A 72,089-nucleotide genomic window follows, 5' to 3' on the forward strand; every position below is an offset into this window, starting at 1 on the left:
CCACTACCTCCGATGAGGTAGAGAGGTAGTTTCCAATAGACCCCCAGCTCACGACACGAGATACTAATTAAATCCAAAATAAAGCATGGGAAAAGATGAAAAGAGATAACTAATCCACCCACAAAGGATAATAAACAAAGAATAGTAAGCAAATACGTAATAAAGCATGCAACAATGTGGCATAACAAGAAAAGTACACCCACCCAATATTGCCCTACCCCAACGACCCAAACTATCACTAACCTTTTATCCTGATTCGCGTCCTCCAGATCTTCCTATCTAAGGTCATGTCCTCAGTGAGCTGCGACTACTCCATGTCCTACCTAATCACCTCTTTCCAGTATTTCTTCGGCCTACCCCTACCCCGCCTAAATCCATCCAATGCTAGCCGCTCACACCTATAAATCGGGGCATCCGTGCCCCTCCTCATCACGTGCCCAAACCATCTCAATCAAACTTTTTGAATCTTGTTCTCCACCGAAGCCACTCCAATTTTTTTCCTGAATGGTCTTATTTCGAACTCCATCACCCCTAGTAAGCCCACACATCCAACGCAACATCCGCATTTCTGCCACCTTCAATTTTTGGATGTGAGAGTTTTTGACTGGCCAACACTCTACTCCATACAACATGGCCGAACGAAATGCCACCCTGTAGAATTTGCCTTTAAGCTTGGGCGGCATCTTTCTATCACACAATACCCCTGAGGCGAACTTTTACTTCATCCATTCCGCCCCAATACGATGGGAGACATCCTCATCAATATCACTATTTCCCTGAATTATGGACCCGAGATACTTGAAACTACCCCTCTTGCACACCGCCTGGGAATCCAACCTTACTACCACGTCGTCCTCCTGTCGCAAGTCATTAAGCTTTCATTCCAAATACACTGTCTTGGTCCTACTCAACCTGAACCCTTTAGACTCAAGGGTCTGTCGCCACACCTCTAGTTTATCATTCACACACACACACCCCGCGTCTCATCAATCAAAACTACATCGTCTTCAAAAAGCATACACCAAGTCACCTCTCCTTGAATACGCCGCGTCAACACATCCAACACCAAAGCAAACAAAAACGGGCTAAGAGTAGATCCCTGATGCAGCCCTGTCAAGACAAGGAAATGCTCTGAATCTCCTCCTGCCGTCCTAACCTGTGTCTTAGCTCCATCATACATGTCCTTGATTGCTCTAATATACATCACCGGGACCCCACTCACCTCTAAAGAACCTTCCTAGGGACTTTGTCGTACGCCTTCTCCAAGTCGATAAACACCATGTGCAGGTCTTTTTTCCTTTCCCTATACTGTTCTACCAGTCTCCGCACTAGATGAATTTCCTCCGTCATCGAGTGCCCAGGCATAAATCCAAAATGGTTCTCCGAGATAGTCACTAACCTTCTTAACCTCAACTCGACTACTCTCTCCCAAATCTTCATAGTGTGGCTCAATAACTTTATCCCCCTATAGTTGTTGCAACTCTGAATGTCTCCCTTGTTCTTATATAACGGGATCATAGTACTCCATCTCCAAGCCTCGGGCATTTTTGCCGACTTAAAAATGCCGTTAAACAAAATAGTCAACCATCGCAAGCCGGTTTCGCCAGAAAACTTCTAAAAAATCTATTGGAATCTCATCAGGTCCCGTTGCCCTACCCCTACGCATCCTACGAACCGCCTCTTTGACCTCCTTTACTTTAAAGCGTCTATAATACCTAAAATCACGACACTCCTCAGAGTGCTCCAAATTCCCTAACACAATAGCTCTATCCCCTTCGTCATTCAATAACCTATCAAAGTACGACTACCATCTCATCTTAATGAGCCCGTCCTCCACCAACACTCCACCATCCTCTCTCTTAATATATTTTACCTGGTCGAGGTCACGACCCTTCATCTCCCTAGCCTTAGCAAGCCTAAACAACCTCTTTTCCCCTCTAACCCCGCCCGCATACAAGCTCTCAAAAGCTGCCGTCTTAGCCACTGTAACTGCTATCTTAGCCTCCTTCCTTGCTATCTTGTACTCATCCATATTGGCCCGCTTCTCTTCTTCATCCTTACTCTCAACCAACTTAGCATACGCCCCTTTCTTCACCTCCACTTTCTTCTTAACTTTTTCATTCCACCACCAATCCCCCTGACGGTAGCCCGCCCGGCCCCTAGAAATACCCAACACCTCACTAGCAGTCTTCTTGATGCACCTAGCTATCCTATCCCACATATCATCCACATCTCCCCTACACTCCCACACCCCCATACCCGCCAACTTCTCTTTTATTACCCGCGCAGTCGCCGACGTTAAACTGCTTCACTTAATTCTAGGTATACCCTCCTCACGCCTTTTTCTTCTTATCTCACTTTATACCCAAGTCCATTATCAAAAGCCTATGTTGAGACAAAAGATTCTCACTTGGAATGACTTTATAGTCCTTACACAACACCCAATCCTCTCTCCTAAGTAGTAAAAAGTCAATTTAGGTCTTGGCTATCACGCTTCGGAAGGTAATCAGGTGATCGTCCTTCTTTAGTAAGCTCGAATTCACCACTACCAACCCAAAAGACCTCGCAAAATCCAATAGAGCAGCTCCCTCATCATTCCTCTCTCCGAAACCAAAACCACCATGTACATCAACAAAGCCTCCCGGTAACGACCCAATGTGCCCATTGAAGTCCCCCACTACAACAATCGTCTCAGAACTAGGCACTCCTCTCACCAGCTCATCCAAATCCTCCTAAAACTGCAACTTCTCTCCCCCATCTAAGCCCACCTGCGTCATATAAACACTACACACATTTAGGGTAAACCGCCCAATAACCAACTTAACAGTCATCAACCTATCGTTGATCCTCTTAACCTCCATTACCTGCCCTCTAAACTCTTCATCCACTAAGATGCCAAATCCATTCGTACGTCTCTCGCTACCAGAGTACCATAACTTATAACTATCTACATCCCTTGCCTTAGATCCTACCACCTAGTCTCCTGCACACACACAATATTGATCCTCCTCTTTCTAAGAATCTTCACCAGCTCTATAGACTTACTCTGAAGAGTCCCTATATTTCAAGACCCAACCTTCAGCCTATCAACTCCAGCAACACGCCTTCTTCTACCACCCCTAACGCCAGACCTTACCCCCACTCCCCCGCCCACCCCCACCCCCTCCTCCCCCACCCCCAAAACAGCCTCCTCTTTCTCCCCCTCGGACCTCCTCGAACATGACCTTATCTTGCCATCAAAGCCTACAGCCACAACTCCACAAGAATGCAAACAACGACAGTAATAAAGCAACAACAGGAAAAGAAAGGTACAAGTAAAGTAGATGGAATAATTGCGAAAAAAGTCTACCCCACAAATTAATACTAAGTCAAGCGATGTACTAATCCAGAACACAACTCAACGACAATCTCCAAACAAAGCAGCCAGACACTACTACCCACACAAGTAACAGGAAGGATGCAAAAAAGTATAACAGAAGTCGAAACAAGAGACAGGGACACGACAGCAAAATAATATACAGGAAATCAAAAACTAACTAAAGTGGCTAAATGCCTAAAAGTGTAGATGTCACCGGTACGCCTGCTAGCTGCTGGTTCCGTTAATTTGATGTCAAAAATTATTGCCGGAGTAAGGTCACTGGTAAAAGGACTGTTGGTACGTTTTCGGAGTGTCGCTGAAGAGTCGCCGGAATAACGCCGGAGAGCCTTCTGCAATCTTGCCGGGATCTGGACGTCTTCTGACCCGAACCACCTGTTTGACCTACCTATTTTGCCGCAGGTAAAACCCCTCCCTGTTGCCGGCGTCAAATCGGCGAGAATCGTAGTTCCACCGGCGATCGGAGCGACGGAATAAAAAGGGAATTTAGGGGGAGAAGGGGGGCGAGTACGAAGAGGAACTGGGGGTGAGGGAGATCTGGGGTGGGAGAGAGGTTCAACCTTACCTGTTTCAGCTCAATCAATGCCGTCGTCGGCGTCAGAAGCTGCCGGTCAGTCGGGGTGGAGCGTGAAGGTGAGCGTTAAATGTTAAAGGTGACCGTTCGCATAACAAAGCAGTATCAAAATGAATATCAAATATTTATTAAACATAAAATAAAAAAAATAAAAAAACAATGTAACAATGATAACATACTCCATATAATTTCAAAAGATAAAATTTAAACAATATAGTAATTAAATATTACATCTAAAACAAATTTCAGAAATATTACTTCCTCGTTTCATTTTTATTTGTCCAATATTTTAAAAATACAACTTTCTTGTTTTACCCTTAATATTAATTGCTTAGATTCTAAATCATTTTTTATGACTTAAGAATATCTATATCTATTAAATGTTTATGGTAAAATACTATTATTATTCATTATATTTTAAGGGGTGTACAAAGTTTAAAATAAAAAAGTAAAGTGAATGAAGGGAGTAATATAACACAATGAGATTACTATACTAATAAAATATGAAATTCTACGGAGAAGCGGCTCTATGCATTGGACATAAGACAACTGTCTTAGGACCCCAAATTTAAGAAGCCTAATATTTTAGCATTAATAAAATTATTATATGATTCTTAAGAATAAAAATTGTCTTTGTTTCAATCATTAGTTCAATGATACAACATTTGGAGCTCCAAATACCATATCAAGTCAAACTCAGACAAACAAATTGAAATGAGGGAGTACTATTGATAGAAAAGGTATAAAAAGAAACAAATAATTTTGCATCTCAAAATATTTTTTAGAAAAATATATTAACAACTTTGTATCTTAAAAAACAAATTAGAAGAATAGATTTTAAATTAAAAATATTATTATTATTATTATTATTATTATTATTATTATTATTATTATTATTCAAAAGTTTAAAGCGTTCGATTCATTTTTGGCTTTAGGTCATTAATGTGCTTGAGTCACACGTGTATTCTTCCATTTAAATTTGTTTGTCTTGCTCTTTTTTAGTTCATTTCAAAAATAATATCTCTTTTCTATTTGACGACTCCTTAATGCTCTAACTTTTTATAAGTTAAGAGCACAAGATTAAAAAGCATTTTAATATATTTCACATATCTTTATTCAAGATCACAGGATTTAAAAATATTCTTTATCTTTTAAACTTCATATCTAATCAAAATCCAACAACTAAATTAAAAGGAATTTGATAATAATTTAATGCATTTAAAACTATAAACAATATGTATATTGGAGCTATATGATATCTGTATCAAATGAGTTGAAGTGTAGCGTGTTTGTGGAAGGTGGCACTTGCTGTTTAGCATTTGCCAATAATACCCGGAAGAGCGCAGCGCTGAATGAGATTAAGACCTCATTCAAGATCTGACCGATTCAGAGGTTTTCAGATCCAATAAATGGTAAAAAATTTAAAAAAACAAACGCACTTAATGAAACCTTCATTAAATGCAAATAAATGAGGTCTTAGTGCCAAATAATTTAAAATTGGCTACACGATGCCAATATGTATTTATTGTTGTTGTAGCATGCCATTTTTTCATCTTCTTAAACTATGGTACGTGAATGGTCTAAAATGACGCGGGTCGGGTTAAAACTGGCATTTATTTAATGAATTAATTAAATAATAATAATATATTAAATGAAAATGTATCATATGCGCTAACTTTCAATCCAAAGGTTGTCAGAAAATGAGTCGAAAGGGGTATTTATAAGGGAAAAAGATATGGTATAATTCTTTTTAAAAAATAAATAGCCCAAGTTTGGGCCTATGGACATAAAATGTCCTATCTGGTATATCAATGCCACATAATAGTCATTTCCTATTCTTTCTCAATTTTGGTCATTTTGACTCGTGTAGATCAGATACAGTTTATATATCATATTGATACAGTCCATATACAATATTGATACAGTTTTCAACTTGAGTCATTCGATCCTTTTCTAAAATATTTTCAGTTTTTTTTGCCACAAATGTTTTAACTGAAAAATATTCTGCTTTTTATTAGTTGTTTAAAAATAATACTTAAATATAATTATATAAAAACAATATAATTGTTATATAGAATATGAATCCATATAAGATATATGTATAGAAATTGTATAATTCTAACAAATATTTATATGTATAAAATATCCATAAAAAATATATAAAGTGTATAAAATTATATAGTTGTTGTATAAAATGTTTAAAAAAAAATGTACAGTTATTGTATAAACTGTGTATTGAAATTATGTAATTTTCGTATAAAATATTTATATATATAAGATATGTATAGAAACTGTATAGAAGATGTGTAAAAACTGTATAGAACAAGTCATCAAATTGAAATGGCTAGAAAGTGATTCAAATTGCATGGCCATTTTCGTGAAATTTATTTGATATATGAAGTATCATTTCTATCATTTCCCCTCTAAACTAATTTTATGGGGTAATAAATCTCCGGCAAACTTCAAATGTCGACTTGCAAATTCAAAAAAACTTCAATAGTTAATTTCTGCGTTTTCTCCTCGTAAATCTCAAAAGTTCGTATGACGAGATCAAATTGTACTTCCATCTTTTTATTTTATTTCAAAATCCTTTCTCCTTCCTCTATGTTTCGTTGTTTCTCTCCCAGAATGTTTCTACCCTTTTCAGTTTTCACGGCACGTATGCCTTCCATTCTCCTATTTTCCCTTTTGATTTACTTCAAACTTGAACAAGGTAGTTCAAAAGATTCTCAATAAACACATGAATAATTATTGGATTTTGCTTTTACGAGATCCTAAAAGACAAATCCTCCATTATAACTCAAGGGGAAAAAAAACTGATCTCGATTAAAATCATTTTGTACTTATTACATCATTTGACCTATCAAAATTTATTAACAAGAAGACTACATGACAACAGGAAACAGAAAGGGGAAAATAGAATTTTTAGCAACTCAGTAATCTCCTCTCCTACTAGAGACAAGGTCACTAGTGATATCATCCTCTTCATTTTCACATTGTTGCAGAAATACTCTGTAAGACTCATCATATGCAGTAGCCATTCGCAGATAATTAATTGCATCATTCTTGCGACCAACATTGATCAACGTACTGGAAAATAATCATGTACCAGTTTAATCAATTGTAGAAAAGGAATAAACACAAGGTCTTCTTGAACTTGTTTCGAGAATATAAACCAAGTATCGAGAATCAAAATAAACCTTTACCTTGACAGTAGTACTAATCCGTCATAGTAATGGGCCTTACTCTTTGGGTCCTCTGGCTCTTTCAACGTGGCTATTCGCTCCAGGTGTACAAGTCCCTCTCCCATCTTACCCTATAAAAGATAAACAAAGGTGCAATATCACTGTGAGAAACCTATTTCCAGTATATAACTTAGACACGAACTATCCTAGGTTTCAGGTTTGGCTCAAGAGAGGCCTTGAGACATCTGCCACTGACAGAGCCCAAAATGTTTAAGTCGAGCCCAAAGCACCAGAATAAAAATATATGTTGGGCCCAACTTAGTCTGCTGAAAGAGCAACTTAATCATCAGTTTTAGAGGGAATAAATCTGTGTACAATCCTTAATATCAAGATTCAAGAATCAAAAAAAAAAAAAATTGAAGAGTACATTGAGCACTATTCTGGAGGTGTCAGTATCCTCTCAGCTTTGCCCACCATCCACACAAACTCCAGGCTCTGAGAAATCAGCCGACAACCAGCCTTCATATAATTTGTTTGGTTCGATCTCAATTTGAGTCCAACAAGTGGGACTTGGAAAGAAAGGGAGTTAGGTTATAGCTAAAAAAAACTCTGATAACTGTATTCCTCAGAATTCTTAATGTCTTTTGTGCCGGAACTATAGTAGGTTTGTGGTGTCTCCACCTATTCTTGTGGAAGGTTTCTTTTTAACTTCCGTCTCCCTTCAAAGATTGGTGTTTTAAATGCCCTATAAGACTGGGCAAGTAACTTGCATCAAAGACCCCCTGTCTACGAAGCTTCCAATGCGGCTTACAAGTCTCAAACACCCCTCGTTAGGCTTGTTTTCAGGGATAATAATCACTGATCTAGTTTAACCATTAATTGCAATAACCAAAACAAATCTACCCTACATATTGTACTGAGGTTATAGCTAATTTGGAATAGTTAAAAAAGTATAGAGCAAAAATATTATACGATGGCTAGGATTTCCTTCAGTAAATGGACAACACAGAGGGGAGGGGTAACTAGTTTGACTAGATCACGGAGAGGAGAGAGCAGCTAGGTAGTGGGGGAGGTCAGATTGGATCTTCATTATCATTATATAGTAGAGCAACAATCAGCAGGCCTTTCAGGGAATGTGGGTTCTACAAGAATAAAACATATATAAGAACGGAAGATGGATTCCAGACTTTCAAGGACATGTGAGGTCTACAAGAATAAAACAAAAATAAAAATGGAAGATGAGTGACTGAGGAATTTCAAGCTAAATATACATCAAACATACTGTAGATGACTCAGGAATTTCACAAAAACATTTGAATAAAAAAGAAAACTACGATGAAACTTCTATCATCTTTAAATGACAGAGAAAAAGGAAGAGGGAAATTCTGTAACCTTCTCGTCTGAAAATCCATTTAAAATTATACCACAATAGAGTTTCAATAGCCCAACCCACTAGAAGTCCCCAAAATAAATCCCTTACATACATGGCTTCTCTAATGTCGTCATTCCGCCATGTCACGTAGAATCAAGTAAATGATTCACGGTACTCAATATCTGAGACTAGAATTCTTATTGATTTATGTCAAGCAAATATGGGTCTGAGATGAGCTCAAATGGAGCAGCACGGTCAGTGAGAATTCTATTAGCCGACCCCAACTTGCTCGAAATTGAGGCATAGTAGTTGTATTTTTAAGTCGATCATCAAGACAAGTTCTCAAAATACCATTACCTGCCGTATACAGGCAACACCTGCCCATTGAGATGATAGAATCAGCAGATCTACATCCTCAATTTCCATTTGATTCTCCTTTAGCAGAAGCTGAACTTGTAAAAATTGACTTTGATCAGTAACAAATCAAAGCCTTCTGGGTTATAGCATCAAAATTAAGTTCACTTAAAAAAATGAAGATTCCTGTAGAGTAAACTGCATACTACATAAACTTCAAAAAAGGTCCCAACCGTAGAAAAACAGATTTTGATTTCCACAGATTTAGTCGCCCTTTGCATGAACTGAAAATAACATTCAGGAACTTCCTAGTCCACAAATGCAAATTGATATTCTCCATCAAGAAGATCACTAAACTCAAACTGAAATGCAGGAATTCAGACTCAAACCTTAGCAATAGTACGTTCCAAGTATTCAGTAGCTTCTGGTAAGGAACCATCTTGCAACAGTGTCTGGCCAATAATAAGCAAAGCTCGAATATTCTCGGGATCCTTGGAAATAGCAAGTCTGTAAACTCATACATTAAAATGTGAATGCTACAATGAAAGAAAAAAAAAAAGAACCAAGATGGTGAGGATAGCTTTTATTTACGGAGAGAACTACCGTAGAAAGGACATAGCTTCATCTTTACGTCCTCCTGCTAGGAGTTTGATCGCAAGCTAATGAGGTTTCAACAAACAAAAATTTAGACAGCAGCAAGAACAATTCAACATTTCAAGTCTCAAATATCAGGAAAAGAAAATAGTTACTAACATTAACCAATTCAAGAGCTGATAGGTTCTGGAAAGATAATTTGCTCTGATTTGTTGATGGATCTATTTTGATTTCTCCAGGATTACCTAACTCTTTCTGATGTGCAGCTGCTAATTGAGGATCCTTCTGAGGTAGCCCCAGTTTCTTGCGAACATCTGGATGATTTAGAGATAGTTGCTGTATATAAAAAGGTAATGAGTTCTAAGAAATTAAATTTTCCAATATTCACCACACTCATTGATTTCATGATGACATGCGAAGTGCAAACTTAAGAAGCCACATTTTTCAACGACCACTATTGAACAGGGAACAATTTACAACAGACGACACCTGCTAAGTATGATCTGCTAGACACTGTCTAGAGGGAATGAAAGTGAGAAAAAGAGGGATCATAGACATTTTCAAAGGGGAGTTTGAAGAAATTTCTATCTTCATTATCTAGTAGGCAGTAGCTCATCTATCATGCTCTCTTTCCACGTTAGAAGGAAGAAAAAACTCCAGACACTCTGCGCGGATCATGTAAATTTCAAACTTAAATGCACTTTGTGCAATAAAACCTCTTGGCATCCAATGCATAATATGAGAGGTCACAACAACTTCCTAACAATAACATATTACTTCAGCATTTATCTGCAGGCCCAGACAAGCAAGAAATGAAGTTGGCATGAGCAACCTTAGGAAGAGTACTTCAGAAGAGATACCTGAAAAGCAGTCATCGAACTATTCGTAAGCCAATAGACTAAACTCCCCTGAAAAGTAGACAAATGAACAAAAACTTCATGGCATGCACACAATCAATCCTTTGTCAGGTATATCAAGATAGAAGGACAGGCGAATGACTCAGAAAGACAACGAAATTTATTTTCCCATGTAATCCCCTCTCCAACCCAACACCATTATTTTTTAAAAATAAAAGAAAAAGTTAGTGGTCATTAATGTTAATATTTATTTGTATGTGATCAGCACCACTGCTGCCGCTCTTTCGCATAAGCCTCACAGACAAACTAAATCAAGTTCCTCCATCCATCATCAACTTGAAAGTCCATAGGGGCTTCCCCTTGTGTCAAATTTTATATTTTACTACTACGGGAATCTCGTCAGGTCATATTTCACTTGGCAACTAATTAACTCCCAAAGCCTCAGCTTTCACCAATTTCAAACAACCATTATGTTAGAATCGTAAGAATATTTCATAGCATATATGTAAATATAGCAGGTAGTGTTGTATAATTAGGGTATTGATTTGTATTGATTGGGTTTTAATTACTGTTTTCCTTTCCTTTTTCTAGGACATGTAAACTTAGCTATTTAAACCCAATAGCTTGAGAGAATAATCAAGCTGAGTTCTTCTCTTATTTCTCTTCCAAATTCACACATTAGATGTGCCACTTATTATTTACATTAATTGCATCTCTTATACCTTAGTACAATCCATCATTGAGGCTATTAAAAAGAGAACAATTTGCAAGAGAAATTAACCCTATCAAACAAAAAATTAAATCATGAACTGCTACTTGCAATCAACCCAATTATAATATGGTTCCAGTCTGTTGACTTTATAAAAGCAAGAGATCGGTCCATAGAGCTGCAAATTACAATGACAAAAAAATCTCCTACAGTCACTGTCCAGAAAGCCCAAGTAAACATTTTCAAGCAAGACATGATGCAAACCACACAAAAAAGCGACAACATCCTGACAATTCCAATTGATAGCTCTAACATAATGAGTTGCTCCTTACCATCTAATGGTTGTTAAAACACAGGTACTGAGATGCTCAGATCCAAAGCAGAAAAAACAGTATATTTACAATATCATAAGCCCTTGTTTACTTATACGGAGGAAACCTTTTAAAAATAAGGAGCGGTCATAACAAACAGAGACAAAAGTCAAAGTGTGCCTCCATTAACAACTTTCAAGAAAACAATAGTTCCAGCTATTGCTGGGCCCAATAAATTAACAGGACTAAAACTAAAGGTTTCCAGGGAAACAAACCCAAACAGTTCAAAGATCAAAAACCAGTTTCCTTCTTCCAGTTGGACACAAAGCTCAAGATAATGAAGTATTGGAATGCCAGGTTCAAATTTTATTGCAAATGAAGGACATAAAAATGGGCAAAACTTATAGCAGATATTTTTTTGGAATCAAATGGTTGATTACCTGAGGCATATAGAATGCGCTAAACAAAATGGGTAATGTCAGGAATTCCAAGTACTTCTTGTAGTACTGTAACCGAAAAAAAAAAAAGAACCAAATGTTAGACTTACATCTAAAAGTTATCATCAGTAAGGAAGAAAACTATTGATAGCATACTAAAGATCGCTAGGTTTTAAGGGGATTCCATAATTCCGAGTAAGTCGGTTTAAGGAACTGGGATTCCATAATTCCGAGTAAGTGGGTTTAACGAACTATTCATGCATACACATGGTCCCAATTGGATATGCATGGTCAACAAACCCAACTGCAAGTGGCTAGTTCTTCCACTGCTAGTTTGCATGCATGTCCAATGTACATAGTGATAGCGACAATGAAAAATATATATTTTTCAAGGGTTCGCTAATAATAATAGGTCAAGAAGAAAAATGAAACTAAGTTTGACAGTTTTCTTAATAGAAGTTGTCTTCTTCCCATACATTTGGCTTTCTCTGCCTTCTATTAAAGAAAAAAAAAGGGCAACCTGGTGCACTAAAGCTCACACTATGCGCAGGGTCCGGGGAAGGGCCTTGCAATTCTGCCAGAGGCTGTTTCCAAGGCTTGAACCCGTGACCTCCTAGTCACATGGCAACAACTTTACCAGTTTCTCTGCCTACTATTAAAACTAGATAATAGTGGCCCGTGCCAAGACCATTCAACAATACTATCAAGGATATAAGAATGTTGAATAATCTTATAATATTTCACTTTTGATTATTGATTTTCTTCTTTTCTGAACTCTCAACACCGCTTAATCTTGATTAGAGGTGGATTTAAACTTTAAATTTGACGGGTTCAACCATAAGTTTTCAACATTGAACTCCTTGAAATTATTAAATTCAAAACTAACTATTTGTTGAAATTCTGGTGAACTTTTACCTAAATGCCTTTATTTGACTTCTCTTTGTTTCCTCTTGTTTTCAGTCCACCAGTGCAACTTTTAAATAGATCCAATATTGGACGTAATCCAAATCCATGATTATGATTTGACAAACTTGAATAGAACTGTCTCATATGACTTCCTTTCATATTTTACAAATCTAATTAATTATCAGTTTTGTCCAAGTAATCATAAACTGTGCATTAAGATTAGAAAATAATCTATGACCAAGTGTTATATACAAGAGATCAATCCATCGCTTAAAGCAATGAAACAAAGAAAAGAGAGACTAACTTCAGGAGGGTGAAGCAAAGAAGAACTTCAGAAAAGTGTACTCTTCATACATTAAAGCATAAAACAAGCGATAACTTCTTTGAGTTTGACATCAGAATGTGAAAAAAGAGAGAAAACAAAGGATAAAATAGAATTGAGTATAGGGATACCTCTCCATATAGATGCTTGAGCATTCTCTTCTTGGTTTTTTTCTTCTTTTACTCTGATTTGCAACAGTTCTTATCTACTATCATTGTTTTTATAGTTTAGCTTCTTTCTAATATATCTCTTCTTCTCTTAATTCTTTGTTCTAGTCTTCTTCTGCGAATTCTGCTCTGAGCTTCTTCATTCTACTCACTTGTTAAGTTTGCAAAAAGATTATGGTTCTTCTTTGCGCATTTATTCTTTATTAATTTTCTATTCTCGTATGTGTAGTGTTAGGATAATAATTTTAACATTCTTTAGGATTTAAGAAAAGAATTTGCTGTTACTAAAGCAGTTAAATTACTAAATATGAACTCGAGGTTGCATTGATTTATTATGGCCAATTAATTAAACTTTGAAATTCAATCTTGTGATTGAAGTTAATCTTTTAAGGAATTGCTGAAATTACATTTAGAGATATTTAATAAGTTTGAGTTGTTCGGATTAATAAGTGTTCTTTCTGTGATATCTAGGTTTTTTTTAGATGAGACGGTTCACACGATTCACCATGATAGATTAGACAGAGGTCCAAGATTTGAGTCTTGCCGATTTAATAACAGTGGAGGTAGGAGATCCAGTTAATGAAAAGGCTAGACTGCAGCTATTCAAGCATCTCTAAGTCTATCTATAACGATTGCTATTTCATACCGGAGCTTCCGCCAAAGAAGTGGTGATCCCTAGCTTGAGACTCAAACTAATGTCATGGTAAATTGATCTTTAATTTTACATGCAAGAGATCTAAGATCAAGGGGACGTAATGCAATCAAAATTTTCTCTCTAACGTCTTTCTCCCCGGCTAACGTTTTCCCTTCTCTCTCCGGCGAAGCAAACGCCAGCGTAATAGCATCACCAGCGGCAGGTAAGTACGATACCCTCTCTCTCCCTTCGTCTCTCCCTCTCTCCCCCTCCCTCCTTCCCTAGAGATGGTTCACTCTCTCGCCGGCGTGTGGGTTTTCACCGTTTCCACCCCGGCGGGGGGTAAGGGGCGCCGCCCCAAAGAAAAGAAAAAAAAAAAAAAAAAAAAAAAGACGAACAATATTATAGGCGAGAAGGAAGCAGATCTCAACCCTCAGACCAGATCTGACCCGGCGACATTCCGGCGATATTCCACCGACCAATTTCTACCCCAATTTGCCGGTTTTCAACGCAACAAGCAAGAGCTGAAGACTTGATCCACGTAGCCTGGTGACTTCTAACCTCGGAACTTTATTTCTGTCATACTTTCTTGCATCGCGCTTTTTCTGTTATCTTCATTGTTTATTTTGTGTGGGTTTTTTGTTGCGGACTGTCTGGAGTCTAAAGGGTTCAGGGTGAGCAGAACCAAGACAGAGTATGTGGAATGTAAGTTTAATGACGTGAGGCGGGAGAATGAGGTAGTAGTGAGGCTAGAAGCACAGGAGGTAGGGAAGAGGGATAAGTTCAAGTATCTCGGGTCCGTGATCCAGAGTAACGGTGAGATTGACGAGGATGTCTCGCACCGTATTGGGGCGGGATGGATGAAGTGGAAACTCGCATCGGGGGTGCTGTGTGATAAGAAGGTGCCGCCCAAGCTTAAAGGCAAATTCTATAGGGTGGTAGTCCGTCCGGCCTTGCTGTATGGAGCGGAGTGTTGGCCAGTTAAGAACTCCCACATCCAAAGAATGAAGGTGGCAGAAATGCGGATGTTGCGCTGGATGTGTGGACTGACCCGAGGGGATAGAGTTCGGAATGAGACTATCCGGGAGAAGGTTAGTGTGACTTCAGTGGAGTGTAAGATGCGGGAAGCACGATTGAGATGGTTCGGACACGTGAAGAGGAGGGGCATGGATGCCCCGGTCCGTAGGTGTGAGAGGCTAGCGTTGGATGGTTTTAGACGGGGTAGGGGTAGACCGAAGAAGTACTGGGGTGAGGTGATTAGGCGGGACATGGAACAGTTACAGCTCACTGAGGACATGACCCTAGATAGGAAGGTCTGGAAGATGCGAATTACGGCAGAGGATTAGGGCCAGTTCGGGTCGCTAGTGTAGGGAATTAATTGGTGGGGGTGTATTCCTGTTATGATTCCGTATTCAATGTTCCGTGTTCCGTGTTCCATGTTTATTACGAATATGTGTGCTTTCCTCTGCTTTATATTCCTGCATTCCTGCTTTACTCTGTTTTATATTCCTTATGGGTGTCGTATCTATGTTATGTCATCTGCTTCTGTGCTGTACTATGTGTTTGTGTGATATCTCGTGACTTGAGCCGGGGGTCTTTCGGAAACAGCCTTTCTACTTCATCAGAGGTAGAGGTATGGACTGCGTACATCTTACCCCCCCCAGACCCCACTAAGTGGGAATACACTGGGTTTGTTGTTGTTGTTGTTTGTGTGCTTTGTGTTTGCCTTTATAGTTATTGATGTTTTTAGACTTCTCTGGGCTTTTCGTTGAGTAGTGGCGTGGGTGGCTAATGGTGGAGTAGGGCCATGTCCTGGGGGCTGGGGGTGGGGTCGAGGTCCGGTGTTGGGTTAGGTTTGACATGCGGAGTGCGAGGTATTAAAGGGGAAAAAGAGAGATGATAGGTTGAGGGTAGGGTCGTGGAATATAGGGACCCTTCAGGGTAAGTCGATAGAACTGGTTAAGATTCTTAGGAAGAGAAGGATCAGTATTGCATGTGTCCAGGAGACCAAGTGGGTAGGTTCTAAGGCTAGGGATATAGATGGGTACAAGTTGTGGCACTCTGGTAGTGAGAGGCGTAGGAATGGCGTAGGTATTTTAGTGGTCAAGGAGCTTAGAGGGCAGGTTGTGGAGGTTAAAAGGGTTAGTGATAGGGTGATGACTATTAAGTTGATCGTTGGGGGGTCTTCTTTGAGCATCTGTAGTGCGTATGCGCCACAGGTGGGCCTGGACGAGGAGGAGAAGAATAGATTTTGGGAGGTTTTGGACGAGGTGGTAAGAGGCGTACCTAGTTTAGAGATGATTGTCATAGGAGGGGATTTTAATGGGCACATCGGGGCTCTGCCGATGGGCTATGATGATGTGCATGAAGGCTTCGGGTTTGGGGATGGGAATGTTGAGGGAGCAGCTCTTTTAGATTTTGCGAAGGCCTTTGGGTTAGTGGTTGTGAATTCCAGCTTTCCGAAGAAGGAGGAGCATCTGGTTACTTTTCGTAGCAGGCTAGCCAGGACTCAGATTGACTTTTTGCTGCTTTGGAAGAGGGATAGAGCATTGTGTAAAGATTGTAAGGTAATCCCGAGTGAGAATCTTGTGACCCAACATAGACTTCTGGTGATGGACTTGGTTACCAAAAAGAGCAAGAAGAGAAGGGGTGCGGAGAGTCAACCTAGAGTTAGGTGGGGTGGCCTGACTCCAGTTAGTGCCTTGGAGATAGGGATGAAGTTGGAGGGGATAAGGGGGACGCGGATAGTATGAGGGACAGGGCTGCGGGATGCATCAAAGAGTCTGCTAGAGAGGTGTTGGGTGTCTCGAGAGGTTGGTCTGGCAATTATGCCTTGGAGATAGGGATGAAGTTGGAGCGGATAGGGGTTTGGGAGGGTAGGGGGGACGCGGATAGTATGTGGGACAGGGCTGCGGGATGCATCAAAGAGTCTGCTAGAAAGGTGTTGGGTGTCTCGAGAGGCAGGTCTGGCAAGTATTCGGGGGATTAGTGGTGGAATGAAGACGTTAGGAAGAAGGTGGAGACGAAGAAGGCGACTTATGTTAAGCTGGTGGAGAGTAAGGATGAAGAGGAGAAACGGGTTAGCAGAGAGGAGTATAAGTTAGCTAAGAAAGAGGCTAAGTTAGCAGTTACAGCTGCTAAGACAACAGCTTTTGAGAGTTTGTATAGGGGGTTAGAGGAGAAAAGCGGGAAAAAAAGGTTGTTTAGGCTTGCCAAGGCTAGGGAGCGAAAGCATCGGGATCTAGACCAAGTGAAGTGTATTAAGGGGAGGATGGCAGAGTATTGGTGGAGGATGCCCTCATAAAGATAAAATGGAAGTCGTATTTTCATAAGCTCTTGAATGATGAGGGGAATAGAGGTATTGTGTTAGGAGAGTTGGAGCACAATGAGGAGTGTCGCGATTTTGGCTATTGTCGGCGTTTTAGAGTAAAGGAGATCAGTGAAGCTATCCGCAAGATGCGGAAGGGCAGGGCAACAGGGCCCGATGAGATTCCGGTGGATTTTTAGAAGTTTTCTAGCGGGGCTGGGTTGAGATGGCTGACCAACCTGTTTAACAACATTTTCAAGTCCGCGAAGATGCCTGAGGCGTGGAGATGTAGCACGATGATCCCATTATTAAGAAAAAGGGTGACATTCAGAGTTGCAACAACTACCGAGGCATTAAGTTGTTGAGTCACACGATGAAGATTTGGGAGAGGGTGATGGAGCGGAGGTTGAGGAAGATTGTGTCTATTTCGGAGAATCAATTTAGTTTTATGCCTGGTCGCTCGACGACTGAGGCAATTCACCTAGTGCGTAGACAGGTAGAGCAGTATAGAGAGAGAAAGAGGATCTTCATATGATGTTTATTGACTTGGAAAAGACGTATGACGAGGTCCCTAGGGAGGTTCTTTGGAGATGCTTGGAGGCGAGGGGTTCCTGTGGCGTACATCAGAGCGATTAAGGATATGTATAAGGGGGCAATGACTCGAGTAAGGACGGTGGGAGGAGATTCTGAGCATTTTCCGGTCTTGACAAGGTTGCACCAGGGATCAACTCTTAGTCCGTTTTTATTTGTTGTGGTGATAGATGTGTTGACGCGGAGTATACAAGGCGAGGTGCCTTGGTGTATGCTTTTTGCGGATGATGTAGTTTTGATTGAGGAATCGCGGCAAGGTGTTAGAGATAAGCTGGAGCTTTGGAAGCAAACCCTGGACGGAGTATTTGGAGTGCAAGTTTACTGACTTGAGGTAAAAGGAGGAGGTGGTAGTGAAGTTGAAATCTCAGGCAGCCTGTAAGAGGGATAGTTTTAAGTATCTTGGGTCTACGATCCAGGGGAATGGAGAGATAGATGAGGATGTATCTCACCGTATTAGGGCAGGTTGGATAAAATGGAGGCGCGCTTCCGGAATTTTATGTGATAGGAAGGTGCCTCCCAAGCTTAAAGGCAAATTCTATAGAATTGCGGTCCGGCCGGCTATGTTGTATGGAGCGGAGTGTTGGCCAGTTAAGAGTTCTCATATCCAAAAGTTGAACGTGGCGGAAATGAGGATGTTGCGTTGGATGTGTGGTCTTACAAGGGCGGACAAGGTTAGGAATGAGATTATTCGGGAGAAGGCGGGAGTGGTATCGGTGGAAGATAAAATGCGGGAAGTGAGGATGAGATGGTTTGGTCATGTGATGAGGAGGGGCACGGATGCCCCAATTCGTAGATATGAGAGACTGGCGTTAGATGGTTTCAAACGGGGAAGGGGTAGACCAAAAAAATACTAGAGAAGTGATTAGACGTGACATGGAGCAGTTACAGCTCACCGAGGACATGACTCTGGATAGGAAGGTTTGGAGGAAGAACACTAGGATAGAGGGGTAAGGTGCGTGTTTGAATCGTAGTCAATAGTTAGGTTTTGTTTGGTGTCTTTTGTTTGGTAATGTACTTTATTTTTGTCGTTGTCGTATCTATGTTAGTTTTATCACGTTTCTTGCTTTGGAAGTTCTGGTTTATTGTCCTGTGTCTTGAGCCGAGGGTCTATCGGAAACAGCCTCTCTACTTCTTTAGAGGTAGTGGTATGGACTGCGTACATTCTACCCTCCCCAGACTCCACTAGGTGGGAATATACTGGGTTTGTTGTTGTTAGATCTAAGAGCAAGACATGCAAGATCTTAGCATGATCATTTTCTTCAATTCATTGTAAAGGGTTATGTTGAGTCATTACTCAAATATGTCATTAGTGTGCAGTATACATTTTAAAATATAATGTTTATTGCAATTTTTATGTTATGATTACTCTAATTCTATGCAGATAATGGTATTTGTTCAGTTTACTTCGAAGAAGCATACCCTTTGCTTCTCATCACTCCTCTTAAAGCCTCAAGTATCTCTTTTCTTTTGAGAAAATTACTTTAAAGGGCAACCCGGTGCACTAAAACTCCTGCTATGTGCGGGATCAGGAGAATGGTCGGACCACAAGGTCAATTGTATGCAGCCTCATTTTACATTTCTGCTTAAAGAATATTGCTTTAATCTTCAATGTTTATCATTAATCAGATTGAAGGCTTAATCTTCAAAGATAAAAAAATATAGTTTCTAGATAATGATCACAAACTATTCTTTTTTTGTGTGTGTGAAATACCTAGAAATTATTGATATTTATTTTTGTGAGTGAACTGATTAAAAGTACGCAAAGATAATAATCGGGAAACTCGGAACTTCATCAGTTTTATCAAAGGTGAAAAGGCACAAAAAACTATAAGGTCCATTGGGCCTTTAAGCGCAAATAAAGAGTGGGCTTAATTAAAAAAGATGCAAATGGAGAAAAAGTACAAATAATGTATATGCAGTCCAAGACTAATTATAACTATGAATAACAAATATATAGACAAAGAACTTGAAAAGAGAATAATGATAAAGTAAAATATTGTTGTGTTGCCCTAGATGTTAGGTTGGATAGTGTATTCTTGTGCGTGCTTGCTGTTTTCCTACTGTTTTCCTTCTGTTGCTTTGTTTGTTTGTCCATCTATCTGCTGGTTGTTTTGGGGCTTGGTTACGATTATTAAATAGTGGTTGTGGGGGTTGATGATCGAATAGGGCCATATCCGAAGGGGTTGGCGTTGGGGGCTGGTTTAGGAGGAGGTGGAGAGGGGAGGAGAGGGGTGGGTGTGGGGTCTAGGCTGGGGGTTTGGGCTGGTTCGGTGAAGGGTGGAAAAGGTAGGCGAGAGGCGAGAGGAGATAAGTTGAAGGTAGGGTCTTGGAACATAGGGACCCTTCAGGGTAAGTCCATAGAGTTAATGAAGATTCTCAAGAAGAGGAGGATTAATATTGCGTGTGTACAGGAGACTAAGTGGGTAGGGGCTAAGGCTAGGGAAGTGGATGGGTACAAGCTGTGGTACTCAGGCAGCGAGAGGCGTCGAAATGGAGTGGGCATCTTAGTGGACGAGGAGCTTAGAGGGCAGGTGGTGAAGGTTAAGAGGGTCAATGACAGGTTGATGACGATTAAGTTGGTCTTTGGGGGGTTTACGCTGCATGTGTGTAGTGTGTATGCGCCACAGGTGGGTTTAGATGAGGAAGTGAAAGCGAGATTTTGGGAGGCTTTGGATGAGGTGGTGAGAAGCATGCCTATTGTCGTAGCGGGGGACTTCAATGGGCATATTGGGGTTTTACCGGGAAGTTATGACGATGTTTATAGAGGTTTTGGTTTCGGCGATAGAAATGGTGAGGGGGTTGCTTTGTTGGATTTTGTGAGGGCCTTTGGGCTGGTGGTTGTGAATTCGAGCTTTCCGAAGAAGGAGGATCACCAGATTACCCTCCGAAGTGCAGCAGCCAAGACTCAGATTGACTTTCTGCTGCTTAGGAAGGGAGATAGGGTTTTATGTAAGGATTGTAAAGTCATTCCGAGTGAGCATCTTTCGACACAGCACAGGCTTCTGGTGATGGACTTGTTTATCAAGAAGAGTAGGGCCGGAGATGGTCGACCCAGGATTAAGTAGGGTGGCTTGACGCCAGTTAGTGCACTGGAGATCGGGGAGAAGGTGGACGGAATTGGGGTGTGCGAGTGCAGGGGGACGTGGATATTATGTGGGATAAAGCTGCCAGCTGCATCAAGGAGACGGCTAGAGAGGTGTTGGGTGTTTTGAGGGGTCAGGCAGGTCGGCATAAGGGGGACTGGTGGTGGAATGAAGAAGTTAAGAAGAAAGTGGAGATTAAGAAGGGGGTGTATGTGAAGTTGATGGAGAGTAAAGACGAAAAGGAGAAGCAGGTGAATAGGGAAGTTTACAAAGTAGCAAGGAAAGAGGCTAAGTTAGCAGTTTCGGCTGCTAAGACAGCAGCTTTTGAGAGCTTGTATGCGGGGTTAGAGGAGAACGGCGGGGAAAAAGGTTTGTATAGGCTGGCTAAGGCTAGGAAGAGGAAGGGTCGTAACATCGATCAAGTGAAGTGCATTAAGGGGGAAGATGGTAGAGTTTTAGTAGGATGTTAACATTAAAAAGAGATGGCAGGAGTATTTTTATAGACTTCTAAACAAGGAGGGGGATAGAGGCATTGTGTTAGGGAAGCTGGAGAGCTCGGAGGAGAGCCGTGATTTCAGTTACCGTAGACGTTTTAAGGTTGAGGAGGTCTTAAAGGCTATTCGTAGGATGCGGAGGGGTAAGGCGACGGGGCCTGGCGAGATTCTGGTGGATTTTTGGAAGTATGCTAGTGGGGCAGGTTTAAGGCGGTTGACGGATTTGTTTAACGTCATTTTCAAGACGGCGAGAATGCCTGAGGCTTGGAGATGGAGTACGATGATTCCGTTAGATAAAAACAAGGGCGACATTCAGAGTTGCAACAACTATAGGGGCATTAAGCTGTTGAGTCACACTATGAAGATTTAGGAGAGGGTGGTTGAGCGGGGAGTGAGGAGGGTCATGTCCATTTCGGAGAATCAATTTGGTTTTATGCCTGGCCGCTCGTCGACAAAAGCAATCCACCTGGTGAGAAGATTGGTTGAGCAGTATAGGGAAAGGAAGAAGGACTAGCACATGGTGTTCATCGACCTGGAAAAGACGTACGACAAAGTCCCTAAGGGAGGTTCTTTGGAGATGCTCGGAGGTGAGTGGAGTTCCGGTGGCGTACGTTAGAGCTATTAAGGACATGTACGATGGAGGGAAGACTCGGGTAAGGACGGCGGGAAGAGACTCAGGGCATTTTTCGATCGAGACAGGTTTGCATCAGGGATCAACTCTTAGCCCGTTCATTTTTGCGTTGGTGATAGACGTGTTGACGCAGAGTATTCAAGGGGAGGTGCCTTGGTGTATGTTATTTGCGGATGATGTAGTGTTGATCGATGAGACTCGGGGAGGTGTGAATGAGAAATTAGAGGTTTGGAGGCAAACCCTTGAATCTAAAGGGTTCAGGTTGAGTAGGTCCAAGACAGAGTATTTAGAGTGCAAGTTTAGCGACTCGAGTCAGGAGGACGAAGTGATGGTAAGGTGGGATTCCCAAGATGTTTGCAAGAGGGATAATTTTAAGTATCTGCGGTCTATGATTCAGGGGAATGGCGAGATTGACAAGGATGTCTCTAAACGTATTGGAGAAGGTTGGATGAAGTGGAGGCTCGCCTCGGAAGTGTTGTGTGATAAGAAGGTGCCCCTTAAGCTTAAAGGCAAATTCTACAGAGTGGCAGTCCGTCCGGTCATGCTGTACGGAGCGGAGTGTTGGCCAGTCAAGAACTTCCACATTGAAGGCGACGGAAATGAGAATGTTGCGTTGGATGTGTGGACTTACTAGAAGGGATAGAGTTAGGAATGAGACTATCCGGGAGAAGGTGGGAGTGGCTTCGATGGAGGACAAGATGCGAGAAGGAAGGTTAAGATGGTTTGGGCATGTGATGATGAGGGGAACGGATGCCCCAGTTCGGAGGTGCGAGATGCTAGCTTCGTATGGCTTCAGGAGGAGTAGAGGTAGGCCGAAGAAATACTGCAGGGAGGTGATTAGACATGACATGGAGCAGCTACAGATTACTGAGGACATGACCCTAGACAGGAAAGTGTGAAGGTCGCGGATTAGGGTAGAAGGCTAGTGTGAGTGTGTGGGTTGTAGCAAGGTGGTAGGAGAGCGCTTGTGTAGCCAGATTAGTATTCCTAGGTCTGTGTCCTTGAGTAGGAGCCGCTAGTCAGGAGAGTTTGGATGTGGTGGGTGTCTTTGGTCTGGGAATGTATGTTACTACTGGGTGGGTGTCCTTTTTCTTATGTCTTATTTCGGATTGCTAGTATTTTGCTTATTTTTGAATTTCTCTGTTATTTATTTTGTATTTTATGTTTATTATTTCGTATTTCGTTTATGTCATCCATCCTGTTTCATGTTTCATTATGGCCTTGGTGTACTATTCTCTATCTTGAGCCGGGGGTCTATCGGAAACAGCCTTTCTACTTCTGCGGAGGTAGCGGTATGGACTGCATACATCTTAGCCTCCCCAGACCTCACTTTGTGGGAATACACTAGACTATTGTTGTTGTTGTTATTGTTGCCTCGTCAGAATTACACTATAAGAAATGTAATTTACAAGAATTTTATATAATCTCCTGGTCAGGTAGAAGGAAAGGAAATGCTGGAAGGATATTCTTGTTTTTACCTGGTGGACCATTTGGAGGGAAAGGAATAGCAAGATGCTTTGAAGATAAGACCAATTGAATCCAGAAAGTTAAGATGCATTGTATTTTGGAGTTGCAATTTTGGTGTGAAGAATTTTGTATAGAGGAGGCTCACTTCATACTAGACTTTTTGGAAGCCTTGTGAAATGTACAGAGGCTTTTCCAGCACTACCTTTGTGCTGATGAGTAATATGTTTGGCATTATCAAAAGTCATTTTATATCTCTACATACAACAATAATATACCTAGTGAAATCCCACAAAGTGGGAACTAATTTAATATCTCAAGATACTTAAAATTATATTTCGAAGGATTGAGAAATCAATATCCGGATGCACTTCACAAATTCTATGATTTGATACACATACTCCGAAACTAGGCATTTTTTTTTGGAAAGGAGGATAGATTCTTTAAGATTTTCTCAAATTTGTAGGAACTGTGGCAATAAGATAATTGATAAATTTAGGATGTATCTCTACAAATGGAATTTGAATAGAGAATGGTTCAGTCCCTTTATTACGCAGCGAAATGATGAAAATCACTTCCAGATTAAAGTGCGAGGATAAATCACATAAATTTCTGACAGACTACTAACCTTGGCCATTAATCCCAGGAATCCACTCATTTTTCCAACTGAAGATTTCTGAAAGGACACCTGAAGTAAAAGAAAGATATCATCTCTATCAAAAAGCATGGAGATAAAGGACCTCGAATATCACTTGCACTATAAACTAGACCAAGCTCAAAATATACTCAAATACACTCTGCGGCATTCTCAAAAAATCAATTTTGAGAAAATGTTTCTGAAAACTTGCTTTTCCCCCTTATACTCCTTCCCATTTCCAAGCCAAAAATTTGCAAGAGTCATTTGGTGTGTAAGGGCAGGAGAAACTTTAGGAAAGAACTACTTTTAAATGTTACTCCTAGATGTTTACACCAGATGATGTTTTCATTCTTTTTTGTTTATCTTTTTATTACAAGTAGATAACGCCGAGTGTAGCTAACACGAAATCATGTTTTTCAAATTTTAATACACAAGATACTTTCCAATCAAGTTAAGTCTCCTATTTGAATCCCATCACCAACAAATCAACCAACTACTTATAATCTTCTTCAATTTTTTATTTATTTGTTAATAATGAAAATATAAACATGGCCACAATGGCCATACAAAAGAGATATACCAAAAAGTAGAGAATTTACCCAAAAGAAAATACGATTCTCTACAAACTCCACCCGTCCACCGAATCATCTATACAACAGGGACTGTCTCTGAGCACCAAAAAAAATAAGGAACGGAGATTACTCCTTAACTGGGAAAACGAGACTCTGCACCTTTAAAAGCTCTCTCCATACAACCCACGTCCTCACCCGCCTCCTTACACATGCAGCAACAACTGAGGCAGACAACCTTCTGCTTTTTAAGAGTTTCCACTGTCAAAAACACCTCTCTAGTGGCTAGCCAAGTGAAGAAGCACATGCATCTTTGGAATCCATATGGCATTATATGGAAAATCAGACTCCTCCCTAACCACTAGCATCTCATAAAAGAACTTTACAGAGAACACTCCAATATTTACCGAGCCCTGACACCATTCATCGGGTTTATCATGGGTTATCAGCCTGGAACACGATCACTTCCCAATCATGAAAATTTCTACTAAATCTCAAGTCCCAAAAATGTCTCTACATTGTATCATCCTAATATGCAAAACTGTCAAGTCTATCTGGCAAGATAATTTGTACAAACTCAAGAATTCATCTTTCAAAACCTTGAATGAGATAATTCTCCCGACAAATATCCCATCCTTTTATGATGTTCCTCCATAGCCCCAAACCGAAAGGCGAAGTGATACCTCTAGTTCTCTAGCCCCTTTGTAACCCTATATTTATCGACTATGACCCCCCCCCCCTCCACAAAGCTTGTACCTCTACCTTGAACCTCCACACCCATTTGCCCAATAAAAATTTTTGTTAAAAACTTTTAAATCTCCTAACTCCAATCCAAATCCTCCCAATTTTTTAGGAGATGTGACGGTCCCTCTCGTACCAAATGAAACTTTCTTGCCCCACTAGTTGCATCCTATCGGAGGTTTCTCTTTATCTTTTCCAACTTTTCAGGGACCGAAGTAGGAGCAAAGAACAAAAACAAATTGTAAGCGGGGATGCACGATGTGCTCTTAATAAGCACTTCCTTCCCGCCTTTAGACAAATATTTTTTCCGCGACCCTGCTAGTCTCTTCTGAACCCTCTAAAGAATCGGATTCAAACTTGAGCGAGTGATCCAATGTTATTCACCTCCCCAATAGGAATAATTATCACACTTACCTTAGTTTTTTAAAAAAAATCACACTTCCTCAATTCATTGTGCGCCGTATACTACCAACAAAGGACTTGGCATAAATAATTCAACTGAATATAAGCTGCATCACAAAAAATTAAAGTATCATCCGCAAACAACAAATGAGACACTGAGATTGTGCCTGGACCTTAAAACAACTTTATCCATCACCTTACTCAAAACTTTTTATAACTAAAATAAACAACATCGATGATAGGGTATCCCCTCGACTCAAACCCCTCAAGCTCATGGATTACCATTTACCAATGGAAAATCTCACTCGTCAAAGAGATGCCAAAGTAAATTCATTTCCTCCACTTCTCCCCAAATCCAATTGAAACATAATGGAATCTAGAAATCTTCGATCCACATGATTGTAGGCCTTTTCAAGGTCAAGTTTGCATAACACACCTAGCACTCTTTGCTTTCTTCTAGAATCCACCAATTCGCTGGCCACCAACGTTGCATCTAAAATTTGTCTACTCTCCACAAAAGCAATCTACGAATTAGAGACAGTCTCATCTAGCACCTTCTTAAGTCTAAAGGAAAGCACCTTAAAAATGATCTAACAGGTGTTCCTCACTAGACTAATAGGTTTATAGTCCTCCATGTTTGAAACTCCCTCCCATTTAGGGATGTGACAATGAATGAAGCATTCATACTTCTCTCGAACTCACCTTTATCTTAAAACTCAACAACTATATCCCAGTGTTGTCAAAGGTGTGCTTAAAGCGCGCTTAAGCCCTAAAGTGAGGCTCAAAACGTGTTGAGTGCTTCACCTCATTGAATGTGCTTTTCAACCTCGTCATCAAGGTTCTAAGACATACTTTTCCTTGCCAATGAGCCTCTTCTGAAGAGGCAGCACTAAAAATTGATATTTCACTTTATGGTGTTCTTTTTTAAATTTCTTTGTCCATTTATTTGTCATTTATGCTTATAATTATTACACTTGAACTAAACATCGATATTTGTTTTTTTCTATCTTCGTGCCTTTTTAATTAATGCCCCATGCTTTATTTGTTCTTTGTGCTTAAATCTCAATAGACCTTATTTCTTTTGCATTTTTTACTTTGATAACAATGTTGTATCTATCACACCAGTTTTGACCGTATTCCAACATTGCTAGAAAAGGCCAAAGAAAAAGTTGAGACCCAAGTCTTTGTCCCCCGCACAACAGTCCACTTCCTTTTTCACGCCCTTCTCGATTGCTAACTCTAGCCACTCACAGTCCCCTACCTAGCCCTCCCCTCCCCATCCCCACGCCCCACCCCCAATTAGGCCTCCACTCTTCTTCCTCTTTGAATGGGCGTTCACAAAAATCAACTACCCCTCTACTTCCTCCTTCCCTACACAGTACACACTCTCTACATTACTTCCCTATGAATAAATTTTGTATTAGAGTCCCCTTCTTCAGCCAGAACGCTCTTGATTTTTGTCTCCAATTCACCTCTAAGGCTAAGGCCAAGTCAACTAACTCATTTTTCAAACTTCTTTCCACTCATTCTCCCTTCCCACTTCTAGCCTCTCCAATTCCCCTACTTTGTATAAAACCTCCCTGATTTTCACCTCTACCCTCCTAAACACCTCTTTATTTGACAACCCTTTGTCTTTTTAAGCAAAATCACAAGAGTTAGGAAATATAACCAAGCTTCAAACACCTACCTACCCCCCCTTTACACACACAAACACGCTAATAATAATGTTGTATGTCAAAGTCTTTATTTTTGTTTTTTGAAACACATTTCACATCAACACCCCCTTCCTTAAAGCCTTCTTTAATAATGGCTTTTTCATTGGGGTCTTTCATCCCCCTCACATGCCAACCAATAATTTTGTAGTCTATCAACACACTACTTCATTTCTTTTCCCCTTTAGTCCCTTCCCTACCCTCAATTTCTCAGCTCGCCTCCATATTTCTCTTTTGTATACTCTCATCTTTCCTCCCCCAATTTGCTCGTCAATAGATTCCCTCTTCTTTTTCTTCGTCTTCTTAACAAATTGAGAATGTTTTACCTCTCACTCATGGTCAATGCAACATAACAAATCAATTACTCTTTCCTCCATTCCAAAATTAATAGATTCCTCTTTCATGCACTTTGAAAACTTTTGTTACCCTTCCAAAATAGCCAAAGTTGGTGCTCATCCACTACCACACCCGACATAGCGATGATCCCACTTTTGTGAGTCAAAATCAACGTTTGCATAAATTTCATAGATGCAAGAGAATTTATAAATAAACAACAGTACTCCCCACAAGACTAGCCACAGAAGAAAATCCGTTTCCCATCCCTAAAACAAGTCCCTTGAGCATTCCTCGATAAAAAGAACTACCCTACAACCTCCTAGAAGAGATGCAACATAACCATTGTTACTAACGAGCCACGCAGCCTTATCAGAATACACACTTTCATGACCATAAACCCCCCCCCCCCCCAAATCAATCAACATATCAAACCTTTTTTCCACCTGAAACAACATTGCCAGAATCCGCACTCTGGCAAGGTAGCTCGTCGGCCCTAGGAGTGGGAGTGCAATACTTAGGCCTCCTACAATCCGCAAGTTCATCATTTACGTTGTGACTTCCACGATTTGACTTTTAGCATATCGTTGTTTTGGCTCTCTACACTCACAAAACCCTCTCCAAACGTGCAATCCAAGTTGTGCCCGACAGGAGCCGTCGAGATAGTGGCTTGGAGGTCCCTACGAACATCTTTTTGTGTTCACGAGAGATTTCTCGACTTAGAAGTTGTGTTTCAATCTTTAGGAAGAGTCATGCTTACTCCAATCAAAAACCCCAATATGTATTATTTTGGTTAGTGAATCAAACACTTCTCTCTTTCAGGTATGTTTAACTAACCAGGGTAGTTTCATCGTTTTATTGAAAAGAAACGCTTACTTCTCAATAAGTCAATCCCTTCATTGTCTATTTGTTTCCGCAGAGATACAGAGTCGAATCTTTCATCTCCAATGCATCAGAAAGCTCCACTCGCGATTTAGAAGTCCTTCCCCACCTACCATCCTTTCTCCCCTTTTCTTTCTCATCTCTTTGTTCTCCCATTCCTCTTGTTTGTTGATGTCAGGATATAACCAAATCCTTAATCCTAAAGACAAAAACTCCATTTGTAACTTTCAGTTAAGCTAGTAACCTTCCCCTTCCATACTATAATTAAAGGTCGTGCAGACTACGTAAGACATCCACAAAGCCACCACACGGGTCTTAAACTTTCTTGAAAAGATCAAAGCACTATACGTGGATAGGAAGACTATCATGTTTACCACCACTGAATATCTGAAAACTCATGGGTCGTCACACCCGTAGTGCTCAACCCATTTTTCCAACCTTCAAAAGCTCTCTCCCAACCACCTTCTCCTAGGTTGAGAATGTGCACTGCTTGGTCTTCATCCATGAAATGAAATAAGAATCGAGTTACACTCAACTTCGAAATCTTCAGACGATCAATACCATTCCAAGCTTTTGTTTCCCAATTACTAATGACTTTCGATGACCCTACTTATTTGAAGAAATTCCCACCAGATAAATTTTCAAAAAGATCTTATGGATCTAGGAATGTCTTTTAGCAGATCTGGGAATCTACCCACTTGCATATCACACATAGCTCCAGTGCTAACCAATCTAAGGCCTCTATGAAAGACATGATCTCTCTCTTCCTAGATCTAGAGAGAAGTAGGAGTTTCTCTCTCTAGGTTCCATGACCATTATATTTTTTGAAGGAAATTTTCTCCTCAAATCAATAAACAAGTTTCCCTTCTAACTTTCCTCATATATTTCTTTGTGTTTCATCTTTTGGGTGATTATCTTTCTTCCTCATTCCCGACCCCTTTTGATTCTCTCTCTTTTCACTTCGCATTTGACATCATGTTATCAATACCTTTATCTATCCCATCGAAAACATATTGTTATTTCCAGGGGTCAGCCTTTTTTATTCTTTATAACCCACCACCACAAGATATATAGGCACTATAAAATAAATCCCTTCCATTGTACTATTGCATCCTTTTTTGGGCGAACGGTTTTTGGCTTGGGCAGTTGAGTGGAATGAAAATTGAATTATGCCTTTAGATGGCTAGAACTAGATTTTGCACTGACAAAAAAAAGATGGCTTCGTGAACCAATTGTAAAGGTCGTGTGTGGTAGAGGACATCCATCTTTTTTCGAATAGCAAAGGTATCCAAGAACATTGGACACACCTCGACTATTCATCAAGTACTTGCTACCTCTCACCAACACTAATACCGGGCAGCTCTTTTCTTTAGAAGGCATACTGGGTAACTCTTGTCAACCAAGGATTAGACAGATGGAAAGAAAACACCAATGTTAGAACATTCTTCCATTTTCCATTTCAATGAAAAAATATGAAATTGGAGGAGATTTCTTTTTATCAAAATGGACACAAGGCCCAAATATTTTATATCACAAAAATTCAAGATACAAGAAAACCTGGCCCAAAAAGAAAGCAAAAGGGGAATATGTACAAAAGAATTGGAGGACATAATTCGGGGTTTGCATATGGAAATAAAAGATCAAGGTTTACGGTTTATTTTATCTAAAAATTTAAATAGGAACATGGTCAGATAGGATACAAATATTCGAACTCAACTTGTTTGGAACTGAGACATAATTGTTGTTTTTAAGGAACTGGAACCGAGACATAATTGTTGTTATTATTGTATTTATTTGAAAATGAAAGAAATTCATTGCGGAACCAAAGAAGCTTCTTGCCAAATGAAAATTAAAAGGAAAAACAATTAGAATTTCTTCACTGGACAAAAATGAAGACAAATGTAAGAATACTCTCTAGTCTCTACCACACAACCTTTGCAATTGGTTCAAGAATCCACCTTTTCCAGTTGACTGCAAAAGCCAGTTCAAGTAAGCTATCCTGTCAGGTACTCAAACAATGTCCTTCCCTTTGGTGATAAAATAGACTTGAAATAAGTCCATCAAAAGCAAGCAAAAGAAGCACACCTGCCACTTCCTGATCTGATATTCTCTGCTCCAAATACTCATTTTAAAGTTAAAAATCTAAAAGTAATTAGTAATATCCTGAAAACAGTACTGAAACTAAAACCTGTCTTGTGCTGATAAAGAACCTGGAGGATTACTTAACCAGTGTGTATATGACCATACACAGTGCAGGTTTTCAGCATCGGCCCGGCAGCTACCCAGCACCACAAAGATAGAATTTATACCCTCCCTGCACTCACGCTAACCCATCTGGCTAAATGCTGAACTCAAGTCCTCCCGAAAGTGATTTTTTTTTTTTTTTTTTTTTTTAGAGAACTGGTAACATTTTATATTCCACAAAATCAAGGGCTATGCTGGCTACCTCCAAAAAGTGTTACAAAAGAGAAAAAAAAAGACGGAAAAATAACTTACAAAACTCCTATGAAATCCACTAATTGGCTCTCATCTTCTATATTATGTTCTTTACACCAGAAACCTAAAGTAGTGATAGCTTTCCACTTAATTTTCTGTATTGTATATTCCTTTCCTTCAAATATTCTCTGGTTCCTTTCCTTCCATATAGTCCAACAAATACATGCAGAAAATGTTCTCCACCACCTTTTCTGGCTCTTACTGCCTCCCCTTTTAAACCAGCAACTTAGAAGATCTGAAGTGTGTTCTGGCATAGTCCAGCATTCATTCGCTAAGCTAGTGAACAGAGCCCACACTTGTTCAGTAACCTTACAGTGTAGGAAAAGGTGCTTATTAGTCTGCAAGGCCTCTTTACTAAGGAAGCAACTTGAAGCTATATTATAACCCTCTTTTGCATTGCCTTGTGAGTTAAACAAGCCTTCCTGGCAACCAACCAAGTGAAGCATTTCACCTTGGAAGGAGCTACATTCTTTCAGATTTTGCTCCAAGGACCTGTAGATCTTCCTGCTCTTCCTCTTAGTCCCAGTTGTAAAGTCTGTTCACAGAGAAATTCCCATCTTTGTGATGTCCCAATACTAATCTGTCTGGTTCTAGGTTGGTACCAGGAAAACCACCAATCAACTTCAGCTCTACCACCCAAATAATCTCCCAAATCATTTAGCAACCTTCTGAATACTAGATTCCACCCTTGTGGAGACCACAGCGCCTCTATTTTGCTATGAGGTCAGTGCATATTGAGAAAAGTCCAGGAAACAGATCTCTAACGATCCCATTTCCACACCAATCATCTGTCCAGAACTTGGTCTTGTCCCCCCTGCCCATCATAATCTTTGAGTTGCTCTTGAGATCAAACCAAAAGTCCCTAATAGACCTCCACACCCCAACCCCATATGCATTAGTGACTTTTCTAGTGCACCAGCGGTCCTCTAGCCCATATTTGTGTAGTATCATCTCTTTCCACAAGGCATGCACCTCATGAACAAACCTCCACAACCATTTTGAAAGAAGACTTTTGTTCTGCAGTTTTAAATTTCTTTCTGCTTTGCTGTACTATGGCCCATTTTACCAAGTTGAACCTCTTTTCAATCTTGTTGCCTTGCCATAGGAAATTCCTTCTTAGTCCATCCAAGACATTAACAACATTACTTGGTATAGGAAAAAGGGGCATCACATAAGTGGGTAGAGAGTCCAGAACTGAGTTTATTAGAGTAACTCTACCCTCCCAAAGATAAGCACTGAGATTTTTATATAGCCAGTTTTTTCTCTGATCTCTCAATTATGTCATCCCAAATCTCTACTGCTTTGTGTTTGGACCCCAATGGCATGCCTAAATAAATTGTTGGCAGCTCTTCTATATTGCATTTCGATATACTTGCAAAGGCTTTAATCTGTTGCACCTCCTTGACTGGGAAGATACTACTCTTCCTCCAGTTTACAAGTCCTGAGCAAGCTTCAAAAATTACCAAACTCACTCTTAGATAGCAAATTTGCTCCTGCTTAGCTTCACAGAACACCACTGTTTCATCAGCATATAACAAATGTGCAAGCTCCATTGTCTCATTTGCTCTGTTCCTAGTAGAGAAACCCCTAATCCAATTGTCTTGAGAAGCAACTCTCATTAAACTGTTCAGGCCTTCCATCGCTAAGATTAAGAGAAAAGGAGACAGGGGATCCCCTTGTCCTAACCCTCTTTCTACTGAAAAAAAAACAACTGGTTCTCCATTTACAATAATGGAGAACCTAGTGGTTTTAATGCAGAAATCCATCCAGCTAAGCCATCTCCTCCTAAAACCCATTTGCTTGAAAGTGTTGATCAAGAACTCCCAAGTCAAGTGGTCATTAACTTTTTCAATATCTAACTTACACATCACCCCAGGGTTCTCTCCTCTGATTCTTTAATCAATGCATTCACTTGCTAGTACCACCGCATTCATGATTTTCCTTCCGTTTATGAAAGTCATATGATGCTTTTTACTAATTTACTGATTACCCTCTTCAACCTCTTTGCCACTACCTTAGCTATGATCTTGTAAACCCCTAAGATCAGACTAATTGGCCTGAAATCCCTCAGCTCATTTGCACCTGCTTTCTTTGGGATAAGGGCTACAAAGGTGGCATTAAAGCTATTTTCAAATCTTTGTTGAGAGTGAAAATTATGACATGTCTGCATCAGGTCTTCTTTGATCATACCCCAGAAAGCATGAAAAAAGGCCACTGTGCAGCCATCTGGTCCAAGTGCTTTATCAAAAGCATAAAGCTTGACCCCCCCTAAATTTCCTCCTCATCAAAGTCTCTTGACAACCATTCTTGCTCCTCTATTGATAATGTTTGGACATCCAAGATTTTCAGGGACTCCAATTCCCAGTTTCTCTAATAAAATTTTGACAGAAATCAACAACTGCATCCTTATCTAAAGACAGTTCTCTATTAATTTCTAAGGACTCAATAGTGTTGATTCTTTGCTCATTAATCATCCTGATACAAACTTAGGAGAACCACACCCCAAAAGCTAGCTATTGAGGTGGGAGAGCCCAAGGCTATATAAGTCCCACATCAGTTCTCCCATTTAACTGATATGGGATTCAAGTCTCATTCCATGCAATAATATCATAACAAACCACCACGCTCCGCATTCATTGCCCTCGACGGTTATGCTCTAGACATTTCTAACCCTGGGCAAACACTGCCATACCGGCGTCACCATCCCAAGCACAGTGGGGACGGAGGTTAACGGGTGGCTCTAACACCATTGATATAACCTAAGGAGAACCGCACCCCAAAAGCTAGTTATTGAGGTGGGAGAACCAACGGCTATATAAGCCCCACATCATTTCCTCATTTAACCGATATGAGTCAGGTCTAATTCCTTGCAATATTATAATGACACATTCAAACCAAGATGAATTCTTCCCTTTTCTAACATTCTACACCGCATTTGGGAAGATCAAACTACACAAAGCAGGTCTTATAAGTCAATTGAATATGTATGACAGGAAGATTCACCTATCAATTAAATCTTCGGTTCTCAAGAGTTTTGAGGACCAGAGGACACTAAGATTACAAAACTCAATGTTGGGCACTGTCATCGTATCGAACAAGGGTTTCAAGTGTTCAAAACCATGCAAGAACAGATCCTTGTTCCTTGCAACAGTATATCAAAAAGCCCAAAACCATGAAAAGGCAAGGAAGAAGTATCGACCGTATACTAGCTTTGGAGAAAAAACATATTAAGGGTGTGTTTGGTATGAAGGAAAATGTTTTCCACGGAAAATATTTTCCTAGAAAAGGTTTTCATGGAAAACTAGTTAGGTTTCTTACTTGGTGTTTGGATGTGCTTTTTTTAAGTGACTTAAAGGCCAAAAGTAGGTAGCAATCTACTTTTGGCTTTTGGCTTATTTTTGTACTTTTTAAGCACAAAGTGCTTAAAAGCGCTTTTTGTGTTTGCAAAACACCTTAAAAAATATAAATAAAAAAGTGTTTAAAAGCCAAAAACACTTAAAAATAAGTCCATCCAAACACCCTATTATTTTCTTACGTTTGGTTGGTGAGTGAAAAATATTTTTCGAAAATATTTTCTAGTATTTGATTGGTGAATGAAAGAATATTTTTCAGAAAATATATTTTAGTGTTTAGCTAAAGAGTAGAAATACTTTTTAGAAAAATAATTTTTGACCCCAAAAAATACTTTTTTTTAGGGAGTGTTCGATATGGAGGAGGAAAACATTTTCTACAAAATTAAGTTGTTTCTTACTTGTTCTTGTGTTTGTTATGCAAGTAGGAAAATGTTTTCTAAAAGTATTTGTATATATTTATCCAAAACTATGAATAGGGTAAGAAGGGTAGAATGAGAAAAAAGTTCTGAAACTTTTGAAAAATCAAATTATTTTTTTTTTTTTTTTTGGGGGGGGGGGGGGGGGGCTGGCAGGGATTGGATCTTGGGGTAGGGCATAAAGTAAGAAAAAAATTTGAAATAATTTTTAAACAAATAAAATATTTTCTTTTTGGATGGGGGGTGGTAAGGGACTGGAGTCGAGGTAGGGGCGGGTGATTTTGAGAGTTGTATGAACATTTCAACTTCGAGAGTGAGGTTGAAAGCGAGTTTTTTAAAATGATTTACTTACTTTTTGAAGGGAAGTTATTTTCCTTAAATTTGAGGAAAATAAGTTGATTTGAAAAACATTTTCTAGAACACTGAATTCAACCAAACATGATAACCAAACACACTAAGAAACAAAATTTATGCCAATATGTAGATGTCTCATACCTATAGAACTGAAGCATTTTTTCCCTTTTCCTACTAGCTTCAGGCCCGCCCCAAACATTAAATAGCATCCAAGACCATTGCAGGGTGGGAACCAAGAGAATGTGTGTGAACATAAAATGATGGTTAACCTGCACAAAATTGTATAGCAACCCACCCTCCAAACAGAAAAGGAAAAAGAAATTATATGTGAAAATGGATCTAGTACCAAGACCAACAAAAAGATACAGGTCTCTTAATCCCATAATTAAACCATGAAACCACAAGGAAAGACACCAATGAAATAGAAAGGTGGTAAATCTCAGCTTGATAAAAACAAGATACCACCAACAGAATGTGTGTGAACATAAAATGATGGTTAACCTGCACGAAATTGTGTAGCAACCCACCCTCCAAACAGAAAAGGAAAAAGAAATTATAAGCGAAGATGGATCTAGTACGAAGACCAAGAAAAGGTACAGGTCTCTTAATCCCATAATTAAACCATGAAACCACAACGAAAGACATCAATGAAACAGAAAGGTAGTAAATGTCAGGTTGATAAAAGCAAGATACCTGTATGTTGACATAATGCAATCCAGCAATCAGGAAAGGAAACACAGGCCCTAAAACACCACTAGGGAACTCGGTCAAGTTCTGGAACCAAAGAATGCCTCCCTACAGTGAAATTAAATGGAAATAAGTATCATCAAGTGGACAGAATATTTAAACCCAAAACAGTTCCAAGCTTAAAAATTTATTATATAGGATCGAGAATGAGGTTGTCCAGCACAAGGTAGGAGTGACTTCGATGGAGGAAAAGATGCGGGAGGAGAGGTTGAGATGGTTCGGCTATGGGATGAGAAGGAGCAAGGATGCCCTAGTGCAAGGGTGTGAGAAGTTGGTTATGGAGGGATTCAGGAGAGGTAGGAGCAGACCGAAGAAATATTGAAAAGAGGTGATTAGACAGAATATAGATAGTTACAGCTTACTAAGGACATGACCCTAAATAGGAAGATGTGGAGAACGTAAATTAAAGTAGATGGTTTGTAGGAAGGAGTGTGTCCCTGCGAGTAGGTAGGAGTGTTTTGTTTTGAGGTCCGGACTAGTAGTCATAGAGATGCGCTTGTGGTGGTTTGTTTTTGGAGTTTGGTGATACTTGTGTGTTTCGAGTAGGTCGCTTGTAGTATTACTTTGTGATAGTTTTGTTTCTGTTATTATCTATTGTTTTGGTACCACACTAGGTGGGAATACACTGGGTATGTTGTTGTTGTTGTTACTGTTTTTCTTGCTCTTTTATAACGCCACTTTTATAGATTTTTTTGTCTTGAGCCGGGCGTCTATTGGAAACAACCTCTCTACCTCACCTCTGAGGTTGTATAGACTGTGTACACTCTACCCTCCCCAAACCCCAGTTCGTAGGAAAACACTAGGAATACAGTGAGTATGTTGTTGTAGCTGTACCTTTAATGAAATGATTTAAAGCCACACAAATAATCTAATTAAGACAAATCTCCTAATATTGAATTGTTTGAATAAACTGGACTGAATATAGAGAGTATAGTCAGCCAAACTAATAGTTTTGGTTAGGATATAGCTGATTGATTGAATGGTCATGAGGGACAAAGGAGGCTCTCCAAATGATAAAAACATGGTTCATGATATGACAAAAATAATAAGAGAGGCTTTTGAATTTGAAACCATTTTGGATACTAACGGAAAACCTCATTGGATGTGTGTAAAATGCGCTCTGTCTGCACGAGGAGATGCAGCGAAGGGACACGCAACAAGAAAAGCAAATAAAACAGAGAAATAAAATATCTACTATTATGTTGCATATATCATCTGCCTCACTTATTTGACAATTATCATTTTAGTTTCACTGCTATGTCATCAGACCACATGTTATGTACAATAAAAATTGTTATACCATCAGCTTTTTCATTAGGTGTACTAATTGAGCCTTGTAAAATATGATGATAAGCCAAACTAAACAATCAAGGGGAAAAAGAAAAGAGTTATAATACCAAAAAGAAAAACCCTAGACAAGAATTGCATAAATGAAAAAGGGTGCTCTTACACAGTCAAAGCCTTCGTGATGAGCCAGTGACATTCTTCTAATAGTCATAATCCAAAGAAGAAAGCAGGGCACCTAAAAATGCATAAAGATCATAACCAAACTGACAAGATTATCTACAAAAACCTACTTTCATCAATAAAGTACCAAATTTCATGGTAAGATTTCAAAAACTTCGACTGAATGTGACAATAAAAACAATACTAAAAATAAAGCAAACAGACAAGGAAAAAGAATATCACTTATTGAAGTCTAACTCCTACTCCTACAAAATAGGCAAATAATGAATTCTAAAACATGATGACTTTGAGAACATCAACTGACTGAATTGGGTCGAAGATGTCCCCAAAACAGATAACAACAACTAATGCTACTACTACACCTCAATCCCAATGTAGTTGAGGTAGGCTATATGAATATCCATTAACCAAGTTATGCCATTTAGACCTGTATCAATCCAATATTTGAAAATTAAGTCCTCTGACACTAGTGGTAACTGCCTAAAAATTCCTAAGACAAAAGGCCCCTTCTTTTTTTTGGACCTAATGTAAATGTACCAACGTGACAACCTTTCAATAAACAGTTTTCTTCCTTATGCCTTATAGGTCACGACGATCCCACCAACTTGTAGGTCAGATTTTCAAGATAATTTGCTTTCATGTGATTTTTGTCTATATCATCCTCCTTTTAATATCTTCAATCACCATCACTTCGAAAAAATGCCTATTTTTCTTTCGGCTACCGAGAAAAACACCAAATTTTTTATCATTTATTATGTGTCATTATCAATTGGCAAGCTTTTTATCTTATGAAGGAAAGCCTTTGGTAGATCCTTGTGGTCGGGCCATTCCCCAGACTATGAGCATAGCGGGAACTTTAGTGCAACAGGATGCCCTTTTAAGCTTTTTAGCTTATCCTCAAATTGAGTATAAATCATCTTATGAAATGACTAGGATCAAGAAAAAACCTCACTTTTGACCTTCAATAGATACACCCAAGTCATCCTAGTGCAACAATCAATACAGGTAACAAACCATTGATTCCCAGACATTAGAATGTATGATCGTAAAGGAGTACTTTTATTATCCCTTAATGGGTAAGAGTTTCTAGTGTTCTTGGCATATTCACAAGCATCACGAAACAAAAAGTCAAACCCAGTTCTGGAAAATAAACTAGGATTCTTTTGAAGAAAAAAGCAATTTTGTGCAGAAAATCAAGACGAATTGTATGTTTTTGTTTCATTAAACATTTCACTAGTTGAAATGATAGGTTCCTTGTGAAGCGGTAGTCTAAAGCATGGTTGGGTTTTGTACTTATAGACGCACTGCAATGGTGCAGATCTCATATATATATATATATATATATATATAGAGAGAGAGAGAGAGAGACATACATACATGTTATCGGTTTCAAAAAAGTTAAGGTTTAAAGACAAACTCTTGCAAATCACATAAAGTCCAATGACAGAGAATTCTCATCTGAAATTGGAATAACCAATTTCAGATCCACTCAAATATTATTGAATTGTGAAATTTTTGTTTTGCTACACATAGTTCCAAACATAAAAGTAATAGTTTCCTCAATGTTCTACAATGCGCAATGAAAAATAGTCAATTATCCATAATTATATAGAAAGTCTTCTAAGGCAAATAAACTTGATATATTAAAAAACATAGAATTATCACCTGAACTGTCAGAGAGGCGAAGAACCAAAAAAATGAAGGACAGCCTGCCGCTCGTTTCTCCTTGAAAAAGATTTGAAGTTGGTCCACAAGACTCCTTCCTGACATAGGCGGAGGCAATGGAGGAGGCACTTAAAAATGCATAAAAAGATCAGTTGAAAGGTAACAGCTTCTGGCATGCATACATCTCTATTAAAAAGTAAATACTATGTCCACTGTCTCAAACAACTCATCGAGGCTAGCCTCTCCACTCGTTCTTTTTCATCTATATTTTGGAGGGTCGAAATGTCATTATGAGGTAGATTTTTTACATAATAAAGAAAATAGTAGTATGAGCAAAGTTATCCTGGTTCTTTTTTCTTGTATTTTTTAATCAATTAGTCTCTATGTTCATGCTTTGCACGAATATCCCAAGTAAAAGAACTTGCACCTGAAAAATGGTGAAGAATTCAACAACAACAACATTACCCGGTGCATTCCCACAAAGTGGGGTCTGGGAAGGGTAAATGTACACAATCCATACCACTACCTTAGATGAAGTAGAGAGGTTGTTTCTGATAGATCCCTAGCTCAGGACAAATAACAGTATAACAAATAAAAAACATAAAAACAAAAAACAAAATTGAAATAACAGACCACTAGATAATAAAAGAAATAAGACACCCACAAGTAATACTATAAACTATCTATCCGAAATCACAAACATCACCAGAACACCACGAACAAGAAAATACAAGACACATACAAAGAACTCCTCCCTACTAGTAAGGACACACGTCTACCCACTAAACCTCTATCCTAATTCGCGTCCTCCACACCTTCCTATCATTCTTCGTCATTTTGTTAACCTGATGGTGAAGAATTATTTTTAAAAAATTAAAATTGCGCATATCAATCAAATAAGTTAATAATTTGTTCAAATTTTATGAGAATAATCTCTTTTCTTATATATTAAATTGTACAAACAATAGCAATTTAGAAAGATCTTGGCTAAGCTTTTCTCAAAAGCAAAGAAGAATTTTTTTTGAAATTGCAAATCTAAGAAGAATTAGAAGGATGGCAAAATCATTGGAACTCGTACTTGAAACTGAATTTTGCCATCATAAGCTTAATAAAGGTAATTAGGAAAATTAGAATTATCATAGAATGCATGTGGTAAGAAAATTATTACTCTCTTTGTTGTAATTTATTTGTCTGACTTTGACTGAGCACGAACTTTAAGAAAATAAATAAGATTTTTGAATCATTTGGTCTTAAATTAGATATGTAGCATGTAACAAAATGTCTTCTAATCTTGTGATCTTATGCATGCCACGTGGAAAAAGTAAAAATCAAAGAGTACATTCGTTTTAGAATGGACTAAAAGGAAGAGTAAGATAAATGATAAATTAAAACAAAGGGAGTAATAGATTTATAAAAAAAAAACGCAAACAGTAAATTTAAAAACGTTCATCCCCAAACGAACATGACCATTATGGTTATAAGCAAACCAAAGGCTTGGCCACCTTATTGAATTATGATGGTTTCAGGATTCTTACAAATGGGTAAGATTTGGTGTGATTTAATTAGCTTGGGAATTGAAATTCAGAAGTATAATTTGTTTAAAACTCTATTTCAAACCGATTTTTTCTTAATTTACCAAAATAGTTAATAGAAACACGGTTGAATTAAACTAGAAGCGTATATCTTTGTTGTTCAACATTATTCATGCTTTTATAATATAATAATATAGTTAGTGTGTGGGCTAGCTTGAGAGTACTTCCTCAACTGATCTAGTGGGCCTTGGCTGAACCACAAGAATAGGTTTCCCAATTTATGCCCATCAAGGCTGAAGCAAATGGGACATACCAAGTATTGTAGCCGGGGTTCAAACCAGGTATGTCCAGATTGTTGCTCCCATCCTTCAACCACTAGGCTAGAGTTAGCACCTTTTTAGTCTATCAACAGTTACGCATGGAAAATTTAATCAAAAACTAGACTATTTCAGCAGCTATTAACTATGTTTTCCAATTTCTCTGCAGCAGCTATAAGCAGTAAGGATAACTTATCTATTAACTATGTTTTCCTATTTCTTTATAGCAGTTATTAGCAGTAAGGAGGTTATTCCTCCACTTTCATTACAGTAGTAGGAAGTTATTTCCTTGTTATTAGGTGGGTGGTCAATCCACCAATGTTGTACTTAATTTACTTGAATTCAATTGAAAAGATAAGATAAAATATTCAGTTTTTGGGTACTTCTAACTCAAGGTATTGCAGGATCTCTCTTAACGAACCAGCAACATAGGTCGTTGAAAGAAAACACCTGATTTCATCTCACAACATCCCATAACTAGATCCATAAAAGGGGACCGTAACAACCATCCTCTTGGGGACATTGTGTAAGTTTTAATTTAAAGAAGAGCACCTCAAGAAACATGAAATGATGAAATGAAGCTACAACCAACTCCACTCTAGGGTGACTATATGCAAAAGCACTTGGAGGAAAAGAAGTAGAACTTCAGATAGATTAAAATTTATATTGTTTTGTGAATCTTGTCTTTTTTTTTTAATAATCGTGGTGTCCGGGCCAGCTTGAGCGGACCTCAACTAAATCCACGGGATACCTTCCACCTCCCACCAGCAACAGGTGTCAGATAACTCTCTGTCCAGCAAGGCTAGAATAGATGAATAGAAATCACCTAATGTTTATCTCTGTTGGGAATTGAACCTCAGACCTCATGGTAATCAACCCCACTTCATTGAACCACCAGGCCACGCCCTTGGGTTAGCATCTTTTGTCATTTTCTAGTGACAAAATCACTCAGCAGCATCTAAGCAAGTTAACTTTGTAAATAGGAAGACAGAAAAAATTGTACAATCCAAACATGAGAGCATCTCCTTTGAAAATTTTAATACTCTAAATAGGCGTGTGGACAATATTTGGTTGAAGTTGAAAGATAAGAGCACTTAAAGTTGAAGTTGAAAAGTGTATTTGGAAGTTAGTTGTGTTTGGACATAATTTCAGTTCAAAACAAAATTGAAGTTTAGAGGTAAAAACCATTATTTTACTTGAGATACTCCTCAAACCAGTTTTTTCAACTTCTAATTCACTATTTCAAGATGAAGTGGAAATAAAGGACCAAATTGTGAAACAAACATTTATGGGCAATGAACATCTCAAGTTGAAGTTGAGATAATGAAACAATTTGTGTGGACAACGGTCCTTAAATATCTTTGTTCTGAAATGCCAACCAAAGGAAAAGGTTCACCTACTCATTGTCATCTTTCACTCCATCCTAATTTTTGAGTTCCCAAATTAGCATCAGATAAAGGAAAACTAATGGTGTTGAGAGCAAAGCCTCACATTTAGGAAGTAACTCTCCAATTCTATTCAACTTGTGGAGTTGCAATACTACAAACGGGAATAACGTGAGCCTCATAGCCACTGTTGAAGAAGCTATAACGATCCACCTGCAAACAAGTAAGTACGGTGTATAATTTCAAAATCAAGGGCCCATATGCTAGCATTGGATAAAAATTAGAAGAAGAGAATACTAGACTAAGACATTACGGACTATTCTATGTGCTTTTGAAAGGAACTTCGTCAATAACAATGTTATGCCTTGGTTGAAAAACTGGCTGATCCTTGTGGGTAATTTAGGGAAGTGAATGATTGGGTCTAAAACAGTGAATTACAGAAATCTTTTGATTTGGTATCAGTGAAGTACATAATTGAGCTGCTTCAAACATTCTTTTTAAACACAAAAATAGCAACAACCTGATGATTATTGCTAATGGCATAGTAACTCTTGTAGAACGTACAAACCTCACATATCCTACGGCACAAAGTTCACAAGGACTTCTAGTCTACTAGAATCCCCTGCAGTTGAATTATAGACAACGGCATTCAGCACAAACATAAAACCTAAGGCATAAAATTCACACAGAAAATACGCATGGTCTCCAAAATATTTAGCGTTTGGATTTTGAATGAACCAGTTCCTCCCACCCAAAAGTAGACACCAAAACATTTGGCTAGATTGAGGACAGTATGACACGAGAAGGCATCCCATGGAATCCATTATCAAGATAGCAATGACATGCAACTGTTTGTACTAGTTTTCCCTTATTTTCATCTATTCTCCATTCTGTACTTGTTTGTCATCTTTCTTTCTCTCTTATTGATCCTTTACCCTCGATCTCTCTACATCATTATTATGCATCATGTAAACTTTAATTCACTCATTCAGTAACTTAAGCCTACGTATTTTGTTGGTGCCTACGGACAGAAAGAAACTATAGGTGTTTTGATGGAAAGCCCTGAAGCGAGACTCAAAACGTGTTGAGCACTTCACATCGCTTACTGTGCGCTTCAGTGTAGTCATTAAGGTTCGAAGACATACTTTTTCTTGTCAATGAGACTCTTTTGACGAGGTACACAAAACAACTGACATTTCACTTTATTGTATTCTTTGTCCAATTTCGGTGTTCATATACTTGTCATTCATGTTTATAATTGTTAGGCTTGGACTAAATATATTTATACCTCTCTCCTTTGTGTGTTTTAAAGCCACGCTACTACAATTCACAAGCTAGAGTTTTTGCATTGTTCGCTTAACTTCTGTATATGCATTTCAAGCAGTGTGTAATGGCTCTTTTCACCTCAATATATCAACAATCAATGCCATTTTTTAGAACTAAATTTTAATTTTACAAAGAAACTAGTAATTTTAACTACCAGGAAAAAGCTTAAACCCACGTTGGAAGGAAATGGAGTATTGTACCATGGGATGCCAGTGAAGTCATGAAAACCATCCAACAGTGAAATCAAGGCACGTACTGGAAGAATGGACTCCTCAACACTTGCACTAACATTTTCGCTGATGAACAACTCTGTGTTCGCGATGTCACCATTTGGCGAGTCGCGAGTGGAGAAGGAACGGCAGCAGAAGGAAACACTGTGCGGAATAACAAGCTGCGGCTTTGATGGGGATAAAAAGTTGCGAAAGTGGACGTACTGGCTGTACCGATGGTTGTGGCAGTGGTAGTGATTGGAAGGGTTTGAGGGTTTAGTGTGAGAATCTGAAGAAGTGAAATTGTGGAAAAGATAGATTTTCGGCGAATTACGAGAGTAACGGCCGCGCTGGAAGAATCTCTGTACCGACATAATGGAGTGGTGGACTGGTGGGTGGTGAATCGACCAAATGCTAATATTTCTCCCTTATTTAGAAGAAAAAATGATGAAGCCGGCGGCGCAATTCTCTTGGCGGCAGATGAGTGAAGTGAAAGTTCAGTGAAATATGTGTAATTACCAATCAATTTCGTTTGCCCGACACGAAGTCAGTTGACAAGGTAATTGACTAATTTCCAACCGGAACCGTGAAATAATTTGTTTATCCAAATGGTCGATTTTGGCCAAGGGCATCTTTTGAATTTTTGTATATTTTTTCTCCTTTTAATTTGTTTATTTAATTCTTTTTAAAATGTTATATAATTAAATATTACATAAAAAATATTATAAATTACAATAATCAACAATCTAAATTATTTAAATGACATAAAAAAAATTGAATGATAAACGTGAACTCACAACCATTTATGCGTTGGAGAGATCGTTTCTTATTTTGTGTCGAAGCACTTTATAAAGCACAGACCGAAACAGGTGAAATCAAAGGATATTACTTGAATGCTATGCAGGCACATGCGAAGAAATGATCAAAAGAGTTGTATTTGCTAGAGAATTGGGTATTCCAATTGTAATGCATGACTACTTAATAGGGGATCACTGCAAATACTTGCTTGGCTCATTATTTTTGAAATTTTATTAGTGTTATATAAATAGAAATAGAAGAAGTAATATATATATATATATATATATATATATATATATATATATATATTTGAAAAATGGCATAAAACTTACTATAGCTTACGATAATTAACAAATTGAAATATTTTAAAAAGATACAAATTTAATTGATTTTCCAAATTATGGCAATGCTACATAAATTACTTAGAAAATATTATAAATTATAATAATTGATAACTTAAAATATATAACAAATTTGGTAGGCGTTTGGCCGTGAAAAACATAATTTTTTGGAGTTGAAATTGTGTTTGACCATAAATATATATTGGAGTTATTTTTTTATTTTTGTGAAAAAAGTAAAAGTAAAAACAAGTTTCACTTTTTCCAAAAACAACTCCAAGTTGTATTTGGAATACTTATGGCCAAACACCATTTTAGAATAAAGTGAAAGAATATTTTCGATAAAAGTTAAAAAGAATTATGGTTAAAAGCGGTCTTGGTTGACTCCAAATTTCATCGGTGCAACAAAAATTAGGACATAGAGAGAAGCATATATCATTTGATTCACAATAATTAACAATCTAAAATATTAAAAATTCAGTTGACTATCTAAATTTCGTCTGTCATATTAATTGAGACAGAAAAATTATATTATATTGAGCAAAGGTTGGCACGAGCACCAATACTAGTCTATTTAAGAATGAGACTTGATAGGGACGGATACTACATTTTCAATTATACGGTAATAATAATTAATTAAAATTGTACTTGATAGGGACGAACACTGCACTTCTTTATTGTACGATAAGCAATAAAAATTGTACAAAAGAGATTCAAGGGTAATTTGGTTATTCAAAAAAAAATATTGTAAAGCCATGTATCTCTTTCGTAAATAATAAGTTGCAACCATATGTCCTGCCGTAAATATACCAACCAACATGTGTCCCTTTGTTTCTTAGTAAAACCTTTATGTGTTTGACTGATCTTTTATTCTGTGATCCCTTCGCCTATTTTGTCTGTTCTTTTTCTATATAAATTTGTTCTGGCTTTTCATTGGTTCTTTTTCAAGCTCAAATGGACTGGAGAATGTTGAGGAGATATGTTGATACTTGTACTCTATAGATTGATACTTGTAGTTTATGTATGTATGTTATGCAAATGTAACAAATGAGCTGAATAGCAGTTAATTACAGAGTCGATTAAGAAGTTAGTTAATTAGCATCTAGAAGTAGTTTACTATTTATATAAATATATAGGTTGCATATACTAATACAACATAATGAATAATAATAATCATTGACAGTTTTCTTCCTCTCTCATTTTTTTTTTTCTTCTTCTTCTTCTTCTTCTTCTTATTCGTCATCATCACTACCTTTATACATTGTTGCTTCTTAACCACTAATTCAGCATGGTATCAGAGCATCACTAGATCAAACCAGTGCTTATATGCGATCCTATATTCTTCTTGATTTCAAGAACTTCACATTTCGTGTGAATTTGATTGTGCATTTATGGAATCTCAATTCATGGATTCAACTACAACTCCTTCAATTTCTACTTAGAGCAGTTCTTATTCCTCTGCAATTCTATATATTAATCATCCTCTACATCTATCAATTGTAGATGCTTCTAATAACTCTCTTGTTTTATTCCAGTGGAAATAAAGTGAGAATTATGTTGTTTGGAGTAAAAAAATTAGGATTGCATAATTAGGTCATCACAAATTTGGTCTTATTGATGGGTTATGTATAAAAGAAAGTTTTTCTGCTGAATTGGAAAATCAGTGGGAAAGAGTCAATACAATTGTTCTGTCATGGTTAATAGATTTTATTTCTTCTTATCTTCTTCGTAGGATAATGCATCTAATGCACATCTTATTTAGAAAGATTTTAAAGAAAAATTTGATAAGATTGATGGTTCAAGAACCTATAATTTTCATCAAGAAATTGCTATAATTTCTCAAGAAAATTAGTTTGTTTCTGTCTACTTTATTAAGCTAAAAAACTTGTGGGATGAATTTGATTCTACGTCGTCATCCCCTACTTGCAATTGTGAGAAATCAAGAGAATTTGTAGTGTATTTTCAGAGGCAAAAACTGTACTAATTTCTGATGGGTTTAAATGACACATACTCCCAAGCAAGAAGTCAGATATTGCTGATGACACCCTTACCAATTGTTAACATAGCATCCTCCATGATCATAAGTGATGAAAGTCAGAAGTCTGTGGCTCTAGCTATCAATTCCATATGTCTTCTTGGTGCTGCACCTAAGGGGATGTTGTATCCATGTACTATAAATCTAACCACTCAAGTGATGTATATCTGACATGACCCAAACCGGGGTCTTATCGTGATGGGCAATCTCAAGTTCAACCCGAAGTAGAGACCACCCCCGATACCCAATCCAACCAACCAAAATGTACCTTGAGTCGGATGAACTCAGAACATATAACAAGATAACATATCCACTATGTGGTGACTTTGTGATAAGCCTATATCCGAGGCCAACCCAACCAAGTCAATCCCACCAATAGCTGACCAATCCAACCCAAACCAAAACCATAAACTAAAATCGAGACAATAATTCAATATATATATATATATATGTATTCAACGTAACCAATCCATACCCAAGTCCATAGTTGTCCATTCAAAGCCTCTAAACTAAACCAAAAAGTACCTAGTCGGGATATGCCCCCAACATAGCCAGAAACCAAGTCAATGAATGACAAAAGTACATAAAGTAATCCATGACATGAAATAAATGCCTTCTGAATTATGGAAGCTCACCACTTCAATCTAGTAGCTGATCCCAAATCCGATCACTAAGTAGGAGGAGTAGAATGGTCGGTTCCTGTATCGCGTTGGGATACAGCTGCCCGAAGACGGGTTTGCGGGTAAACGCTAGTATGCACTCAGGATAAGGATAAAATAATGCCATTTAACAAAACTAAGTAAACCATCCATATGCATACAAACCACACACACACATATATATAACCATGTTGAGAAAGGAAATTGGGTTTACTATGCATTTAAAAACCATTAACCTGTGTATATGAAGCTTAACCGTCCTTAAGCACCCATGGGCTATATGGGTCCAGTGTAACCCCTGAATGGGCCCCAATGCATGTAGCCACACGAATTGGAGATACCATAAGAGTAAGGGATTCCCGAGTACCCTTACCTTCCATGATACATATGTATAGTGTACTTAGAGGATTCCCATGTACCTCATAGTATCATAAAAGGGTCTCCATGCCCTACCCCTTATATCGGCAAACATGAGTTTCCAGTGTTCGCTCATTGAACTCCCACCTTCATGGTTAGCTATCACACCCCGCCATTATTGCCCAATTAAAACCATTTCTAACTAACCAATCCATTATTTCATTTATTATTTACCAAAGATATTAATAGTGGTATCGTTATACCGACTATAACTTACAAGTATTATCCTTAACTAAACCCTTTAAGGTAAATAGATTCCTATGTACCCGATTACCAAGTTAACTTGGGGGAGTCCTATGTACCCCGCAAGTCCGCCATTATTATATTAGCTTGGGGGATTCCATTATACCCCACAAGTGCTCCTTTAACATGTTTACTTGGGGGATTACATTGTACCCTACAAGGATGTTCAATGAAGCCATAACCATTATTCCAACCAATTTTATTATTTTATTTACTTGGGGGATTCCAACATACCCCATAAGGTTTTTATTTAATCCAACTATAACCACCAAGACCTTACCCTTTAACCATTCTAAACCATTCACATCGTTTAAACCATTTTAGACCATTCCAAACATTTAAAGCATTTATACCATTCAAACCATTTAAACCATGCAAACTATGCAAAACCATCCAAATCCATTTAGGGTTCTATTACCAAACCATACCATGCAATAGTTCCAATGAAAGTTCAATAATAGAGTAAAAATATTCTTTTAGGCATTTTATCGAACATGTTGAGGGCATACCTTTACCAAGACCAAAACCAAAGCATAAAGCATCATAATTAGGGTTACTCATGACCCATTCGTTAAACCATAACCAACAATCACCAACATGTGTAAACCATTCCCAAAAATATGTAAAAATATAGTTTAACCTAATACCAAACAACATGAATCAAGACCCTCAACATTGCTTCAAAACCAGTATTTATGATTTCACAAATCAATGTTTAAAACACATAAAATCATGCCTTTAGTTAGAACTAACAATGAGGGAAGAAAACATGTCTTATACAAGAAGATCCATTGAAAGTACTTGACCCTTCTTATCCTTAGATGAAAACTTGAGAAACCCTAGCCTCTAATCTTCAAGAGAGTGTTTAACGAGTGTTTTGAGAGTGTTTCTACCTTTCGAAGTGAGTTATTGATATGAGTACGATCATGACCATGAATAATTTTTGAGTTTTTTGAATGAAACCGAGGGTGTGTGCAATTTGAAGTATGAAGATGGGCCTTGGAGTGCACAAGGCCGCCCTAAATACACCCATGGGAACCTTTTGAAGCCCTTTTCATTAAAACCCCAAACACACTGGCACATCTATTAGATAGATGTGTTTAATGCCTTTCTACAAAGTGTTTTGGAGGATGAAATATACATGGAGCTTTCTCAAGGATTTCAAAGGCAGGGGAGAAACATAATCATGTATGCAAACTCTCAAAATCCTTGTATGGTTTAAAGCAAGCTCCTAGACAGTGGAATGTAAAACTATCCAAAGCTTTGATCAACTGTGGTTTCAGACAGAGTCAATTTGATCACTCTTTATATATTAGAAGATCAGAGGGAATATTGGTTATAGTATTGGTATATGTAGATGATATATTTATTATTGGGGATCGTCTAGATCAAATCCTAACAAAGACAACGCTACATAAAACTTTTAAGATAAAAGACCTACATGAACTAAGATACTTCTTAGGTATTAAGTTTGTAAGAAGTCAAAGAAGCAAGCTATTGTGTTTAGAAGATCAACTGAATCTAAGTACATGAGTCTAGCTTCAATAGTAGCTGAACTAACATGGATTATTGGTCTAATATCAGATCTTGGAGTTTAAATTTAATTGCCAGTCACAGTTTTTAGTGACAATAAAGCAACAATTCAGATGTTAGCAAATCCTATGCATTATGAGAGAAATAAACACATAAAAATAAATTGAGAAAAAATTCAACAAGGCCTGTTAAATCCTAAGTATATTTCAACACATGATCAATGTGTAGATGCTCTAACCAAGAGTCTGAATAGAGTACTACATGAGTACCTAATATCTAAACTTGGGACTTGCTAACATATTTACAATACTAAGCTTAGGGAAGAGTATTGAGGAGATAGGTTGATACTTGTACTTTATAGGTTGATACTTATAGTATATGTATGTGTGTATGCAAATATAATAAAGGAGCTGAATAGAAGTTAGTTACAGAGTCGGTTAGGAAGTTAGTTGAGTCAGCTTTTAGATGTACTCTACTCGATATATATATATAGGAAACATGTACTAATATGACACAATGAATAATAATCATCATTGACAGTTATCTTTCTCTCGCATTTGCTATATTCTTTTTCTTCTTCTTCTCTGCTTCTTCATATTTTTCTTCATCATCATCACCTTCATATTCTTATTCTTAATCATTAATTCATCAGAGAGAAAATAGAGCAATAATATCTTCATTGGTGAATAATTTTTCTGAGTTTAAATCCAAAATAGTTTAAGGTATATTCTTTTGCAGATTTAGTGAAGTTTTATTTTCTTATGGATCTAAATGTTATTGTTTTTATTCTATTTTTTTCGAATTTTATTATCACATTATTTGCTTTATTTTTTGGGTGACTTATCATATTGTTATCTTCCTTCAACCTAACAGCTCTCTCTACTTATGGCATTACATACTTAAGGTGTTTGATATGCCTCATACGACTAATACAATTTTTTCTCATATTTCAAAACATTTTGATATAATGTGCAACCAATTGAAAGGTACATCATGATTAAGCAAAATATCAAAAGGTATATCTTGTATTTATGTTAAATAGCTTTAGTAAAGAAAGTATTGTGAGCTAGAACTTTTACATGTATGCTAGCAATTGTTCCTCACTTTTACATGCATTTTTTGGTGAATTTTGTGTTTGTTGTTAACTAAGTTGACCGGATAACCTACCTAATGTATTTGATGATAGTATATTTACAAGAGATAAATCTAAATCATGGTTCTAATTTTTTCTGAAGGATAGTTGAAGAGACCATGACAAGTATCTCGAGTCCAAGGATCGGAGACCACTCCCTTTGCCTAGTCAAATAGAACATAGCACACCTAGCAGCGGATGAATTTCAAACATATAACAATATAGAATAATCAATGATAAGAATGTGCTAAGAATTCACAATACTAAATCCCAATCCACATTAATCCATATAGACTCTAGACAGACCAAAACCAATCTAAATCGGGCATGGCCTTGATGATAGCCAAAATAAATTATGAGAAATAGTCTATGACATGAAATAAACCAAAAAGTAACAGCCTTTCAGAAGAAGTAGGATCACCACTTAAAGCTGACTCACGAACGGTCCAAAAATCACCAATCACTGTGTAAAAAAATAGATGTTTCTCCATTCCCTGCATTGCGTGGGGATACAACATCCGGAGATAGTTAGTGGGGTGAACGCTAGCATGTAACTCAAGGATAAAGGGTAAAGTAATGCCAAGTAAAATCCAAATCAAAACCATGTACACATCATCATATACATATATAAATAACATGCCGGGATAGGAACAAGGCTTATCATAATAGTAAAACATTAGCTTGGACTATGTAGCTCAAACATCATAAACAGGCACCCACGGGCTATATGGGTTCAGCTCTCCTAACTGAAAGGGCCTTGTACGTGTTAGCCACACGAACCGGAGGTATCAAGAAAGACTAGGGAATACTTGACCCCACGTCAATCCTAGATACAAATATATCAATAGTGTGAACCATGCACACGATCATCAAGACCAATCCTTACGTTGACAAATATGAGTTTCTAATATCAGTCCTTCAGGACTTACACCTTTATGGCTTAGCTACATAACCCCCATTAAGCTTAATTAAAATAAGTTTCACATAAACCATTAATTTGATAAAGGAATTATAAATTAGACACTCCACAAGTATTTTCATACTGTCATGATTGTAAGCTTATCATTATGCCATATCTATTCCATTACTTGAGGGAATGCTTCAATCCCCTTTGTTTATTAAATCAAGTTTGGGGAATGCCTCAACCCCTTTTTAGTTATCAAATCAACTTGGGGGAATGCCTCGACCCTCTTTATTTATTAAAAACAAGTTTAAGAGTGATAATATGGCCAACAAGGCCTTTAAAACTGATTTTATCTATTTAACCATTTATGTAATGCAATAGTATAGGTGAACAAGTCAAACCAAGTGACAAATCATATTTCAAAGTCAATTACACAAATGGGTTCAGGGAATCCCAATTTCACTACTAATTTCTATTCCAAAATCATCAATTTTGGGGGAATTCCTCGACCCCTGTTCCAATTCCCATACCCATGCACCCAGTTGGTTTAAAAACCATTGATGAATCAAAAATAATGCATACAGAATCATTGGAACCCAATTCAAGAAATATTCATTCGAAAACTCTCAAACCCATATTTATAAACCATAATTAAATCATATGAATAACAATTTAAACATATTCTTAAGATGAAATAAGCTTTAGGGAAGAGTAACATGCTTGAGAATATCACAATTATGGAGAGAATTTGAAATACCCTGGTTTCTAGACCTTAGCAAATTCCCTGGATTTCTGGTTTCAAGGAAAGATACGACTTAGGGGGAACGAGTCATACACTTGGGTACAAGTGGTGTGGTCTAGTTGTATTCTGACCACTATTGGTTGGTGGGATTTATGTAGTTATTAGAACGGATATGATTTGGGTGGTACAAGTTGTATCAGTGTATACGGGTTATTTGGTTACTTCACTTAGCCTTAGAATTGGTAACTTAAGTTAGATCTAAGTACAAGTGGGTCACCATGAGCTATAAGCCAGGGTATGAGTCATACCATGGACTCATATGGTGGTCAATATTCAAACCTCCTAAAATTCTATTCTGCTAGGGGTACGGTTTATGGGTACTATCTGTATACTTAGATATGACTTGGGTTTAGGTGTGTCGTACCATAGGCAGTATTGGGTCCAAGAGGGAAATCCTAGGGTATAAGAGGTGGGTACCACTCGTACAAGATGGGTACAACTCGTAAAGGTCAGTCATACCCTATGAAGAAAATTAAGTGCAGTTTAAGTAAGGGCAATCTGGACATTTTCCCACTTATCATAATGAGGTCCCACGACTTACATTGCACTTGGGAGTCTATTTACCCTACTATTCTACTCTTAAACACTAAGAAAACACTTTTAAATCCCCTCAATAGTTCTTGGGCAAAAGAAGGTAGGGTTTCATCTTAAGGAATAAATTGGGGCTTGTCTTAGTGATTTATTTTCATCATCATCTTGGTTTAAGGCATGTTATCTTCCCTCATTATTAGTTCCAACTAAATGCATGGATTTTATGCAATGTTTTCATGATTTGAATGTTGTATGATTTTGGGTTTTTAAATATGATTTGGGGGTTCGGTTATAAATGCTTGGTTATGGTATTCCTATATTTTAATTATGATTTTATATGCATTAATGGTGGTTTTCGATAATTAGTTGCATGAAAATGGTTGTTTGGTAATTGTCTTTGGTTTTGGAAATATTATGCCCCCAATGTGTTTGATAAAATGCCTATAACAATATTTTCACCATATTATTAGGTTTTCTGTGGAACTTATGCATGGTTTAAACTTAGTAATGGAACTCTAAATGGTTTTAGAATGTTTGGCTTAATAAACATACTTGTGGGGGTACAAGAGAATTCCCCAAGTTAACATGTTAATGAATACTTGTGAGGTGCATGGGAATCCCCCAAGTCAATTGGATAATAGGGTCTATGGGTACATGGGAATCCCTTAATCACTAAAAGGTTTATCTATGGACAATACTTATAAATTATAGTCGGTATGACGATACCACTACTAATTTCCTTAGTTAATAATAATGGAATAATGGTTTAGTTGGAAAATGGTATTAATTGTGCAATGATATTGGGGTGTATAAGCTAACCGTAAAGTTGGAAGTTCAATCGATGAACACCAAAAACTTATATCTGTCGACATGAGGGGTAGGTCATGACGACCTTATATGAAACTCATGAGGTACACAGGAATCATCTAGGTACACTGTACATATGTATCATGGAAAGTGAAGGGTACATGGGAATCCCCAACTCTTATGGTATCTCTGGTTCATACGGCTACACGCATCGAGGTCCGTTCAGGGGGTTACACTGGACCCATATAGCCCATGGGTGGTTTTAGGACGATTAAGCTTCACATACCCAGGTTAATGGTTTTAGATATATGCTAAACTCGATTCACTTTCCCGGTATGGTTATATTTATATATATATGTATGGATTGTGTACATATGTATGGTTTTACTTAGTTTTCTTAAATAACATTATTTTATCCTTATCCTTAGTTCATGCTAGCGTTCACCCGCTAACCCTTCTTTGGGTGGCTGTATCCCATGCAATGCAAGAACTGACCATTTTACTCTACCTGCTTAGCATTCGAATTTTATGGGGTCAACTTTGGATTGAAATGGTGAGCTTCATTCCTTGGATTATTTATGGATATTAGTTTTGGCTATGGTTGGGGGCATGTCCTAATCGAATTTTTGTATTTTTTTGGTTAGATGCTTTTTTAGAACTTCTATAGGTTTGAATGAGCGGAGTCGATATTGGTGTCAGCCTTAGTATTAGCATTGGTATTGAGGCTGACATTATTAGACAAAATTTATCACTGTTCTATTATATTTCATTTTGGGATTATATATTTAATTATTTATGGAACTTTTTTGGTTATGGTTAGATTTATGGCTTTGATTTGGTTTGGTCTGGTTGGACGGTCGATATCGGATGGTTAGACTCAGTTGGATCGGTAATGGCCGTGATGCTATCCCAGAGTATTCATATGAGCTGTTACACTATCTTGTTATATGCTCAAAATTTATCCAACTAAGGACAGGCATTTGGGGGTTAGGTTGGGTAGCAGGGGTGGTCTCCGGTCCTGGTTGGACCTTGGACACCCATTATAATAAGGACCCAGGTCGGGTCATGTCAAGTTGTTATAAAAGCTTTAGGTTCATGGTCAGTTGGGAGTCTATAAAGATGTGCATACTCATAAGAGAGAGGCTACATATAATTTAGGAATATTTCACTTTCTTGGTATTTTATTTTCAAGTTTGGAGTCTGAGTCTTGGAATTTTTCTCTAATCCTTGGTTGTTCACTTTTCAGATTATGCCTCGATGATCTGGAACATAAGGAAATTTTTCTGTCCTATTTGGGGATGATGTTGATGTGGTATGTCCTAGACCTGGAGTATGCAATCGTTCTCAAGGTCCTGTCTCTGATTTTTATGGAGTTCCCCCGATTGCTACTAGTCCTCTTCAGGGTGAGGTGACTAATGTAGAATTTTACCAGTCTATTAATACTATTGCTCAGTTGGTTGCTGCTCAGGCTGAGCAGGATATATCTGGTGGGTTATCTGCTGAGGCCACAAGGGTTGGCCAATTTATAAAGCTGAATCCTCCTACTTTAACTAGTGTGAAGGCGGAGAAGGATCCTTAGGGGTTTTTTGATAATGGAGAAGATATTCAAGGTGATGCCAGATACTAATGTGAAAGGTATAAATTTTGCAGCTTATCAGCTCAAGGATTTTACGTACCAATGATATGAAGAGTGGGACGGGGATAGAGGTGATGTGGAGGATTTTCCTAATGGGATGCTGTTTCTAATATTTTTCTTGATCGTTTCTTTCCTCAAGAGCTAAGGAAAGCAAAAATGGAGAAGTTTATGAATCTCAAGAAAGGTAAAATATCTGTCAAGAAATATGCCTTGAAGTTTTATCAACTGTCAAGGTATGCTTCTAATTTGGTGGCTGACATGAGGGCGAGGATGAGAAAGTTCACTTTTGGGCTATCTCGGGATCTGATCCTTGAAAGCAAAACTTCTTTGCTAATTAAGGATATAGATATTTCGAGGTTGGTTATGCATATGCAATAGGTGGAGAATGAAAAAGAGGAAACAGACAGAGTTTGGGGAAAGTTAGGGTAAAAGGAGCAGGATTTTTTAGTAGGATGGTGCTCAGTAGTAGGGTGGTTGAGATGGGGGCAAATGGATAAATAAAAAGTGAGGGAGTTTTGGTTCTTTCTCTGCTGCTAGTGCTCCTTACCCGAGGCAGTCAGGTGATATGTGTCTGCAAGATGGTGATTATTTCCAGGCATAGGTTACCCAATCTCAGGCGAGTGGGGGTCAGTCAGTTTCTTCATGTCTTTCTTGCCGATTCTGTGGTCGTCTTCATCGGGGCTATTGTGATGAAGGCAGGGTCAAGTGTTTTAAATATGTCTGGTCAGGCTATATGCTCAGAAATTGTTCGGTTGGAAAGGGTGCTTCGGGAGCAGTGAAAACTCTGGTTGTTTCTTCTTCTGCTCCTACACCTAGTGGTGCGGCTTCAGTGTTTGCTCCTATTTCTGGTACTGACATAAGTCGGAATAATTTGTATGTTCGTGCACCTCGATAAGAATTTGAGGTATCACCTAATGTCGTTACTGGTATGTTATAGTTTATTTCTCATGACATATATTGTCTACTTGATCTGGGGTCTACTCTTTCTTAAGTGACCCATTAGTAGCTGTATGTATTGGTTTTGATCTTAAGGTTGTTCAGATACCTTTTCTATTTCTACCCTGGTAAGTGACTCGGTTATTGCTAAAAGAGTCTATAGGGTGTGTGTGGTATCTATTGGTAGCAAGCAGACCTTGGTAGATTTGTTTGAGCTGGATACGGTGGATTTTGATGTTATTCTAGGGATAGATTGGTTACACTCTTATTACACATCCTTAGATTTTTGGACCCATAAGGTTGTCTTTAGGTTTACTCGTCAACCAATTATAGAGTAGGAAAGTGGTTCCCTAGCCCCTAGGGGGAGGTTTATTTCTTATCTTTGAGCTCATAGGTTAATCTCTAAAGGTTGTCTTTATCTATTGGTCTAGGTTAAAGATCTCTAAAGGTTGTCTTTATCTATTGGTCTAGGTTAAAGATTTTAACTCGAAAGGTCCTTCTCTACATTTAGTTTCGGTGGTAAATGAGTTTCCTGAGGTATTTCTGAATAATCTTCTTGGTGTTCCTCCTAATATAAAAATAGAGTTTGGTATTGATTTGGTTCCAGAAACTCGTCCAAAATCTATTCCTCCTTATAGAATGGCTCTGACTGAGTTGAAGAAACTCAAGGAGCAACATAAGGATCTTCTAGATAAGGGGTTTATTCATCCTAGTGTTTATTTATCATATTCTGGTTTATTCCAAGAGTGAGGTAGGTCATGATAATCACTTCCATGTGGTATTACAGACCTTGAAGGAACAACAGTTGTATGCTAAGTTCTCCAAGTGTGAGTTTTGGTTGAATGCTGTGACTTTTCTTTGTTATATTATTTCTAGAGGGGATCATGGTGGATCTGAAAAAGGTTGTTGTGGTTAAAAAGTTGCCTAGACCCATGACTCCAACCGACATTTAAAGCTTCTTGAGTTTGGCTGGGTACTATCAGCGGTTTGTGGAAAACTTTTTAACGATAGCTGCTCCTTTGACTAAGTTGACTTAGAAAAGGTGAAGTTTTCTTGGTTGGATGCTTGTGAGGGGTGTTTTAAGAAGTTAAAATATAATCTAACTTTAGCTCTGATTTTGACATTGCCTGAGGGCAGTAAGGGTTTTGTGGTTTATTGTGATGTATCTTGCGTGGGACTTGGTTGTGTCTTGATGCAGCATGGGATGGTAATTGCCTATGCTTCCAGGCAATTAAAGGTACATGAGAGGAATTATCTTACTCATGATTTGGAGGTGTTGGTAGTCGTTTTTTCTTTAAATATATGACAGTATTATTTGTATAGAGTGTACGTAAACATCTTTTCTGATCATAAGAGTCTACAGTATGTGTTCACTCAGAATAAGCTAAATCTTAGAATGAGAAGAGTTGGAGCTTCTCAAGGACTATGATATGAGTCTTCACTATCACCCAAGTGAAACTAATGTGGTTGTTGATGCTCTTAGTAGGTTATCCATGGGGAGTTTGGCTCATGTGGAGAAAGGAAAGAGAGAACTGGTAAAAGATATTCACCACTTGGCTAATCTTGGAGTTCATCTCCTAGACTTCGAGGATGGTGGTGTGAGGGTACAAGAAGTGGTTTGGTCATCTCTTGGTGCAGAGATTAAGGAGAAGCAAGTGCTAATCTTAACTTGATAAAAATCAAGAGCAACATGGGTATGCAAAAGGTAATGGTGTTAGAGATAAGTGGTGACAGTAGTTTGCGTTACTAAGAGAGGTTATGCATTCCTGATATCAACGGTTTGTGGCAAAGTATATGGCTAAGGCGTATAAACAAAGATGTATTATGATCTCAAGGAGATATATTAGTGGAACGTTATAAAAATAGATGTGGCTTATTTTATATATAAATACATGAAGTGTCAATGAGTTCAAGTTGAGCATATAAGACCCGATGGGTTGTATTTAGAAATTGATTTTCCCGAATGGAAATAAGAGGTAATCAATATGGATTTCATTACGGGTCTTCCTCGATCTCAGAACCAATTTGATTTGATTTGGGTAATCGTGGATAGACTGACAAAGTATACTCATTCCTTGCCAGTGAGGACTACCTTTTCGGCGAAGGACTATGCAAAGTTACATCTACATAAGATGGTAAAGCTGCATGTGGCACCTGTTTTGATTATCTCTGATCGTGGTGCGCAATTTTCATAATATTTTTGGTTATCTCTTCAGAAGGGATTGGGTACTAAGTTGAGTTTGAATACAACTTTTCATCCTCAGTCAGATGGGCAAGCGAAAAAAAACTATTCAAACATTAGAGGATATGCTCCGGGCATGTGTGATTGATTATGGTGGCAGTTGGATTGAGCATCTACCTTTGGTAGAGTTTTCTTACAATAATAGCTATCATTCTAGTATTGGTATGGTCCATTTTGAGGCATTATATGGTAGGAGGTGTAGATCTCCTATTGGTTGGTTCGAACTTGGTGAGGTAGATATGTTCGGCCTGAATTTGGTCTATCCAACTATGGAAAAGGTGAAGGTGATTTGGGATAGGCTGAAGGCTGCCCAAAGTCAGCAAAAGTCCTATGTAGATGTTAGGAATAGACTTGGAGTTTGAGGTTTGGTATAAGGTATTCCTAAGGGTATCTCCCATGAAGGGAGTAATGTGGTTTGATAGAAAGGGAAAGCTCAGTCCCCAGTATGTTGGTCCTTATGTGGTTTTGCGAAGGGGTGGTAATGTGCCTTATGAATTAGAGTTGCCTTACGGTTTGAGCTCCGTTCATCTGGTATTTCATGTTTCCATGTTAAGGAAGTGCATTGGTGATCCTTCTTCGATTGTTCCTTTAAAGGGGTTGGGTATCTCGGACTCTTTGTCTTATGAAGAGGTCCCGATTGAGATTTTGAATAGATAGTTTTATCGGTTGCATACCAAGGATGTGGCTTTGGTTAAGGTTCTTTGGCGGAACCATAAGGTGGAAGAAGCTACATGGGAAGCAGGGAACATGAAGTCCAAGTATCTGCATCTGTTTTTTACTCCTGGGATTTGTGCGGAAGGTATGTGTTCTTCAACACATCTTTATTTTCTGAGTTTGTTAAAGGAAAGATTAATATCTTTGCATCTTTATTTTCAAATTTTATTAAAGATTGGGAATATATTTGATAATGCAAATGACTCGTGCATGTGGTTACCCCTACCTTATTCGTCATTCGGGGAGGAATATTCATTGTGGGGGAGACTGAAACACCCTGGTTTCTAGACCTTAGCAAATTTTCTAGATTTCTAGTTTCTGGGCAAGATATGACTTAGATGAACGCGTCCTACACTTGGGTACGAGTGGTATGGTCTAGTCGTATGTTGACCAGTGTTGGTTGGTGGGTGGATGTAGTTACTGGAATGGGTACGATTTGGGTGGTATGAGTCGTATGGGTATATACATGTTGTTTGGTTACTTCACTTAACCTTAGACGTGGTAACTTAAGTTGGATTTTGAGTAAGAGTGTCTCACCATGAGCCGTAAGCCAGGGTACGAGTCGTACCATGGACTCGTATGGTGGTCAATGTTCAAACCTCCCAAAATTCTATTCTGCCAGGGGTACGGTTTACAGGTACTAACTGTACACTTGGATACGACTTGGGTTTGGGTGTGTCATACCTTGGATAGTGTTGGGTTGAAGGAGGGAAAGCCTAGGGTACGAGAGGTGGGTACCACTCGTACAAGATGGGTATGACTCATAAGGGTCAGTCATGCCCTATGATGGGAATTAAGTGTAGTTTAAGTAAGGGCAATCTAGACATTTCCCCACTTATCCTAATGAGGTCCCATTACTTATATTGCACTTGGAAGGTTATTTGACCTACTATTATACTTTTAAGAACTTAGAAAACACTCTTAAATCCTCTCTAGAGTTCTTGGGCAAAGGAAGTTAGGTTTCATCTTAAGGAGTAACTTGGGGTTTGTCGTGGTGATTTCTATCCATCATCATCTTGGTTTAAGGCATGTTCTCTTCCCTCATTGTTAGTTCTAACTAAAGGCATGGTTTTTATACAATGTTTTCATGATTTGAATGTTGTGTGATTTTTGGTTCTTAAATATGATTTGGGGGTTTGGTTATAAATGCTTGGTTATGGTTTTCCCATGTTTTAATTGTGCTTTTATATACATTAATGGTGGTTTTGGATAATTGGTTGCATGGAATGGTTGTTTAGTAATTGGCTTTGATTTTGGAAATACTATGCCCCCAATTTGTTTGATAAAAAGCCTATAGCAACGTTTTCACCCTATTATTGAGTTTTCAATGGAACTTATGCATGGTTTAAACTTAGTAATAAAACTCTTAATAGTTTTGGAATGGTTTGGCCTAATAAACATACTTGTGGGGTGCAACGAAATCTCCCAAGTTAACATGGTAATGAATACTTGTGGGGTACATAGGAATCCCCCAAGTCAATTGGATAACAGGGTCTATAAGTACATGGGAATCCTTGACCACTAAAAGGTTTGGCTAAGGACAATACTTGCAAGTTATAGTCAGTATGACGACACCACTACTAATATCCTTGGTTAATAATAATGGAATAATGATTTGGTTGGAAAAAGGTTTTAATTGGGCAATAAGGATAGGGTGTGAAAGCTAATCGTGAAAGTGGGAGTCCAATCGATGAACACTGAAAACTCATGTTTGCTGACATGATAGGTAGGTCATGGCAACCTTATATGATACTCATGAGGTACATGGGAATCCTCTAGGTACACTATACATATGTATCATGGAGAGTGAAGGGTACATGAGAATCCCAAACTCTTATAGTATCTCCGATTCACGCGGCTACATGCATCGGGGCCCGTTCAGGGGGTTACACTAGGCCCATATAGCCTGTGGGTGGTTTTAGGATGGTTAAGCGTTACATACCCAGGTTAATGGTTTTAAATGAATACTAAACCTAGTTCTCTTTCCCGACATGGTTATATCTATATATATGCATGGATTGTGTACATATGGATGGTTTTACTTGGTTTTATTAAATGACATTATTTTATCCTTATCCTGAGTACATGCTAGTGTTCACCCGCTAACCTATTTTTGGGTGGCTGTATCCCCATGCAATGCAGGAACTAGTCGTTCTACTTCTCCTACTTAGCATTCAGATATTCGGGGGTTGGATTTAGATTGAAGTGGGAAGCTTCTATCTTTCCGGAAGGCTCTATTTCATGGTTGTTATTTCATACCTTGGATTATTTATTGATATTGGTTTTGGCTATGGTTGGGGGGCATGCCCTAATTGGATTTTGGTATTCTATTGGTTAGAGGCTTTTGTCGAACTACTATGGGTTGGAATGGGCAGCTCGGTATTGGTGTCAGCCTTATTATTTGCTTTGGTATTGGGGTTGACATCATTGGACAAAATTTCTCACTGTTCTATCATATTTCATTTTTCGATTATATATTTAATTATTTATAGAACTTATTTGGTTATGGTCGGATTTATGGCTTTGGTTTGGTTTGGTATGGTTGGATGGTCGGTATGGGATGGTTGGAATTGGTTGGGTCTGTCACAGTCGTGATCCTATCCCAAGGTCTTCATATAAACTGTTACACTATCTTGTTATATTCTCAAAATTCATCCAACTTAGGACAGGCATCTAGGGGTTGGGCTGGGTAGCGGGGGTGGTCTCCGGTCCCGGTCGGACTTGGGACGCCTATTAGGAAAAGGCCCCGGGTCATATCGTGTTAGAATTTATCCTTGGGAGCTCTAGGTAACCAAACCCTTAGAAATCCTAATGCTCTTGCTTAGGAGAGTATATTTGATGTGTTAAGAATGTGAATGAGTTCCTAATTTTGATTTAAGGTCGTGGGTTATGTTTAGGGAAAGAGTGAAATGTCTAGAATGTCCTTAATAAAATACTGAAAAACTGTCGCCCAGTCGCTACTGGTGACCTTACGACTCGTAAGGCTCCACTCATAGTCCGAACAATGTCCATGGTCACCAATACTAGTTTGAGTAGAAGTCATACCATACGACTCATACTTAGACATTACTACTCATAAGGCTCCACTCATGATCAGGATAGAAACATTAGGCACTACATTTATTTAGCTATGGATGACACCATACGACTTGTTTAGAGTCCTTACGACTCATTGAGTGCCAATTGTGATCAGAACAGAAACTTAGCCACTCAAACTGGTTAGGCTACGATTAGGGTCCTATGACCCGTAACTATACCCTACGACTCGTATAATGAGTCGTAGTCTGGGCAGTAAGCTCAACTATCAAGGAATTCTTTGGGACCAAAAATCCAAGGTGTTTCATTCTCCCCTTAGGATCATTCGTCCCCGAATGATGAAACAAGGCATCCATTAGAACGATTTAACACAAAACACAACCACAATTTTCTTTTACAAAGACAAAAAACAAAAATACTAAGGAATACCCTTACCTTAAGCACTATTATCCAAAGTGGGAAACAAGAATGAATATTTGGACTTCATGTTCTCTTCAGCTTCCCAAGTAGCTTCTTCAACCTTATGGTCACTCCATAAAACCTTCATCGAAGCTATATCCTTAGTCCTCAAATGATGAACTTACTTATCCAAAATCTTAACTGGGACTTCCTCATAAGACAAGGAATCCAAAACACCAATACTCTACAAAGGAACAACTAAGGAAGGATCACCAACGCACTTCTTCAAAATTAAAACATTATAGATCGGGTGGATAGAACTCAAACTCGAAGGTAACTCCAACTGATAAGCCACATTTCCTACTCTTCTTAGAATCGGATAGGGACGAATATAACGAGGACAGAACTTCCCTTTCTTTTCAAATCTCATCGCTCCCTTCACGGGAGATACCTTCAAAAATACCCAATCGCCAACATCAAACTCAAATCCCTTTACCTCACACCCGCATAGGAGTTTTAGTGATTCTAAGTAGTCTTATTTCTATCCCAAATCACCTTCACCTTTTCCGTGGCTTGGTAAACCAAGTTCGGGCCAAATAACCTAGTCTCACCAGGAACCACCCAATAGGAGACCTATACCTCCTAACAAGGCTTCAAATAGAGACATCTAAATACTCAAGTGATAGTTGTTATTTTATGCAAACTCTATGAGAGACAAATGATTAACCCAACTACCATCGAAGTCCATCACTAGGCCCTTAGCATATATTCCATAGCCTGAAAAGTCCTTTTCACTTGTCCATTCATCTGAGGGTGGAAAACGGTGCTAAGGTTCACCTTAGTTCCCAAACCTCTCTGGAAAGAACACCAAAAGTGAGATGAGAATTAGGTACCTCAAACATATATAATAGAAATAGACGTACCATATAATTTGATGATCACCTAAATAAAAAGCTTAGCATAATCCTCTGCAGAATAATTAGTCCTTACTGGCAAGAAGTGAGCGGACTTAGTCATCCTATCAACGATGACCCAAATTGAATCAAACTGACTTCGGGATAGTGGAAGACCAGTAATGAAATGCATATTAATCATTTTCTATTTTCACATGGGCAACTCAATCTCTTGAGATAGATCGCCAGGCTTCAAGTGCTCCACCTTCTCTTGTTGGAAAATCATACACTTGGCCACAAAATTAGCCACATCCTTCTTTATGTTATTCCACCAATTTATCTCCTTCAAATTATGGTGTATCTTCGTCGAACTAGGATGAACAATGTACCTTGACTCATGAGCCTCAACCAAGATTCTTTCTCGCAGCCCATCAACCTCAGGAACACATAGTTTACCTTAGTACCTCATGATACCATCACCACAAATTTCAAAAGCCAAGACTTTCTGTTGACCCATATCATCCTTGATCTACATCAAAATAAAATCCAAAATCTGTTTCTCTTTTACCTCCTCACCAAGAGATGACTTTACCACCTCTCACCCAATCATACTTTTATCCTTAAAATCCAAAAAATAAACTCTAAGATTAGAGAAATGGTGAATATCCTTCACCAAACCTTGTTTATCCTCATTGATATGAAATAAAATTCCAACGGAAAACCTGCTAAGAGCATCAGCAACCACATTAGCTTTACCTGGATGATAATGGAGACTTATGTCATAGTCTTTGAGCAACTCAAGCCATCTTCTTTGCCAAATATTCAACTCCTTCTGGGTGAATACATATTGTAAGCACTTATACTCTTAATATATATCAGCATGAACCCTATACAAGTAATGGCGCCAAATCTTTAAAGCAAAAACCACAACCAGCAACTCTAAATCATGAGTCGGATAGTCCTTCTTATGGACTTTAAGCTGCTTAAAAAAATACGAAACAACCTTACCATGCTGCATCAACACACAACCCAGTCCTACATGGGATGTATCACAATAAACAACAACGCCATCAGTACCCTTAGGTAGGGTCAAAACCAGAGAAGAAGTCAACTTATGCTTTAACTTCTCAAAGCTACCCTCACAAGTATCAGACCACAAAAACTTTACTTTCTTCTGAGTCAACTTAGTCAACAGAGCAATGATCGGAGAGAAACTCTCCACAAGCCTCTTATAATACATGGCTAAACCCAAGAAGCTCCAAATACCGATTGGAGTCGTGGGTCTAAGCCACTTCTTAACCATCTCAACCTTCTGTGGATCGATCACGATCCCTTCACTCAAAATAATGTGACCAAGGAAAGTCACAGCTCTCAACCAGAACTTACACTTTGAAAAATAGCATACAAATACTGATTCTTAAGAGTCTACAACACTATACGAAGGTGATTGGCATGATACTCCTCGCTCTTTGAATACACCAATATATCATTAATAAACACAATAACGAATAGGTCCAGGAATTGACATAATACTTACTTTATACGATCCATGAACGTTGTCGAAGCGTTAGTCATCCTATGAGACATGACCAAAAACTCATAATGACTATATCGGGTATGAAAAGCAGTCTTAGGGATATGCACCTCCCTAATCTTTAACTAATGATACCTCGACTGAAGATCAATCTTTAAAAATTAGTTAGCACCCTGAAGTTGGTCGAATATAACATCAATTCTAGGAAGAAGAAGATACTTATTTTTTACTGTCACCTTATTCAACTGGCACTAGTCTATACACATTTGAATGGACCCATCCGTCTTATGCATAAAAAGAACAGAAGAACCTCATGGAGAAATACTACAGAGTATAAAACCCTTATTAAGAATATCTTTCAACTGCTCCTTAAGTTCTTTCAACTTAGTCGGAGCCTTTCTATAGGGAGGGATAGAGATAGGAATGGTATCTGGTAGAAGGTCAGCCCCAAATTCTCTTTCCCTATCGGGAGGAATACTAGAAAGATCATCAGTAAATTTATTGACTACAGAGATAGATTGCAAAGAAGGACCCTCGAAATTAGAATCCTTAACCCAAACTAGATGATATAGACACCCCTTGAAAATCAATTTTTGGGCTTCTAGATAAGAAATAAACCTTCCCTTAGGCATTAAGGAACTCTCTTCCCACTCAATAATTGGTTTGTTCAAGAATTAGAAACTGACCCTTCGGGTCCTACAATCAAGAGACTCATAGCATGAATGGAGCCAATCCACCCCAAGATAACATCAAAGTCTAACATATCTAAGTCTATTAGATCCACTAATGTCTTCCCACTATAGATAGATAACACACAACCCATATAGACTCTTAGCCATAATAGAATCACCCACTGAGGTAGACACAGAAAATGGATCAGGAATACATTAGGGCCAAAACCAAATTGAGTAGCCACATAAGGGGTCACATAAGAAAGAGTAGATCCTAGATCCAGTAAGCAATATAAGTCATAAGAGAAGAGGTGTAATAATACAATGGTAATATTAGGAGAAGCCTCATATTCCTAACAGGTGGTAAGAGCATACAGATAATTTTGACCAATGCCAGAGTCTGAAGTAACGCCTTTTGGTGTTGGCACTGAAAAAGTAGCAATAGAGACCTTATTAGCCTTAGTAGAAATATCGCCTAAAGGACAGTTCCTCTGAATATTGACAAACTAGACACATCTGCAATACTTATTTTTTCCCTCATCACAAAAACCACGGTGCTACTATCCACCAAATCTTCAAGGAGAATATGATGGATTTGACTGGGCCCACTGGCTTAAGATTAGGGATCTTGTAACTTAAACCCACTATTTCTCTAAAAGCAGTAATCACCGGAGCACTTAGTATATAGAGAACTAGCGGTAGAATAAGAACCAGAATTTTACCACTTCTTCTTAGACCACTGCCTGTTGTCTCTATCATTATTCTGCTGCCTCCATCATGCTTAGAATACCTGAATCTCTTAATCTATTGACTATTGCATGTACACCACAAGCCTAGAGACATCCATGCCATAATTCAGTAAGGCAGCCTTGCATTCCAATACCAAGTCTCGAGACAAACACAAAGCAAACTTTTTTATCTTAGCCCTTATGAAATACATCAACTCTGAAACATAATGGGATAACTAATAAAATTTCAAGGCATATTCTTTCATAGTTAATGTACCCTGTTTCAGATTCACGAACTTCCTAGCTTTAGCCTCCCTTAACTTCTACGGAAAGAAATGATCCAGGAAGGTACCAGAATACTCATTCCGTAAGGCCAACTCTGCATCATTACCCCTTGACTGATCCTACTTCTCATACCACTGATAAGCTACGTCCTTGAACTGATATACGGTAAAAGCTACACCCTCCACATCAGTAGTGTGTATCACTCTAAATATCTTCTCCATCTCATCCATAAATCCTTGAGGGTCCTGTTTCACCTTAAAACTTATAAAGGATGGAGGATTCAACCTCATGAACTGACCAACTCTAGTGACCCCAGAATATGGAGAACCAAAAACAGAACCAGAACCAATATGAATAGGATAATAAGAATAAAATATCACAAACTGAGTCAGCAGATAAATAGATCAATAAAACTCAATATTAAAGATGTCTTTTTAGGGCAGTAGGGCATAATCGTCATCAGCCCATGAAACTCAAGGAGGACTGGTAGAAGTCGGTGGAACTCCAGGTGAGGTAGTATCATTAGGAGTTGGGGCCCTAGATCGGGTCTAAACTCTATAAGTAGAATGATTTCCGTCCATATTATTCTCAGGTGGGACACATGAGGTTCCATGAGCTTCAGATCTTTGGGAAGGCATGATAAAAAATGCAAACAAATGGAATTAGAGGAGTTTCAAGTCGTTAGACTATATAGCTCAAAAATAGATCACAAGAAAAAAAATTCCTAAATGCCTCATAATCTCTTACTAATAAGGTGGCGCGCTACACACCCATAAAAGAGACTCTACTTGACATGGATTTGGGACACCCAATTAACCATGAACCTGGGCTCTGATACCAACTTTGTCAAAACCTGAACCAGGGCCTGGCTGTGATGGGTATATCAAGTCTACCGAGGACCGGAAAACATACCCTTTGCCTAGTCAAATAGAACACATCACACTTAGAAATGTATGAATTATAAACATATAACAAGATAGAATAATCAATGATAATAATAAGCTAAGAATTCACAATACCAAATCTCAATCCACAGTAATCCACAAATCCTCTAGATAGACCAAAACCAATCTAAGTTAGGACATACCTCCGACAATAACAAAAATAAACCATGTGAAATAGTTTATGATATGAAATAAACTAAGAAGTAACTACCTTCCAGAAGAAAGATGCTCACCACTTAAAGTTGTCTCATGAACGGTCCAAGAATCACCTATCATTGTGTAGGAAAAATAAAATTATCTCTATTCCCTGCATCGCATGAGGATACAACATCTAGAGATGATTAGCAGGGTGAACGCTAGTATGTAACTCAGGGATAAGGGGTAAAATAATGCCAAGTCAAATCTAACTCAAAACCATGTACGCTTCATCATATTCATATATAAAGAACACGCTGGAATAGGGAACAAATTTTAGCATGATAGTAAAATATTATCCTAGACTATGTAGCTCAACCGTCATAAACAAGCACCCATGGGCTATATGGGTTCAACTCCCCATTCTGAAAGGGCCCTAGTGTGTCTTTGCATATGAACCGGAGGTATAAAAAAGACTAGGGAATGCCTTGACCCTTAATCTTGGATACAAATATATCAATAGTGTAAACCATGTACACAATCATCAAGACCAATCTTCAGATTGACAAACGTGAGTTTCCAGTATCAGTCTTTTGGGACTCACACCTTCACAGCTTAGCTACATAACCCTCATTAAGCTCAGTTAAAATAAGTTTCATATACCTATTTATTTGACCAAGGAATTATACATTAGGCACTCCACAACTATCTCCATACCATCGTGCTTTCAATCTTATCATTATGCCATATGAATTCCATTACTTGGCGGAATGCCTCGACCCTTGTTGTTTATTAAATTAAGTTTGGGGAATGGCTTGACCCCTTCTTAGTTTATCAAATCAACTCGAGGGAATGCATTGACCCTCTTTGTTCATTAAAACAAGTTTAAGAGTAAAAACATGGCCAACAAGGCCTTTAAAACTCATTTCATCCATTTAACCATTTATGCAATGCAATAGTATAGATGAACAATTCAAACCAAGTGACAAATCATATTTCAAAGTCAATTGTGCAAGTAGGTTGAGGGAATCTTAATTACACACCCAATTTCTATTCTAAAATTATTAATTTTAAGGGAATGCCTCGACCCCTATTACAATTTCCATACCTATGCACCTAGTTGGTTAAAAAATCATTGATAAAGCAAAAACAATACATTCAAAATCATAGGAATCCAATTCAAGAAACATTCGTTCCAAAATCCTTAAACCTATATTCATAAACCCTTGGAATACAATTATGGAGTAACATGGGTGATCTAGATAAAATAAGCTTTGGGAAGAGTAATATGCCTGAGGATATCACAATTGTCAAGAAAATTCACCCTTGGGAGGTCTAGATGACCAAACCTTTGGTAACCCTAATGCTCTTGCTTAAGAGATTTTGAGAGAGTGTATTTGATATGTTATGAATGACAATGGGCTCCCAATATTAATTTAAGGTCGTGGGTTATGTTTAGAAAAAGAGGGGAATGTCCAAAATACCCTTAATAAAAGACTAAAAAATTATCGCCTAGTTGCTACGGGTTACCTTATGACTCGTAAGGCTCCACTCATAGTTTGGACAGTGTCCATGGTCACCAACACCGGTTTGACCATGAGTCATACCATACGAATCGTACTCAGACATTATGATTCATAAGGCTCCACTCGTGACCAGGATAGAAACATTGGGCACTACACTAATTTGGCTACGGATGCCACCATACAACTCATTTAGAGTGATTATGACTTATTCAATGCCAATCATGATCAGAATAGAAAATTAGCCAAACAAACTGGCAAGGATATGATTAGGGTCCTACGGCTCGTAATGACACCTTACGACTCGTATAATGGGTCATAGTCTAGGCATTAAGATCAAAGATCAAGGAATTTTTAGGGACTAAAAATCTGGGGTGTTACTATAACACCCCGTATTCAAGTACATGTATTGGCGTATTCAAGTACATGTATTGGTCTTATTTATATGGAATTAATTTTTTTATTTTATTTATACCGAAATTTGCCCATCGATAGTTCCATGCGAAGGTTATTGAATAAGCTTTCCAACGATACAAAGATTTCCAAAAACGGATAGGTTACAGATATAATCTATCACGTTCGAAACTATAAAACGGTGGCCGGGATATTTGGGAATAGTAAATGTGCAGGAAAATTTCCTGCACACAAACTACTGAGGCCATCCGAATTTTTGGGTCAACTTTGAATGATCATAACTCCCTTAATATAATGAACTGGGAGAGCTGCGACCTATAAAAAGAAATATCTTTGAGTCTTATTTCAAATTCAATTGGTTTCATCCAAATCCAATGTCTGAGTAAGGAGTTATACTCATTTTACTTTAGCCTATCAAAATAGATTTTTAGGGTCAACTTCAAATGACCATAACTACTTGTACAGGACGAACTGGGGGCCTACTTTATATGAAATGAAATCCCTTTGAGTTATCTTTCCAACGATACCAATTTTACCCAAATCCGATATCGGATCAAAGATTTATGGTCGATCTACTTTAGTTTATCAAAACAGTCCACCAAAGGACAGATTTGACATTATTTAAATTTAAAGGCATTTTGGTCATTTCCTATTATATTATGGACGGGAATATGTGTATATATACATGTATATGAGTTCAAAAACTCATTTTCATCATCAATCATTGAGAAAAAACAAACCCTAGCCAAATTTGACCTTTAAATTACTTTTGATTCAACCGTAGAAATTCCAAAGTAATCCGAGGGGCATAAGCCTATCATGGGTCGATCCCCATTTATGTGTTTATGGGTGGTATCCCAGGGGTATAAGCCTATCATGGGTCGATCCCAGTTGATATGTACTAGAGGCAGCCTAATGGTCACAGTACAGTACAGTAATGATTACAAAGATGATAAGAACGAAGGTAAAGTGATTGAATAAATATAATGTATAGGTTGTCACAAGTTCTAGTAAGTATGGTCCACTCCTATTATGATTTATTCACTTGTTTCTGATTTTTATTGAGCTCCTATATTATATGTGATTATTTACAACTTTACATACTCAGTATATATGTCGTACTAACGTCCCCCATGGGGGACCTACATTTCATGCTGCAGGCACAGGTACCTCAGCTCATACACCGTACAAGTAGGAGCCAGGATATCCAGCTGCTTTTGGTGAGCTCCAATTTGCTTTGGGGATTTTCGTGTTATATCCAGTCACTTTTGGTATTGTATAGAAGTTAGTTATATGGCAGGGTGTGTCCCGACCTTAGTTAAACTCTGTGTATTGTTTAGAGGCTTTGTAGACCTAATGTACAGTCAAGGTGGTGTTTTGTTAGTAGACGTGATGGCTTCAACGGCCAAGTATTATATATACATATATATGTGTGCTCGAGCTTTTACAGGTGATTATTTCCTTTTATATGCGACATGATGTTGTTCGAATTTCGGGTTGTCATAGAGGTATGCATGAGAAGTATAAGGTTATGAGCTGGTTCTCCCAGGCCTCCTCGGTTATGGGTACCAGTCCGCCCCAATAGGATTTGAGGCGTGACAAAAGTGGTATCAAAGAAGTTTGTCCTAGTGAGTCTACAAAGCCGTGTCTACGTAGAGTCTTGTTTTTTGGTGTGTCATGCACCACATCTATAAACAGGAGGCTATGGACATATTGTATATGAAGTCATAGTTGACCACTGAATCCATTTGTTTCTCTTATTATAGTAATGATGCCGGTTGCCAGAAACAAAAATACCGGTAAGCAAGTAGATGTGGCTGCCGGAGAGGGGACTAGTAATTCACCCACTATACCAGCTAATCAAAGTGAGGCTCCAGCTAAGCATGCAT

The 72,089-nt window shown here is 38.3% G+C and overlaps 1 protein-coding gene across 3 annotated transcripts; it reads right to left on the bottom strand.

Annotated features, from left to right (window-relative positions):
• Positions 1-6,756: 6,756 nt before the first annotated feature.
• LOC107863431 (ALBINO3-like protein 2, chloroplastic) lies at positions 6,757-44,560 on the bottom strand. Of its 3 annotated transcripts, XM_016709335.2 has the most exons (14): positions 43,903-44,560; positions 42,483-42,589; positions 39,143-39,270; positions 37,461-37,532; positions 35,957-36,058; positions 23,997-24,056; positions 11,773-11,838; positions 10,316-10,363; positions 9,615-9,791; positions 9,465-9,520; positions 9,251-9,368; positions 8,865-8,954; positions 7,157-7,266; positions 6,757-7,040 (listed from the first exon to the last, which is right to left on the bottom strand). In XM_016709335.2, the coding sequence occupies exons 1-14, from the start codon at positions 44,283-44,285 to the stop codon at positions 6,884-6,886; spliced, it is 1,674 nt and encodes a 557-aa protein (XP_016564821.1). In that variant the 5' UTR covers positions 44,286-44,560; the 3' UTR covers positions 6,757-6,883. The 3 variants fall into 3 exon arrangements, with proteins under 3 accessions (XP_016564821.1, XP_047264512.1, XP_016564822.1); XM_047408556.1 differs by lacking the exon at positions 11,773-11,838 and having other exon boundaries at positions 43,903-44,489; XM_016709336.2 differs by lacking the exon at positions 10,316-10,363 and having other exon boundaries at positions 43,903-44,489.
• Positions 44,561-72,089: the final 27,529 nt, after the last annotated feature.

Source organism: Capsicum annuum, chromosome 3 (genome assembly GCF_002878395.1).
Source record: "Capsicum annuum cultivar UCD-10X-F1 chromosome 3, UCD10Xv1.1, whole genome shotgun sequence".
Lineage (NCBI taxonomy): Eukaryota > Viridiplantae > Streptophyta > Magnoliopsida > Solanales > Solanaceae > Capsicum > Capsicum annuum.

Coding starts and splice junctions, on each gene's coding strand:
- LOC107863431 (XM_016709335.2), bottom strand. CDS start 44,285: ATGTCGGTACAGAGATTCTTCCAGCGCGGCCGTTACTCTCGTAATTCG. Junction 39,271..42,482: donor TGGAGAGTTACTTCCTAAAT/GTGAGGCTTTGC, acceptor TGCATTTTTAAG/TGCCTCCTCCATTGCCTCCG. Junction 8,955..9,250: donor TGGAACGTACTATTGCTAAG/GTTTGAGTCTGA, acceptor TTACAAGTTCAG/CTTCTGCTAAAGGAGAATCA.